Source organism: Sitophilus oryzae, unplaced genomic scaffold (assembly GCF_002938485.1).
Source record: "Sitophilus oryzae breed Bouriz unplaced genomic scaffold, Soryzae_2.0 scaffold_810_pilon_pilon, whole genome shotgun sequence".
NCBI lineage: Eukaryota > Metazoa > Arthropoda > Insecta > Coleoptera > Curculionidae > Sitophilus > Sitophilus oryzae.
This window is the reverse complement of record NW_022147429.1, coordinates 6,513,388-6,566,254: the sequence shown is the minus strand read 5'-3', so window position 1 is coordinate 6,566,254 and position 52,867 is coordinate 6,513,388. Positions and strand designations below refer to the sequence as shown.

Below are 52,867 nucleotides of genomic sequence, written 5' to 3'. Positions count from 1 at the left end.
CTAAAATTATAGGTTTCTTAAATAAAGGCTAATTTAAAAATATAGTGGACATATGCCCATTATTTAACCAAAAACCAGCATATATTTCTAAAAAATATACAACCGGAAATTTAGGTACTTGATTGTGAAATGACGTACAAGAGCACAGCTTCAATGGACGAACGGCATTAAAAGGCAAATAAGTGACACATTTGAAAAAATGTTTCTGATTACTAATTAAGCATCTTTGTTAACCTAACTTCTAAAAAGCCAGTCATACACAGTAAAATATCTTCTATAAATTGTTGATAGAAATATATTTCATAATTACTATAAGATACTATTGTTGCATGCGTGTTTGTAATTATTGATATAATTATATACGGTTTATTATGGGTTAAACATACAGATAATAAAATTAAACTGTTACTAAACGAAAATAAATCACAACTTTCGATGTTTGGTTTTTAATCGATGGAGCCGGAATTCTTTTATTTCATTTTTTGATGACATATTTTGTTTATCAACTAATAGAGAACAACGGCCTACGGTCGAGTTGGCCGCTGCTGGCACGTATACGTAGACGTAAAGAATCTTTTATGTGTATAAAAAAAATATAAGAAATGCGCATGCGTACGTAAACGTTTACGTGTTTGTAGTTGTGCCGTTGTTCTCTATTATCAGCTCATCCAGTTCACTTATTTATGTATGACTTAATTAGAAAATATCAGGGGTGCTATTTCTTTAAAGTTCACAATGATGAAAATTTAAATCATCAAAGATAAAGGTCAAAAACATCGCTTCTTTATTATACCCGGGTATTCCCCTTGTTCTAGGTGCCCCGCTTAAAAAATGAAAACTGTATATACAGGGTGGTCCGAATTGTATTCGGGAAACTTCGGCAGCATATTCCGCAGATAAAGTCACTAAAAAAGTTTGTATAAGTGTATGTCCTAAAATGTTTCGTTTCGTAGATAGGGTGTAGATTCATTTTTATTTCGATGATTTTTGAACTAAAGTCTATAATTGGATGAAAATGGGCGTCTGGGTGTTTTCGATATCAGTATGACTCCAACTTGTAGCGGCGCCACCTACATATTTTTTCGCTGTTTTAAAGGGTAATAACTTTTCGTCCGTACCTGTATTACACTACTGATAAAAATTATACATGTTGACTGGATAGTTATTAGTCTGAAATAATAAATTTGAAATGTTTTTGTGCAAAGATTCAATAGAAACTGTTTTATCGTATTTCGTTTTAGAAAAAATCATGATTAGCTTAAAAAATTAAAAAGTTCCCAAATTTATCATTTCAGTCAATTATTTGGAAAAAAACGAAATAAAAATGAAACTTTTAGACCCTGTATCTTCGAATTTTTTTATTAGATCCTGTATCTTCGAAGCATTTTTGGACATAAACTTATACGAATTGTTTTACTTATTTTTATCTGTAGAATATGCTGCCGAAGTTTCCCGAATACAATTCGAACAACCCTGTACGGTACGTATAATGCATGAAAAATGACGATTATTGGTACCTAATATTCAGGCGATTTCAGAAATGAATATATGACGCTAATAAATTCATTCAATAACCCAAATCATAAACACTGAAAAAAAAAACAACGTTGCGTCGTCTTAACAAAAGGCCAAATAGCTGTCAACAGTAAAAATTTGATACGCCATCCATAAAAGACGTTCGACATTGTATAAATTGAATGAAGTTTTTCCAGACGTAGTTTAAAATTATCGCATCAAAATTCTTTGAAAACTATATGTAAAAAAATTCTGATATAAAAAATAATAAACTTGTTTGCGAATGAATATTCTCCTGTATACGAATATCTAACGGTTCTTAGGTTGTACGTTGTTAGGTAATCAGAACAAATCCTACTAATTATTATTAGTTGCAAGTAATATTAAACCAGTTTTCAACTCTACAATAATATTTTCAAACTATCAACTCTTCTATTTTTATCAACTTCTCAAAAAAAAACAAAGTAAATTTGCAAAATTACTAGTTTCCGATTGAAATAAGCATCAATGAAATCGAAAAATCTACACTACATGTTTATTATTTATGTATGACCTTATGGGGCTAAATTTTGAGACAATAGCACCTAATTAATTCTATACTTTAGTCTTATATCTAGTGCGACTTTAACATACACTATGATTATAAAAAATAATTTAAAACAATCTTATCTAACAGTTTGTTATAATCATACGATTTCTTTGAATTAACAATATTACTGTTTTAAATGGTATAAACAATATATTATATCATTAAATATAGTGGAATATTAGATAAAGCATTACATATTATATGTGATTTAATCTGGGGAAAACATCGATTTAATTTTACAGTACACACAAATCAATTGGTTTATATTGCTCTTTTCAATTATTATCATTTTTATTATAGATTTTAGTAATCACGGCTCTCGTTAGTGATTTGGATTATATGTTTGCATATCATTTTTTTTTGAAAATATGCCTAACACAAAATAAGTACAATAAAATCGCATTTCTAGAGGGTTATTTCAATATAACATTTTTTCCATTATTTTATTGTTTTTTAAGTATTTTTACTCAAAATTGTTAAAATATTTGAGAGCTATCTGAGAGCCTGGTATTTTTTAAACATCTAAATTTAGAATTTTCTTATTGTTGTACTTACATTTGAGTGTACCCTGTACAATAAATACAACTCAATACGAACGACAGCTATTTAAACATAAATACAGCTTGGATTAATAAACATTTTCAAATCCAAATTAAAATAAGGTTATATGAAAAAGTTGCCCTGTAATCGAATAATGCGGCTACAACGTACCGGGCTGATTTGTTGTATTTTTTCCCGCCTGGACGTTACGTCGCACATCTTCTAGTTGAATTAGCTAAAAAAAAACGAAAATACCCGATAATAAAATTAAAGCACCTCAATATGATATATCAACGAATGTTTGTATTTTTTCCGTTTAGTTGATATGTTATAGTCTTTTTTTTAAATGCCTGATAGCACAGGGAGAAGAGCTGGTGCCATAAAACATCATAAACTATAGCTACAACTTTTACAAATTCCATCAGCCGACTTGTTAATTTAATAAAATAAATTATTTTGCCCGTGAACGATCCCACAAAAGATTGCAGCAAACAATTTGTTCGCTTTTTATTACGTTTATTTCGTACTTTTTATTACCTTTATTTACGCGCACTCGGTATTTATTGCGGTGTAGATTTGCAAACATGGAGATATTTATTCCCAGCAAGATAAATCGTATTCTTGATTTAAGAGCGAAAACTATACTTTTAAACGTTAATTATTTCGTTCATCTTTTGGCATGTCACACTGTACACAAGAAAACGCCTTTTGCATTTCTAATGATGCTCTTGTGCTATCAGGCCTTTAGAAATACCTGTATATTAAATACGATATGTAACAATGACAATCAAGTGTCTATATAAATTAATCAATTCTATTTTAAAGCTTAATTTTAATCATCTGCCGATAAACCGTGCTCCTAATATTTTACGCATTTTGCCGTATTGTAGTTGATAAGTTATAATAACACATTTAAAATATACGAAATATAAACATACCTTCTCAATTGGTATACAGGATAACTCGCCTCCACCACACTGGGGTGGCGGTAGTGGTGTGGAAGGGGTAACTGGCCCTTTGGCTGTTTTCTCTTGTGCTTCCCTAGCTCTTCTTTCTTTCAGTTTCAGCGAGAATATTGCAACCGATCGAGCCCGTTTCATCAGGCTTTGCTTAACTCGGGTCTTCTTAGCAGCTAATTCTTCAGCTGCTGTAGGAAAAAATAATCTTGAATTTTTGAAGTCTGTCTAACGAGGCAGGAAAAAAATTGACAGATAACAACTGTCACTGTCAAAATCTTGTGAAAAGTGGCATTAAAAAAATTAAAAAGCTGTTTGAACTGTGAACTGCAAAAATCATTGTGGCATAACGTCGGTTTCCAATGTTTCATAGGTATTTCTTGTCCTTATATAAAATAAAGTTTCTTATATGCAACACACTGTATTTTATTTATGAAATTAAAAAGAAAATAATAATAAATTTGAATAAATAATATTTGGCGACATAATTCCAGAAAAAGCCAAATCGCTCCGAAATTATGAAAAGCTTTGGATCGCGACTTATGAAAAGCTTTGGATCGCGACCGTTGTAAAAATAGCGCCAATAGTATATATGTTACGGTTAAAGTCCGATGTCCGGTTAATATCGACATTAACCGGGTAATGTTTCGGTTTGGATAAAGGTTTGGTTAGGTTTTTGGTTGTTTTGTTGTGTGTTATTCTCGAAATTAACCGGGTAATGTCGATATTAACCGAATATAGGACCTTAACCGTAACATATACATTGTCCTTATGAGCACTTTCCGATCTAAACTAGTTTCCTTTATCTATGGTTGACAGACTATACTTATTTTAGCATTAATGACTAATTTAGCATTTTTTTTAGTTAAACTTATTATAAAAAGACGAAATTATTACAGATATATATTTATGATACCTCGTATGATACAACTGAACTCTTAAAATTTCTCTAGCTTATTACTTAATAAAGAATAAATATATCATAGGGTCTAAATCTTAGATTAAATATACTAAAAGCTACGACAACAACATTGAAAGTTATGTCTGCATAATAAACACAACTTTTTCGGACAAAAACTGATTTATTTCCGTTAGTAAACATTGATTTTTTCCTCAGAGAATGATCAATACGGGTACACCAATAAACAAACAGCGGTTTCTCATGTATAATTTGAGGACTTTTTAAACCAGGTATGTTGTACCTTTTCCATATTTAACCTAACAGTCTAAGAGCAAGCAACGTTTTCGAAGAAGTATTTTAAGAAAGCTGGCTCTTTGATAAATCTTTTACTATGCTCTCTGGAACAGCATGCGGTCCATCTGGCTGCCGATACCCGTTGCGTTCACTACTGCGCATCGGAAGAAGATCCTGTATTTTTTTTACTTAGTCCTATAAATTCTAGTATTGAATATAAATCGAACAAGTCTCCATAGCGCAGCGCGTAGAGTTTCGGACTACGAACCGAGGATTCAGAGTTCGAGACCGGGTCAGGGCAGAAACTTTTTTATTTTATTTTCGTTTATATTCTGATACTGGCAGGACCCGGTCTCGAACTCTGACCCCTCCCTTGATAGACGGATACACTCAATACTAGAATTTAAAGGACTAATAAAAATATAGGATCTTTTTTCAATGCGAAGTAGGGAACGCAACGTTTACCGTCCGCATGCTGTTCCAGAGAACATAGTAAACGATATATTAAAGAGCCAGCTTTCTTAAAATACTTGTTTTCCCGACGTTGCTAGCTCTCGTACTATAAAAATATAGGTTTGTTCCCACAAGCATCCAAACCGGTCAGAAACTTGTCAAATGTAGTTGATCACACCAAGTCATAAATATATCGTAAACGAAAAACATAGATTACTAATTCGGTTAACTATTTTGGACAGGTTTCTAATGCTCTGGGAACGAACCTTATATCGATTTATATCAAGTTATTTTACCTTTAGCGGTCTCATCAGCTTCTTGACTAGAAATGCTTCTTGCGCTATCACTTAAAGAAGGATCTATAGGGATAATTGGAGGGCGTATTCTCGGTCCTGTATTTTCTGGAGGAGATCTCGGTCTAGGAGGCCACATAGGGGTCGCTTTGTGTAGCTCGGTATCCGAGCTTGATGCGTCCTAACGAGAACAAAGCGTTCAGTGAATTTCGTACTTATTACTTTCGTCATATTTATGTTTTAGTTTATCACAGTATTGATGTACTAGGTAATTTGTAGTATTTTATAACACAAAAATAAGCAAGAATTAACAGAAAATAGTATATTACATACCGAATAGTAAAGCGTCAATATTACTATCGGCCATTATAGTCTGTCCAACGAGAAAATACCTGACAGTTGTATCAGTCATCGTAATTCACAAGTAAATTGTATTTTGTATCATTTTTTGTGTCTTCTGTCGAAATTTTCTCTGGTTCGTTGGACAGACTAAATCTGGAGACTGTAATAAAAATTTGCCTCCGAGGTTTGTGTACTGATTCATTTACAACCACGTTATAAATAAAAAATAGGTACAACATTTTATTTTGAAAATGGCAAAATGCAAAACTCAAAACCAGTAGAACAAAAAATTACTTTTGTTATTTTTAAACTTCGTCTGTCGCTCTAATTTGTGCAACAAGGAAAGCTAAAATGTCAGAAAAAGTTAATAACGAAGACTATTTTTACATTGGTACACCACCAAAACAACCTGCACAAAGACGGAAGAGACAGAAAGAAACAAGGGACATGAGAGAAGTCAAGTGACTGATGGAGGAGGGAAGTAAAGGTAAATAGTGTAACACTTAATGTTAGTAATGATAATATTACGTGGTGGTCGTAAATACATAATATTTACACGTATAAGAGTGTAGTGTTGTACCGGGTGTCCCACTAAGAATAGCTCTCGGCTGTATCTCGGAGAGTATTAGTCGTAGAGCTTGCGGAAAAAAAATATAACTAATGAGACCAAGAGCAATTGGTGGAAATTATTTTCAAGTTTGTAGGACGGCCGCTAGAGGGCGTAACTACTATTGAAAATAACAAAATGGAATTTTTAGGAAATTTTGCCTAGATACGATGAAATATAAATAATAGCTTCATAATCTTCTGTAAATTTTGGATCTTTTTTGTTAGAACTATTTTCCCCTATCTGCTAAAATAAAGTGGTGGGGGGAGTTTAGATCTGTTTTTAATTAAATATTAATAACTCCGGATTGAATGATCGGAATCCAACAAGCGAGGGCTCGTTTAAAAGAGCGTTTCTTACTCAACATTGTACCATATAAACAATAATAAAAAGCTTTTGAACGTAGACGCTAGGGGGCGTTGTCTTACAATTTAACAAACATTGCGCGTTTTTTCAAAAAAAATAAATGCGATAGTATATATAATTTTAGCTGATAGTAAAGAGTAATAAAAGCTTAACAAGTCAGCGAAAACCGCATCTTCATATCTTTTTTCAAACCAAAGTTATTAGCAAAATTCGCGGTATCACTAGCCCTCTTGATTATGACAATTCTATTAAAAAATAATATAAAAAAGATTATTTTATTCAAAATATCGACAATGATCCAGAAAACCATAATTACTAGGTGTATTAATATCTAATAATTAAGATACCAATGACAGTGGACAAGAAACGACACCTCAGTGAATTCATTGTAGGCTTTGGAAAAAAGTTGCTTTTAAACGGATAGTTTAAACATCAAAATATTATTATATCATATCAACAGCCTTTTTTTTATCTTTTGATTGTTTTTCTAAAAATGCCTTTCTTCAACAGAGAAAAAACGCTGCTAAGACTATCAAAATGTTGATCTAATAACACTTTGACGTTTATACTATTACGTCAAAAAAAACTTTTTTCCAATGCCTACCATGACTTCACCGAGGCGTCGTTTTTTATTAACTGTCATTGATATCTTAATTATTAGATATTAATAGATCTGGTGTTATGGTATTATGGTATATTGTCGATTTTAGAATAATCTAATCATTTCTATCTTATTTTTTGGCAGAATGTTCATAATCAAGAGGGCTAGTAATACCGTGTTAGAAAAATAAGGTAATTAAGGTCTTATATTTTCGTATTTATTATAATTTTGCTAATAACTTTGGTTTGAAAAAAGATATCAAGATGCGGTTTTCGCTGACTTGTTAAGCTTTTATTACCCTTTATTATCAGCTAAAATTACATATACTATCGCATTCAATATTTTTGAAAAAACGAGCAATGTTTGTTAAATTGTTAGACAACGCCCCCTAGCGTCTACGTTCAAAAGCTTATTATTATTGTTTATATGGTATAATATAGAGTAAGAAACGCTCTTTTAAACGAGCCCTCGCTTGTTGGATTCCGATCATTCAGTCCGGAGTTATTAATATTTAATTAAAAACAGATCCAACCACCCCCCACCGCTTTATTTTGGTAGATAGGGGAAAATGCTTCTAACAAAAAATATTCAAAATTTACTGAAGATTACGAAGCTATTACTTATAGTACACCTTATCTAGGCAAAATTGTGCAGAAACTCCATTTTCTTATTTTTTGTTGGAGTTGCGCCCCCTAGCGGTTGTTCTACAAACTTGAAAATAATTTCCAGCAATTTCTCATAGCCTCTTTAATTATAAATATTTTTTTCCGCAGGCCCTACGGCTAATACTTTCCGAGATACAGCCGAGCTATTCTTAGTGGGACACCCTGTACAGTAGCAGGTAATATATTAGTTTTACATATAAAGAGGGCTTTTTTTCGCGAAATTTTTTTTGGAAAATTTGGAATTTAAAAAAAAATTGGATTTTTTTTAGTTTTTAGTTAAAAAACTAATTCTTGATAATATGGCAACGTAGGTAGTGGATTAAATTTGCAAAAAAGAAAACCGGGAAAAGATCTAGTAGTTCTCAAGATTTAAGCAACAAATCAAAGTAAAACAACTCGGTTATTTTGGACGTATTTGAAAAACGGTAAAGAGAAAATATGTTTCTTTTATCGAGATCTATCAGCCCTGAAAATATTTGCACTTATTTAAGACTCATCCTGTATATGTAAAAGTAAATAAATATTAAGCAAGTTTTTGATTTAATGTTGTGGTAGGTAAATATAGATGGCGAGAGAATTATGAATTTGACAGACGGAATCCAAAAAAGACGGTGAAAATAATCAAATTTACAAATGCCATTAGTATTACACACTATTTCGTCAGAGGAACTATACACACTCCTGCTGGCAAGGCTTATGTTTGGGTCGAGATTTCCGTATGTAAGAAGAGTACAATGCATTTATAATGTACTGAACAAGACAAAACAGTAAAAATGTTGCCAAACGTATGCAATAAACAGAGAAACTGTGCACATTGCTAAGAGACGTGGAAGGGGATAGGCAGTTTCGTCCCGGTCGACTGCATAAATTTTATAAATTGAAATCTAGTACTTAGAATTCTAGGGAAGGGTATACATCATGCGTTCAGCTTCACGGGTTAATTATGTCTCGTTATACTTTATTTGTTTAGTTATTAAAGAATCGTTGTTGTACTTTCCTTATAGCTTGTAATTTTTTAAATACAAGTTGTAAATTAAGAGTTGGTTCTCAAATATTTACCACTCGGTTTATCACTTTTGGTACAAATATGTTGAACTGAGATAGTGCTAGACAGTGCTCGCGCTATTAGAATTCAAAAATCAATATCTCGAAATTCATAGAAATTATTGATTGTAGTTTTTTTAAATAACTTTCTTAACGTTTCTGCTATATTTTCTTCGCAGACAGTATGTGAAAATCTTTACAAATAAAAAAGTTACACGATTGCTGAAAACTGCTATGCCCTAAAGGTAAATGGCCCCTTTTTTAAATTTTTTTGAACGAAAAAAAAACAAACCTGTCAATTTTTTCTCATTTAAACATCTTGTCAAAGATCCGAACTTCAAAATAAAAAAAGAAAGTTTCAATATTCAAAGTAGTTTTTGAGTTATCGCGTGTTATATGTTAAGAAGTTCAGTTTTCAAATTACCATAATTACTGACGTTTTTCTTACCCAAACGATATTCTATAACTCGATTTCAGATGTCCAGAAACATATGTATTTAATGATTTTATGTAGTTATCTTTCCGAAAAAAATAAATAAAAATAAGTGTCTTTCGACCGTGATTTTACTACACTAGACAGGGAAAGGCGTACTTGTATCACTGAGAAATGTGGCAACGCTGCAACAGCAGATCGTAGCATTTTTCTTATTTAATAAGATCCCTAACCGATTCACTTCCACACATATAAATGCCGACCCAAAAGTAAGAGTTGCCAGCACGGTATAAGTTTCATCAAACAGACGCATTTTAGGGAACAAATCTTTGTATTGTTTGTGTTTGAAGTACCTATTACTATTAATACTATTAACATGCAAATGAATAAAAAGTGGTGCTTATAATATGTAAATTAGCGAAGACATTGTAGTAAACACAGAACTTATAGAACATAGTGACACATATGAATGGTTAGGTACAAATTGTCACTACCTTATTAGCGCTGTCCATTATTCTGGGTTTATTCTGTTTCGCAAGCGGAAATAAAAATAAATAAATCTACTATTAATAACCAAAAATAAATTTTCGTGTAAACTAATATTTTGTTACTAGTATGTGTTTGAATTTAAAGCTTGAAATATGTATAAGAAAACTTTATTTCCCATTTAATAATATTTGTACTACACCATCACTTGAAGAACATATCATTAATTACAACTGGTTTGTAATATAAAAAGTTGCAGAACGATGAACTTTTTACAAATTAAATTAAAAAGAATCTTATTCAAACTTTTTTATTTCCAAACACATATATAAAGAATGGCCTAAAGAAATTTATTAAGCAAACCCTGCCCAACGAGAGAATATGTGACAACAGTGTCAATTAGCTGTCATTTTAATTCAGAGCTAAATTTATTTTCTGTAATTTTTTGGATGTCATTTGTTGAAATCTTTCCTGACTCGTTGGGCAGTCTTTTTGTTTTTCTTCAAAAATCTATACTGCACATTTACAGTATGTTTCATTAATAAAAATACTATAATTAATAGAATCATATACAAAGATGTTTAAGTACTTATCTTAAATAAATATAGAGTATTCCACAAATTGTAAAAATATTAATAATGAAAATATCAATGTTTTAGAACAATCGACTAAAAACTAAAAAAAAAATTGTTAAGTTTCTTGTTGTTAAGAACTTCTTTAAAATATAGTATACAATTCGAAACACTTTGTGTCTAGTGTAATGAAAGATGTGATTTACATTTTTACAAAAGTTGGTGCGTACCTTAGGTGAAATGCAATCAGTACTTCGATGTATTTCATTATCTTCTTTCAATCTTCTTGCCCATTCAATACCTCCGCTGGGTCCAATGGTTAAATGATGAGTAGATTCTCCCTAAAGAGGCTTATTATAATTTTTATATACAATATCTATATATAATCGATAATAGTTATCAAATCAATTAAAACACGTAAATATATAAAAATCCGTTAATTCAAAGAATGTTTCCCATCTGGCATCACGCTCTTTTCAAGGGCGTTCGAGCATAGAACGAAATAGTAATAAAGTAAAGGTGAACGCGCACTTAATCGGCACAGACCGACTAGAAAAGGCGACGGCGGTGACTCGACTATCGTAGATATTGAGGTAGCAGTCCGGCGTCTACAGGCCGAACTTTTTTGTGGACGCTGTCTATATCTAAGATGGTCCCAGGTCGCCTGGGCTGGCCTGTCCGGAAAAAAACTTTAAGCTTGTCACAGTAATTGACAGTGACAGTACTTTGTTTTGTTTGAGACTAAATCCTAACAAAAATGGCCGCCCTGACGTCACACTTCCGTGGTCCATTCAGTGTAGGGGTGGGCGCGTGATGTGATTTTGATCTTGTCACGACGTGACACGATGTGCGTGATGTAATATTTAGGTTGAAATCACGATTTTCGTGCGTGAGCGTGCGTGATAAGGTTGGCGTTATTTGGTCACCAAATATTGTTTTTAAACAAAAACTTGGATGAGTTTAATGCTTAAGCTTACTTTAGTTTTGTAAAATACTTATTAGGTTAGAATTAAATGTTCATTTCATTTTTTATTTAATTTACTCTCTCTGGAATCACTGAGTTCTGAGTCGAAGTGCGTCAATCCGCGAATATGTGTATGACTGTAGAACCTTTAAAACTCGTGAGCGTGTGACACGGTTATATAGATATCTTTACGTACGTGAGCGTGAGTGAGCGTGCCTGTGCGTGACTAGGTTTGATAGATATCTTTACGTACGTGAGTGTGCATGATAAAATGTTCGTTTACCGTGAGCGTGAGTGAACGTGAGTCAAAAATTACTCACGCGCCCATATCTAATTCAGTGTGCGGGGTTACATTTATTTCTATGTGAAGTGAAAATCGTCGACAACTCTTAGTCAAGTCGACCGGCCGGCACCAATTCAGTCCGCGTTGTTTTTAAATGTAAAGACATCCGCGAAGCCAGAATTGTTTCTAAACTTATCTTTGTATATAAAAGGTAGATCGTCATGTTAGTTGTTTTTTTTTGGAAGATATTTAAGTATTTAAATGTTGTTTTACTAGTCCAATAATTTAATTTGTGTATTTATCGTCTATTTAAAAATCTCCTTTTATTAGAAGTTTTGATCTGATATCTTACCTCTGCCGGTATCCATTCTTTTGACTTCCTTGGCCTAAATGGCGGTATTTGTTGTATACTATCGGGAGTAATGCCTAACGGTGTCCTATGACTGGAAGTTATGGAACTCTGGGAAGTACTGGGAGTTGTTGGCGACGGAACCGGTGTCACATTGGAAGAAATTGTCTTATTGAATTCGGGAGTTTCTGCTTTCGGTTTACTGATTAATTCTTGTGATTTCTTGACGTTACTGCCATGAGATAAACTATGGCTTGGAGAAACCGAAAACCTAATCGTTTTACAAACAAGTTGACAACTATAAATCTTTATTTGTTACTGCATAAATAAGTTACTGTCACCCTACATATACAGTATGTAATTAAATTCCTTTGAAAATTAAGAATTGATGTGTACAAGAATAAATAAGTAGAGAGCCTTTGAGAAGATTTATTTGACATATAATATTTATTTTGCCTAGTGAGCTTTACGCCCTGGGCTACTCGAGAACGGTTCTGAAAGGAGCTGTGCGCGATAGCCTGGTACCTCAATATGGCGCGGAACAGTTCTGAACTTTATGACTCAGTTGAATGGAGTGACAGTATCGCGTGAACAGTTCAGAGCTGCACAACTGCGCGAATGGAGGACAGTAAATGATAACAACTGATTATTTATCAAAGCATGCTGGATACTAACCCTTGACAGTTATTTTTCAAACTGTCAACGGCAACGTTATTTTAATATTTAATGTCTGTCCAACGAGAGGATATATGATAATATATGGGATTGTTGTCTGAAATCTTTATTCACAGGTAAATTGTATTTTGTTATTTTCTGAATGTCGTCTATCTAAGTATTTCCTCACTTGTTAGACAAACTTTTATCTATTAATTTTACCTGCCAATAGTCTTTGCTTGTATTTCTTCTGGAGAAGGTGTAGCTGTGTTAGTAACTCTGCTAGCGTCTCTTCTGGCCCACTCAATTTTAGCCATTTCGGTAGCCAACCAACCCGGAATATCAGGAATAGCGCATGTTATAATAAATCTTATGACCAGCATTATATGCTTAAAATATGACGGAATATTAATGTATTATTTATATTTTTAATTGCTATTCATACCTCTAGTGCTACAATTAACAAAATAGTTTGTGTGGCAGTCATATCTGGGAACATACGATGTACTTGTCCAGATAGACCAATTAATGCACAGTTTACTAATACTGCCATAATACTCATATACTCCATACAGTTCTAAAAAAGTTTTAATACAATATAATATATAAAATATGTTTTAAATTATTTTTTCTGTTTAATAAAATACCGGGTGCGTCTTAAAAGTGACTCACCCCCTATAACTTTTTTATTTTTTCAGATAAAGCAACGGAATTTGGTATGTTAGTATATGACATAAATCAGGATTGACGGACTTCCGGTTTCACCGGAAATGACTACAACTTTTGATTTTAAAATGACACCCTAGGTATTTTTTTACTTTATTCGATAGAAAATGATACTCTGAATAGAATGATATATCATATGTCAACTTTTGACATTTTCGCATATGGTTTATTTGAAATTGTAAAATGCGGTTCATAATGACAATTTGACTCCAAATACCAAGTCTGTGGTATCAAATTATTCGTAAAAAAAATGTTTTTCCAAATATGCTAATGAGCCAATCTCGTTTCGTTTGAAAAAATTGAGATATGATTAAAAATACGATTTGGGCATCTTTTAACTGGTCAGAAAAAGACACTAAAAACATTAGACACTCAAATCTAATAAATAACATAGCCATGGCACTCTAGATTGAAATTTAAAATACAATTTGTTTTTGAGCGAATATGTCAAAAGTTGACAAATGATATCATTCGATTCAGAGTGTCATTTTCTATCGAATAAAGTAAAAAACAAATGAATACCTACGTCAATCAATCTTAATTTATGTTATATACTAACATACCAAATCTGGTTTTTTTTATCTGAAAAAAATAAAAAAGTTATAGGGGTGATCCACTTTTGAGACGCACCCCGTATATAATTAATTCCTTACTTGCCAAGTACCAATATTAGGTACTCTTTGTCCAAAAGGTCTTTGACATACATAAGCCAGTTTAAAAGCATCGCTGCGAATTTCAACGAGATTGTTGAACATGGCACACAAAGCAGCGGGTGGGAACGCAGAAGAAAATAATATTACGTAACCCAACTGAATTGTCATCTCTAGATAATCTGCAAAAGTCCCATCATACTAAAAAGAAAACAAAAAGAATGATAAGGTCAACAAATAAATATGTTTTATACATTTCTCTACCATTTAAATCCTAGCAGTGGTTTTGATATGTTTATATTTCAGAAAACAATTATAATTCATTTAAAAAAATTTTCTGGCTGTTTAGTTAATATCTCTTACTTCTAAATTTCGTACTTAATTTCTACAATTCTAAAACTCGAATTCAGTAGTAACTATAATACAGTAGGGCAGAAAATGAAAAACAAAAATTTGAATATCGTTTCAAAGAAACAGCTAAAAATATAGGAAAAGAGAATAAAATGCAAAATCGTTGTAAAATCGTTTTTATGTAGGGTGATTGACGGTCGATAGTAAGTTAGTCGATTGTGGATAACCAGTGATTTTCTTTTGAAAATTTGAATTTTTTCATAAACGCAATCAATCTAAATTATAAAAAATGTCTATACCTGTGTATACAGGGTGGTCCAAACTGTATTCCGGAAACTTCGGCCAGTATATTCTGCAGATAAAATAAATAAAAAAGTTCGTATAAATGTATGTCCTAAAATGGTTAGTTTTAGAGATACAAGGTGTAGAAATTTCATTTTTATTTCGATTTTTTCTAAATAATGTCTGAAGTAACGTCAATATTTGGATGAAAATTGTTGGCTGGGAGTTTTTTGACATGAGAAATTTGATTTTGATGTCAATATCACTCCTACTAGGAGGGCGCCACCTACATGTGTTTTAAGTGTTTTGAAGCGTAATAACTTTTTGGCCGTACCTGTATAAAACTACCAAGCAAAAAAGTATACATCTCTGTGACTTTTTACGTAAAAAATGGGCGCGTTCAGGGACGGTCAGCGGCTGAGTGGCTGAGTAAACGGTTTCCCTAAACGGTCTCTTTTTACACGCAAAAACAGTCAGCCGCTGAGTAAAATACTCAGCGGTCGTTCAGCCGCTGTGTTCCCCGAACGCGCACAATATCTCTTTGTAAAAATCGCTACGAGCAACCGTTCTTAAGATATTTGGAATGAAAATAGTCAATACATGTCATTATTGATGAAAAATAAACATTTTTGATAAACGTCAAATGAAATTTTTATTTTTGTTAATTAATCATAAATTTTTCTGCAAAAAATGATGATAAAACAGTTTCTGTTGAACTTTTGGCATAAAAACATTTCAAATTTATGATTTTAGTCTAATAACTATTTAGTCAACATGTTTAATTTATGTCAATGATGACAGGTATTGATAATTTCGATTCCAAATATCTCAAAAACCATTACTCGTAGCGCTTTTTACCAAGAGACCTTTTTCACGTAAAAAATGTCGTAAATGTATATTTTTTAACTCAGCAGTTTTATACAGGTACGAACGAAAAATTATTACTCTTCAAACCAGTTAAAAAATATGTAGGTGGCGCCCTCTACTAGTATACTTGTATTCATTTAAAACTTCCCAATATGGCGGATTTCACGGTATGGGAGGCTTAAAAAACGAAAATCTCTAAACTGGAATCGACTGTACTTCAAATCGTTCAAATTGATAATCTGTGGTAAATCCAATTGAACTCTGACACTTGGCTGACATTGACGTTTACGGTTCCTTTTTCTAAATATTTTTATTATTTTTTGAGTTTTTATTCACAAATTCTACTTGATTTTGTTCTTTAATTTAACCTGCAACCTGCAGTACTAATTATATAGTTATAAATAATCTTTTCACCGATCAAGAATTGACGAATAGGCTGGAAGATATTCAAAATGTGTAAAACGCTTAAAAACGTATTAGAAAACATTTGACTCGTTCACAAATTCATGAAAATAAATGAGTCCAGATGTTTGTAAAAAGGTCTCTAATTATTTTGAGAAGTTTCCTCGTATCAGTAATTTTCAGGTTTGTAATATGTACTATATGATAATAAATAGATTAAAACTTATATTTCAGGAAACAGCGCGGGCATTACAGATTGTTGTAAATCAGTTTTAAAATATAAAGAAGGTTTAAAACAGGTTTAAAAGTTGAGTTAGTAGAGAAGACCTAAATAAGGTAATGTTGGTAATGGGACCAAACATCAAATAACACTTGAAATATATAATTATGTACAATAATTGTAAATAGTTTTTATGAATCTGTTTGATATCTGTTGCATTGTTTTTATATTTCTTGAAATATATATTTTTTTACTTTACAGGATACACAAAGAATAATAAAAAAATACAGTTACTCACTAAAAGCACTTAAGGTTTGTAATAGATGTAGTTAGAATATCAAACACCAAACCAAACCAAAAATTACGTTTTATTTTACTGGTATTCCTCACATTTGAAAGGAAAGTAATTTCATAAATAAGCAGGACATTGTATAGTACACTCTATATTAATAATTGTATTTTATCCTATACTTGTTAGTTAACGCATCACTTACTAGGTATAAAATTTAGTACTGATTAACCTATAGTTGTGGTTGTGATATATTCTGATGTGTTTCTGGCAATTTAAAATAAGTTTAAACAAACATTTCTGGCTTTCCTGACAGGAGTGTGGACACAAATTTAATAAAGGTATAATGTGGATAATGTTCTGATTATTACAGTTTGCATGGATGTTTTTGTATGTTGTTATTTTTAATAAAGTATATTTAATAAGTTTTTGAGTATTTATTTTTCTTCTAATTATATCTACAAAACTTATTACCTTATAATTTTTTGCTAAATACTTTGTAGTTGATACAGTTTAACAGTATATAAAAGAACTATTTAAATAAGATGTTTGAAAATAAATAGCTGTTTTTGCACACATCAATTCAATTTGTGATTAACTGTACTGAAATAAAAACAAATTAAGAGAAATGGGGTGATTTATCAACTATAACATGAAATGCATCATCCTATTTCTTAGTCTTCTATTAATTTCACTTATTAAACAACTATAATTATTCAATAATCTTGATAATTCTAGGAACTCTCAGATATCATCAAAACATGAAAACAAAAATTTAGTTCCTATAGTTCTTACGTACCTTTAACTGAAATATAAGAAACAGGGGAGTTAATATTCTCACTGAGAAAGTTTATAAAATACCTTTAAGTAAAATCTCTTCGGATCTGCGGTAAAATACCTTTATTCTTATTAAATAATTTCAATAATCTATGTTTTTATTTATGACAACCACCTAATAACCTAACTTTAACGTCAACTTGACAATCCTGAAAAATATTATTGTTAACCAAAGAGTAAATCAATTTCTGAATTCGCTAACGCCAACTTATTTTTCATTAAAAAAAATTACCAATTTTCATAACTAGGTCGGCCATATTGAGGAACTTTTAAAAGAATAGTACTATTAGGAGTCATATTGACATCAAAATTTCTCATATCAAAAAACTTCCAGACACCAATTTCCATCCAAATATTGACATTACTTCAAAAATTATGTGGAAAAAATTGAAATAAAAATGAAACTTCTTCATCCTGTATCTCCGAAACTAAGCATTTTAGGACATACATTTATACGAACTTTTTTACTTATTTTTATGTGCAGAATATGTTGCCGAAGTTTCCGGAATACAGTTCGGACCACCCTGTATATTTGGATATAGGATTTTTTTGGAGAAATCTTTCGTTTGAAAAGTAATGGTATCTTTGCTACTTTAAATATAATACCCAGTGTATACCACATTTTTACTCACAATTACGTCCATTTCTTATAATTTTTCTATTATATTTTCCTATATCTATCTCTAGTAGTTTTCTAGCTGTATAATATCGATAAGAACATGATTTTTAATAATGCTGAATTCATGATTTTACTCATACTTATTCAAGATCAGGTGGTTCTCAATTTTACACGGTTTATTTTTTATTTAAAAAACTATTAGAGATATACGAAAGTATAATAGAAAAATTAGAATAATTTCTAAAAATATAATAATACACCTGGTTAGGGAATGCAATCCCGCAAATGCTGGATCCCGCAAATGCGGGATCCCTCTGAGATTCCGCGGGATCAAAGTGGGATTTACCGTGCGGGATCGACACATTACTACTGGGTAACCGAATCGATCTCAATCAAGATCAAACCGCTTCGTTCGGGGTCGATGCAATGCGTCGACGCTCGGAACCCGGGGGATTCCCCTTACGGCTTGGCCATTAAAAATAAGTGAAACAAACAGGTTAGTTGTTAGATTTCTTTCTGGCGTATGTGAAGTGAAGAAAAGCGTTTAACTAGTACTTGTGGACAATTTCGTCAAATAAACCGGGGGACATAATTATCGGGACAAGCAAAATTTTAGGATAAATTTAAAGTTGAATATCTCTTGAACTAAAAAAGATTTTTGGATGCGGTTTGGACCAGGTTTTAGATGCATCTATTGTGATTAAAATGCTATGTGGTTTTCAAAAATATATTTAGTGAATTCTCGTATACAGGGTGTTTTATAAGAGTGTGAAAATTTGGTCAAGAATCTTTTTTACCGCAAATTTACAATTTTTAAAAAATCTAAATTTTTACCAACTACGAGTAATCTGTATTGAAATTAGAAAAAACAATTTGATTGGTCCTAAATGGTACAAAAAGCTTTGTACATTCTGTATATGCCAAAAAATTATTCATATAGAGTGTATCTAAAAGCAGATAACTAACACAAGTTAAAAAAAACTTCAACATCATCGGAATAATATTTTTATTTATAAAATAAGTAAATAAATTATAATAAAATTTAAGTTTATTTAATATTAAATATATTTTTTGAACACTCTGTATACACTGGTCTAAATTTCTGTACAGCTAGTTTAAGATACACGCTATATCAATATATTATGGGCCTATGGAAAAATGTACAATGCCTTTTGTACCATTTAGGACCAAATGTATGACTATTGTTTACAGTCCCGCAATTTTGCGGATCCGCGGGATTGATTGCTTTAATCCCGCCGGTTTGCGGGATTGAGATTTTGGTGCGGGATTGCATTACCTACACCTGGTGTTCTATCTAAATTAAAAAATATACTACTATTGTTCAAAGAAAAATCCCACGATTGGTTCGCCACAGTTTAACTAGCCATCGCCGTGAATTGGTAATTCGAACTGAGTAGTAGTTGAATTGTAGTGAGAAACTACAAGCTATTGTGCGCGACCTTCTATTATGGCATGCCTAATTTACAGCTGCAAACCTACGTTTTATTTAAACTTACCCCGGAATTGGGCTTTTTAATCAATAACAAAAAATCGTTAGATTATCAGTATTTAAAACAAAACGTATATAATACCTTGTATAATGAACTTTCTAACTCTGCCTGGCTCATACTTCTTTTCGCCGATGGTTCCCCTTGATCTCTGGTTTCTTCTTCCTGCATTCCTTTAGTTTTACAGACATCCTCGGATTTTTCTTCTATAAAGACAATAGCATTACCGTTGATTAAAGAAATAAAAAGAGGCGCAACCTTATGGGTGATTTCGTGGCACGAAACCTATCCGTAGCTGGCGATACCGTTGCCGCTAGTCAAACTGTCCGAGATTTAGTTTAGCTCTCTTCCACTGCGCACTAATAGTCGTTTATAGCGCAGCGGATAAAGAATACTGTACCGTAGTTCGACTTTCAGTCGACAGAGTGGCTGGTTGCCGAAGACAGTGTTGCCAGAACTACGGTTAAATCCGTAGATTTACAGATTTTGGGTACAGTACGTTAATTAGTGATGGGCAAAACTGTTATTTTTAGATAACAGTTGAAACTGTTATAGTTATTTATGAAAAACAGCTTAAAATAATAGCTTAACAATAACAGGTTTCTTTATTTTATTGCTAAATACCTGAAAAAGTATGAGGCGGTCACCGCCAGGCGTATTAACGCTGTTACAAGTTGCAACAATGACGTGCTCAGTGGTAGTATTTCCAGGGTGTCAAAACATTTTTAAATATCGATTGTTATCTAAAATACCTCTCTAAAAACGGTGGTTGTTTACAAATAAGCGCTGTTTACAAATTGCGATATAAAAAAAGCCAAAATTCCGCCACTCGTCTATACCTATACATTCCGATCTACCTACGCCCTGCCCCTCGATCCGCGTAGATCCTGAATTGCGTAGCAGTGTACAGGATGCATCTCACTTGACGGGCGAGAAGCTCTTATATAGTTAGGATTTTACCATTTGCGGTCAAAAAATAGCAATATAAGAAAATGTGTAGTATATTCTTCATAAGTAAACCAACTACACACTAGAGTTCGAATTAATTTTAAACTTAAACTAGCGTGTACCCGCCACTTCGTTCGCGTCGAATTAATAATTTGTAATGGTGATGATAAACCAAAGCAAGAATTTCCATTAAGATACAAACTGGATAAAATTTTCTCACATTTGCCAAAAATAAGCTTTAAACGTCGAGCAGTTTAAGCAGAATCGTGGTTAATCAATTACTCAACTTTTTGGAACACCCTGTATGATTTTATAAAAAATTTCAAAATATGTAAAAAAACAAAATAAATTATGCGTGTCCAAGCGTTTTCCCGAAAGACTAACCGTTTTTTAAATAACAAATATTGTAATATTTGAGGGGCGTTTTCACCCTCTTGGAATTTGAGATTCGAGAAACCCCTCCTTATCGAACCTCAACCCCACAGTCAATCCGTTTGCCAAAAATCAGCTTTAAACGTCAAGCGGTTTAAGCAGAATCGTGATTACTCAATAGTCATATTTTATGAAACACCCTGTATATATTTTTAAAAAATCTTAAGATATGTAAAACAACAAAATAAAATATACGTGTTTAAGAGTTTTTCCGAAAAACTCACCGGTTTTTAAATAAAAAATATTCTAATATTTGAGGGTGGTTTCACCCCCTTAGAATTCGAGTTTCGAAAAATCCTTTCATATTGAACCTCTACACCCTAAAGTCAATCCGCTTTCCAAAAATCAGCTTTTTACTCAAGGGCTTTAAGCGGGATCGTGATTAATCAATAACCAGATTTTTCAAAACATCCTGTATACATTTTAAAAAAAATTTAAAATATTATTCTGAAAATTTTTCAGAATAAATAAATACCTAAATATTGAAACTTAATAAGTAAGTACTGAAACATACAGCGCCATAATATGTCGACCTCCGCCCGTTATGCTCGTGTAACAGGTTGAAAAACATTGTATCTAAAACAACTGATGCGTTATTCTCCAACCTGTTTCGAACCTCCATCGACAATCGACCGATGCAACAGCGTTACTTTCCCACTCCGATTATCCCGACCGCCGCTCTGTTATGCTCGTAACAGGTTAAAAGCCAACGGATCTAAAATGACTGATTCTCCAACCCGTTGCGAGCCTCCATCGACAATCGACCGATACAGCAGCGTTCCTTTCCCACTCCTGTTATCTCGACCGCCAGGCGTTATGCCCCCAACTGTTTCAAAAAAGCTGCTTCTTTTATATCCTATTATTTTTAAGCTGTTGAAAGCCCCACACGACCATCGACCGATGCAGCTACGTTCGCCGCGCCGCGCCGTTCCCCATCAGTGGGCTGCAACATCATCTGGTGCAGAGCGTCGACTTCGTTTCACGAACGGTCGATCTCTGCGTATCGTTATTTTATATCTGTTATTTCTTAAAAGTAGTAACGGTTGTGTTATGTTATTTCTAAATAATTGTTATAAAATAGCAGATAGTTAAATAACAACCCATCACTAACGTTAATAATACGGATTTTCTCTATAATTAAAGAATTCAATATAATAACAAAGAACGGCGTCAGAGTGGGCTTGGAAATGAAGATCGTTGTTATTCCTTATGTAAAATATTATGGTAAATGTCAATAGTCATCATTTCCATGTTTATTCTATGTTTAACATGAATAAATTTTCAATACATAAACGGATTTTTCATCCAAAGATATTTTCGTCTAACGTATTACCCTTGTTTATATATTCTTCAAGTTGTTCAACCGACTAGACAAAATGTGCTGCCAACTGGAGGGCAAATCGTGAACCTTTCGGGGCGGAGTCAAAAATATCGATTATTTTCGTTATTTTCCTCAGAGTAATGTAATAATATAGCCCCGGGTTTCTGCGAACTTTAATAATGATCAGCTGATTAAGAAATTTAAACAAAACTTTTATTTTATTGTAAATTGTGGATTATTTTTGCCTGTTATTTTAAGAATTCTAAACCGTATTAACAAGGAAATTATTATTTCGATATGTTGGTACATTATTTATAATAATTTATGATAATGCTAATTGCTATTAATTAATATTTATAAAAAGTTACATACCTATTTTAATTTGATTTAATGCAGGTTTATTAAAGAATCATTTCATTCTTAGATTATTTTATTCTAAATTGAGTGCTGTACGAATTTTACGATATATTTTTTTTGAAAACATAAAACTTTTTACATTTTTGATGCCAACTAATTGGTATGGTATTATTGGTATGGGAATTAGCCAAGAAAGTAAAGTATTGGCTATAACTTGTAATTTTTCGAAAAAAACATATTATACCTATATCGCTGAAAAGCTTAAAAAATGGCACTTTTTATGAAGTCATGGCCAACTATGGTTTCCATTTAAAAAAAACATAATGTTTGTGTCATATGTCAAAAATGACAGGTTTTAGAAAAAAAAACAGAAAACACAAACTCATTAGGTATGTGATTATCTACAACTTTTATCTGAAAACTTTTTGTCTAAAATACCGTATGATCGAATAAAAACGGCTTCAGCGATGGCTATGAAATGACGATCGATGATATTTCCCATATAATTTTACATAGGTATAAAATGACAGCGATCTTCATTTCATAGCCATCATTGACGCCGTTTTTATTCGATCATACGGTAGATTATAATGGAATTAGAGACAATGTTTTAAAATAGCCAAAATTTTTTTTTTTTCGAAATATCTAGTAAGCCTTGAATTTCTCCGAAAAATCCGAAAGGCGCATATTTATAACCCCACAAAACTGCAATACAAGGGTATTACAGATATTACACATTTTAATATGGCCACACTGTCGCTTTCAGTTCTACACCGTCTTCGATATGTCTTCGCTAGCCGAATTAGAGAAAATGAATGTTTTATGCGTTGGCCAAGTAGAGGCTCCACCCTACAGCACTTGCCCGTCACCGTCACGCATTTGCCCATTAGGTTGCGTATCTTCCCAATTCTTTCATTCAATGGTATTACATACCGAATTGGAAACTGTTTCATTACTGAAAACTTTTCTTTGCAGTTTGTATACTATTTATTTACAACCACCCTATTAATTAAAAAATTGGTACAATATTTTATTTTGATATGGGCTAACCTTCAAAAGTAGTAAAATTTAAGTTTTTATTAAAACATAACACTTATTATTATTATTATTATTACTGACTGAGAGAAGACAAGTGAGTAAAATGGAAGAAGAAAATAAAGGCAGATAATGCTACACAATTGATGTGTGCATTTGCAAAATTTTAAAAAATCAGTAATGTCGACATTACATTATATGGTTGTAAATAAAATACACAACTGCTTGCTTAAAAAAATGAATTGAGTGAACTTACTTTCGCCTGGAAATGGTTTGGCGCCTAAAGGACTTAGAGCGCCCCACATGTCAAAGCTCATTTTTGCTAACCGCAAATGCTCTAACATGTAAGGTAATGCAGATTCCTTCAGGTTTCCAATCACTTGTCTGGATATCAGCAAAGCGGCAAGTTGCTGAAAAAAGTAATTATTTTTATCTGCAGTAATATTGGTCTCTCATGTATACAGGGTGTTTCAATAAACATGTACCATCTCTCGTGGGAGATTCCTCTCGTAAAAATAAGATTTATTTCTTAGCTCTGATTCTTATTTGTTTCGTAGCTACAGAGGGTTAAAGTCTTAATTTTTTTTTCGAATTAGTGTAATTTTGAGTCTTCCAAAAAAGTCTTGATATATGGATACTATTTAGTTTTAAATATTATCAGTATGAACTATATTTTTACCATTACTTGGTAAAAACTTAAATTATCTGTTATGGACCAACATGACCTGTGAAATTAACCCAAAACATGTATTTCTCTTAAAAAATTCAAATTAATAAAAAGAAAGATTATATATCTTTTTTAGGCAATTTATAACTTAAATTATTACTTTAAACGTTGATAATTTTAATCAATTGAAATTTAGTAACAGTAGTGTAACAGCAGAATTATTAAATCTAATCTATAGGTATATTGTAAAGGAACTAACTATACAGCTACAAAATCTAATTCTTGAAATATATTGGCACATTTTTTAATAATTTAGTAGGTATGTCTCCTTTCGATCTACTAGATTATAACTACCTCTAAATAAACACCACTATTTTATGATTTACAAAATTGAACTGAATATTATTTTTAAACAATATAAAGTCTTTGAAGTAAATCTTTGATTAATGTGATTGAATATTCAATCCCCAATATAAGTAAAGCATAAGATATTACACATATATTTACCTCCTTAAGCCTAGCCTGGTCTTGCAGGTAAAATGCAATGTAAAACAACGACAGAAAAGAATTGACGAATTGGAACTGAAATTAAGAAAAGCCAATTACTTTTTCGTCTCTAAATTTTGAGTGCACTAAACTGTTCATATTATTTTTACACATGCATTGTATAAACATTATACTACTACAGCACTAATACCACAGTACAGAGATAAGCACAGTAAATAAGTAAAATGGTAAAATCACAAATTATGCAATGTGTAAATAAGTGTGAAAAAATTCAGAAGATTGTTTTTTTTTATAAAATAATGTAAGTTTTTAATTTCTTTCCATTTATTACTTTACTACAAAGCTACTGGTTTATATAGGGCATAAAAAATCCCAATATTGTAATTCAGTCTCAATTTGCACAAACTCGTACGTCATACTCCAGAACCAGACAATGAGTGTGATGTCATATGTCATATTACTAGGTCGATTATTGTAGATTAAGATATTAACAAGCGCCTACTTCACATTTTTTTACGAATTTAATGCACCTTTTTAATGGGACTAAAAATTCTAATTTTTTCCTTGTTAAATGCTTTATGCTAAAAAATATCTTAGAAATAAAAAAAAATTGACTTTATAAAAAAGAAATTTAATTTTAAAATAACAGGTGAAGTAGATTTCGAACGCAATGTATACAGGGTGGTGAAAATTTCGATGCTCAACATTGGCATCTCAGAAACTACGAGAGATACGAAGTCGGTTAAATGGGACAAAAGTTGCGTAATTAGAAGTTTGACACACACCTATGAAGAAAACCCCGGTATCTTGATTAGTTTCGGATATATGTCAAAAAAATCAAAATAATACGTTTATTTTAAATGACAATATCTTCAAAACTATTGTATCTATTGCAACGTAATTTGGTAGTTTTATATTTTTGACCTCGGCCAGTTAAATGCCGTTTCAGAAAATTTCTAAGCCTTCGAGATTTCGCACAACTACAGCTAAGTTTTTGTTTTCTTATGGCCGCCATTTTGAATTTTTATACTATTAGATAGAGCGAAAAAAAGTCTATACTGTAGTGTCTAATTTTTATTCATTATTATGTAAATTCATTAAAAAAATTGATTTTTTAAAAATTCGCCTAAGATCAAGTCTGTGTTGGAAATCCAATTAACACTTTATATATCAGCAAGTTATTTTTTGTTTATTCTATTGTCAAATCTGGACGCACAAAAATTGTATAGTTATATTACAGTTCAATACAGGTCAATACAAGGAATTGTATTAAAATGACTGTCCAGATATCAGTATATCACCAAATCAGATTATTTGTGGCCTGGTTTCTCCAATTAAATGACGATTTTCTTTTGCATAATAATGTCATTTTTTTTTCTTTTAAATTTACCAGAATTTGTAAATAAAGATTCATCCGTCTAATATTTTTCTATAAAAAAGGGACTTTCTTGAACACTTTCCCGAAACCATTTGCAAAATTGTAATCTTCTCTTGTGGTCACCAGCACGTAAAAATTTGGTACACATTTAAATTTTGATATTTACTATGTCTTTTGATAATTTTCCCTACATAAGAATCGCTTATACAACACTCGCGACTTATTTTACGGCTAGAAGTTTCCGGACTTTTTAATTTCAGTCTGAACTGGCATATTAATATCATTAAGCCTTTTAGAATATTATACTATAAATTTTTGTGTCCAGGTTTGACACTTAATAGAGTAAACAAAAATTAACTTGCTGTCATATAAAGTGTCAATTGGAATTCCAAGGCAGACTTGATCTTCTGAGCAAATTTTTAAAAAATCAAATTTTTTAGTGAATTTACATAGTATTGAATAAAATTAGATACCACCGTATAGATTATTTTTTACTCTATCTAATAGTATAAAAATTCAAAATGGCGGCCATAAGAAAACAAAAAGTTAACTGTTGTTGTGCGAAATCTAGAAGGCTTAGAAATTTTCTGAAAACGGTATTTAATTGACCGAAGTCAAAAATATAAAATTACCAACTTACGTTGCAATAGATACAATAGTTCTGGAGATATTGTCATTTAAAATAAACGTATTATTTTCATTTTTTTAACATAAGTCCGATACTAATCAAGATACCGGGGTTTTCTTCATAGATGTTTGTCAAACTTCTAATTACGCAACTTTTGTCCCATTTAACCGAATTCGTATCACTTGTAGTTTCTGAGATGCCAATGTTGAGCATCGAAATTGTCACTACCCTATTACTATATTACTTATTCAAATAATTACACTATAATACCCAAAATTGTGTGATTTTAGGTAGTGTAAACAAAATTTTAGGTAGTGTAAAGAAAAATTCCACATTTTTAAAAGTCATTTACAACTTGCATATTTAATCAGGCTGTTCATTTTAACTCCTCAGGTGTCAACTATATTTACACTCATGTGTACACTAAACACCTTGTGTAAGCACCATAAATAAGTTATAAATAGACAATATTATTTACTATACGATTTTTTACTATTTGAAAAGCTTTGAGCTTTATACCATACAATAACAACTATTTTATCAAGGTATAGGCTTGGTGTATTCTCCGTTGGAGCTGCCACCATCGGATAATATCGTAAACAGACGACAAAATAAATAAGCGGGTTTAAATAGCGAGTACACGAAAAATATGTTATAATATTATTTGGAAAGTATTAGCAAGCGCAATTATTTGTGAAAATTCTGAAAAAAATTAAAATATAAATCTTCTGATATCTTCATAAGATATTAACCCGTGTTAATACCTACTTAATTATTATTTATTACTCAAGCTAATAACAGTGTTAGATTAGTAATAATACACCGGCATAGTTTTATGCAACGGTTTTGCTAGTTGAGACATATCTAGGGCTATCTAGACTGTAACATATTGATTAAATTATATTTTATTCTCATAGTATATGCCTATTTAATTTTTTAATTACGTAATGGGTACTTTGTTTATTCACTTGTTTCGTCGAACTGCCTGAATCCATTTTAGCTTTTGTAAAATGTGTGTAAAATGTAGCGCCGGGAGAGTTGTATTGTGTGTTGCTGCACCCAGCAACCGCGCAATTATGCTAATTTTATTATCGCTTGAAATTGTCACAAGATAACGCGTCGCCCAGTATGAGTTCTTTTTCACTCTATTTTTACTACTCGAAAAAGCGTTACAAGAACTTTGCACCTGAGAAGTTTATAGTTTCAAGAACTGATAAAATCTAAAATACAATTACGGAACTGCACTAGTAAAAACTAAAATACTTAAATATATGACAAAACCACAATTTTAATAGTTTCGTTCCTTGCCTTTTCATACCGTCACGAAACGGTTTTTGAACCCCTAGTATTGATTGCAATCCCAGGCGTTGACTTCGTACGATTCTATTTCGGTACGCAAACATCAGGTTGGAATGAAACGGTTTTAGAACCGTTTTATAACACGTCATTTGTCATTCCTCGTTTCAGGTAGAGAAGGAACAGAAGACTAGCAGGTCTAACATAAATCAGAGCCTAAATATGTTTTTTCACAACAACGTGTGAGCAACGTTGTTCATAAATTTATATAAAAAAATAGCAAATAATAGTTTATATTACCACAGATTATACTAGGTTAGATTCGATTCGAGCTTTGATGTTTAGACTAAAATTAAATTGCGCATGTCAGTCATTTATCGGCCTACACGGTTTCTGCTGTTCACCTGGGATCGAAATGACGGTACCGAAAATGGTTTTTTGACAGTCGGTACCGAAAATGGTTTTTTGAAGTTCGGTTGGAACGCAAACAAAATCATACGGTAAACGATCATCTCTTGGTTGTAAAGCGTTTAACCTAGTGCGCATGACCGTGACTACATTAAACGGTTTTCGTCGAAGTTAGAACGAAGCTAATATTATTACAATTTACAATGCGATCAAATGAACGATAACCGGGTCTGTGCGTGAAATACAGAGCCGGAAGGTTATGATTTCTGCCATATGCACTGCTGTCTGGATTTTAAAAATAGACTGAAATGCACCAAGCCTATACTAAATCTTATATGGTAATACAAGGCTGTTATTATCTCTATACTATATTACTAATAATGCATATAACAAAATGTGAAAGAAGCAATATAGTCAGTTAATATATACAAACCAAAGCAACCTTGCCGATCAGATGATTTTCGTATTTCGTTTCAAGCCGATAATTTTCTGCGCAGCATTATAACAAAATATTAAGTACAGTTATATTACAGAGTGAATAAGTTAAAAACACCTCAGGCGTTTGAAGTACCACATTTTACGTTTTAGATACTGATTTGGTAATCGAGACTGTGCGGTCTGGATTTTAACGTGTAAGACAGTGATGTAGACAGCTTAACGGAAAATCAAATGTATTAAAAAGAGATAAAATTTGGGTCGATACAATTCTTTTATGCGGTATTGCCGGATTTTGCATCAAAATTTCAAACTGCACAAGTAGGCGTTTACGAAAAATGTTGCATCTAGGGTTGGAACTTTATGTTTCACTATTAGGTTACTCATTTTATTACAGCTGTAATAGATTATATTTAGCTTAGATATATTATCTTCATTTCAGTAGCATACATGAAAGTTTTTAAAAAAGCTTATATTTTTCACCACACATTTTCCTCAAACGTAAAAAACCGCCAACACTGTATGACGCTTTCGATTTTGTCTCTCTGTCTGTCAAACAATCATTTTTATTATTCTCTTTCGCACGCATTAAAATCCAGACCACATAGTTTGGATGACTAGCAAGGTATGTGTTTAGAAGAGAGAGTAGTAAGACCAACTTTTTTTTTCTAGCCACAAAATATGCTAATGTCCATATTTTTATGGACCTTAGAATTATTTATTGATTATTATGAATCTTAGAAACAGGCTTCAAAAACACTTATGTAATAAGAGATCATTAGCCTGTAAACATGTACATTGTTGGAAGAAATCACTAGAAGCAATTATATATGTTACAAGTAGTAAACTAATCAATTATGAAAACTGTATAGAGTTAACTAATATGTTTTGTTTTTAACTTTTCGCATTTATTACCATTTGTAAAAAATAATTGAAGGGTCCAGGGGAAAAACTTGATAAGCGCCAATTTCATAATTTTAGGATTTTACATTATTATATAGTAGGTCTAAAGCTTGATTTTCATGCATCCGTTGTCCGACGATACGTTGATACGTTATTAATTTTATTGGTCGAATTTAAAGACTTTGATTGGTTAGAAAATAACGCAGTTTTTAAATTTATTGCATTTTCATGCCTCCGTTTATCGGATATACGTTGGTGTGATTTTATATTTGCGTTTCCATAACGATTTTGCTATTTTACTTATATTTTTATTAAGGTTAGATTAAATTTGTCAAAAAAGTGTCAAAACGTCCGTTATCGTATGAACGGATCCGTTGACGGGCTGAAGTAAAATATTTACAGATGAAAAGTGGCGCGAAAACGCTATGACCAATCAGAGCACCGTCGGACCATCGTATCAACGTATAACGGATGCATGAAAATCAAGCTTAACGGGTCTCTACCAAGTGTATAAATTTTTAAGAGCAATAAGTTATTAAATCCTATGATATATGCCTAGTAAAATTAGAGAATACACGGAAAGAACTTGATATCCACCAGTCGTCCAGTGCTCTCCTGTAAAATTAGTAAAATGGCGCTTATCATGTTTTCCTCTAGGGCGCTATTCTGTAAACGGCATCGATAATTGTCGGTATCGGTAAGTTACGACAGCTCTCGGTACGTACGACCAACGAACGTTGCGTTAAGGTAGTATTTTTACATAGTGTTAATTGTTGATGTCATAGTTATCGATCGGTCATAGGGCAGATATCGCAAATTTGTACCGCAAGGATCAATATCTCTACCGTACCCTTGGTAACCCCATGGTAGAAATACCAATATACTAAAAGATGTCGGTAAAAGTTTGTTATATGCCCTATTAATGACAGCTAAAACTATGACCAAACCAAACAAGTAACTCGACGCTCATTGGCCGTACGTACCGACGGCTGTCGGTAACCTACCGATACCGACGATTGTTGATGGCTTGTACAGAATAGCGCACCTGGACCCTTTAGGATACGTCAATTTTATGAATCTTACATAGTTTCAGAACTGTATCCATATTTTGTTCTTAAATAATTATATTAGCTCAATAAATTTAATAAGAAATATAACTTTAGACTCAATTTAATTATGTTTAATATTTATCGACGAAACGTAAATAAAATTAGCAAAATTATTGAACGTATCCTACTTTATATTCTAATAAGTTAAAAAACGAACGACACTATGTTAAACCGAAATTAGTCAGGCATATTAAAACCCCTTTGAGGTCTCACCATTTTTTTACATATTGTTGCGGACCCGTGTGGACTCGACCTAACCTAATTATATGTCCCGCCCTCAGATGACCTTAACATCGCATTAAAGAATAGGGGTCAACCAGGGGCCAGCTTTGCAAATACCTTCATTCACCGTGTACATCTCGGGACGAGCATGTACCTAAGAAGGGGGCAGTGTTGCGGACCGGTGTGGACTCGACCTAACCTAACAATATGGCCCGCCCTCGGATGACCTTAACATCGCATAGACACCGTAATGATTCATTCGAAAGTTCGAGAAAAAACGAGTTCCACTGGAATGGACTAGTACATACGCGAACATTCGAAACCTTCTCTAAGCACCTAATGATTTATGGATTATTCGAGAAACTCTTTAGCTGTGGGTATAAAATCCGACGGCTGGGGCCTGAGGAGGACAGAAATAAATAGACGAGTACAGTTGACGCGCTAAATTTAAAATAAATTCTCTCTAGATAAATAGTTATAAATCGTTTGTAAATAGTTCTTTAAGTCTTTTATCGTTATTTTTGTTAATTGGTGTTAAATAAATTGTGTTTAAATAAATTGTGACTTTCTATCCACACGGAACCGACGAAAAACGTAACAATATGTTCCTTAGTCCTTTTATTCTACACTACTCAAAACAATTTTCGCATATTTGAATAAAAGTAATTATTACATAGTTCTAAATAAAGTATGCATTTTTCTGCCTTTCTCTTGTGAGTTTTTTTAGGATAATTAGGGTAAGCACTGATATGTAATTTTTAGTCGCCGACAATTTAGTTGCAAAAGTGAAAACGATACATTCTTATGGAGCCGATCGGCCCAATATTTGATTACATTGCGTAGCCTTAGGCTATGCGCTGACAGGCAATTTATAATCGGCTGACTATTTAGTTGCATATTTGTAACCAATATATCCTTATAGAGCCGCGCTCACATGCAACCAAATAGTCGGCCGATTGACTTCATAAGTATGTATTGTTCTTATTTTTGCAACTAAATAGCCGGAGACTAAGAATTACAGGTTAGCGCGTAGGCTTATTGTATCGAATTTCCCTTCACCGTATCCATACTATTTAACATTTAAAATCGTAAGTAAAGGAATTCAAAGTGTCTTGTTTTTTAAATTAGTATTTTTTAGAAAATATGCGATAATTGAGTAGCTTACTTCGAATACATTTTTTCGGTACTTCTGACAGCCCTGAAAAAAATAAACATCAAATCAAAATACCTTTATCGTTCAGCCAGACAGCAATCTTGAAATACGCCTCGTCCATGAGAGATATAACAACGGCCAACATAATTTTCGGAAAATATCCTAGCCAAAGTGGAAATCCACGGTTGGTTAAAAACTCATCCCACCAGTCCTAGAATATTATTTAATATCAATTATAATGGTGTTCATTTTTTAGTTAAAAAGTAACGCTACAATGTCTATAATGCTCTATTTTTTATCTTTATTTGTATGTTACAGTACCAACGTGTTACTTAAAAAGCAAGCTTTTTTCAGGTTTTGCATTTTCGTATAATTCTAGAATTAATTTATTTAAATGAGAGGTGGAAATAATTTCCCCATTATCATTGTCAAGTTTTCTCTTATACCACTAATCTTTGCCACTACAGAACGTTGCAAGGTTAATTTTGTAATCCGACGTTTCGGACTCATATCAACTCTCTTATTATAACACTGACATGTTTTTTTTCATTATTCAGTATTATAATATATTATTAATTATGAACAACATTTTCATTAAATGTTGTTCATAATTATAAAATAATTCGCAATATAAAAGTCACAGCACAACATTTGATTTTTTGAGAATATGAGTATTATTTAGAGAATTTTGAGATCGCCATCTAGAGACCACTAACAAAATCATTACGGTAGAATTTAGGCATCTATGGGCACAGAGCAAAAAAAGCACTTTTTCGACACTAAGGTAAAAGCGGCTTATCCATAACAGATATATCAATATTTTGAATGTAAAAATATTTAACGTTTATACTGTTACCCGCCAAACCCTGAATCTGCCCTTACCACTTCCAAACCTTACTCTAATCCACCGATAATATTAATCCACTAAATGTATGTCCGTTATGTTGTAGTAAACTTATGCCTCATAATTCTATAACCTAATTTTTATTTTTATGGATAATTTTGTAGTAGATGCGTTTGGCTGCGTTACAGGCCTGTACATGTTTCTTCCAGTCGATACCTTTCCTTACAACTGCGTACAGCACATGACACCATCGTTTCTTAATAGAAAACACTCAAATTGTCATTAAAAACATTAAATATTGGAAAAAATGCAGAAATGACACAAAGGTACTTCCAAAATGGCTGGCTGGTCCCGTTTTCGCCACAGCTGTAGCGCCTCCGCTATCTTATTCCTCCATGGTTTGAAATGAAATTATATGGGAAGTGTCGTTGATCGTCATAACACTTATCTATGATCGTCATTTCCAAGTTAATTGGCCACCATGGTTTGTTTTCGGTCATACGGTATTTTCAACATATACTTTAATTAGTAAATTATAGCGGCTTAATAGCGGTCAACAAAGGTAAAATGCTGAAAATTATTTTCAAGCTGTGGAAAAATAATTTTTTGAATTTTCCCTTAGCCAATATACTTTTCGAGATAAGGCCGAGTAATTATTCTTAATATTTAAAAATTAATATTTAAAATTTTATAGGCTTGGTGCATTCTCCACCGGTGCGGCCACCGCTCGGGAATATCGCAAATAACGAACACATACAAATACACGGGTTTAAATGGCGAGTAAACGAAAAAATTAGTATATAATTTTGTGGAAATTCTAAACAAAAAAATAAAAAGGTAAATATTTTGATATATTCAGAAGGTCTAACTTGCATTATAATTTATTATTCCAGTTAAAACATTTCTTTAGATGAGTTCAATTACGGTAGCGAGCATAGTTTTATCACCGGTTTTGCTACTGGGGAGTAATTGAAGCTATTTCGGCTATAACGACATTTTTTAAAGGTAGTACATAATTATAATTTTAGAAAATGTTCATAAAACATTTAATCACTAGTTGATTTAAAAAGTATACCATTAATATTGCAAATTATATTTCATCCTGTCATAGTATATGTCTATTTAATTTTTTGATTATCTAACGAGCACTTTGCTTACTCATTTGTTTTGTCGAAGTGTTTGAATCCGTTTTTGCTATTGACTATTGATCAAATCGGTGTAAGAAATTATGAAGCTATAAAATGTTGTTTCGGGAGAGCTGAATATCCGGGAAAGTTGAGTTATTGAATGTTATTGCACCCAACAACGCCCTAATTACGCTCTCCTTTACGCGTTAACATTTTTTTGGTCAATTTTATTAACATTTGAAATTGTCACAACACAACAAGACGCCTAGTTAGAATTCTTTTTCACTTATTTTTTACTACCCGAAACAGCGTTACATCACACACACATCACTACCTGAGTGTTTTATAGTCTCAATAACTGCACTAGCAAAAAACTAAAATACTTAATAATTACGACAAAACCCCGATTTCAATATTATTTTAATGCGATCGACATGACGGAGGCGTGAACTATTAATTGATAATTTCTGATTTCAGCCGTAGAGTGCGCTGCGGTCGGAATTTGTTGAAATCAACTGAAATGCACCAAGTCTATATTTAAATTAAAAGAAGAGTATACACAACGCACATTACCATATTCTATCCCCTTTATATTGCAATTTTGTTAAATATGCACCTAGATATTAAATGTAAATGTAATTACAAAATGTATAACTTAGCTTACCTGCACTTGCAAAGAAATAATCATAACAACAAATACTGTAAGTAAGGAGACAGCAATCACAGGCACAGAGACACAGTATCGAAATAGATGCCTTTTCCACACAGGATGGTGGGGCTCAAGTCTTCCAGTGACTGGGCTGAGCTTCAAAGGGCCCTGATAACAAATAAGAACATGTCGCGGTAGCTGTACAACGACATGTTACAAAGCTGTATGAAAAATCTACTAGAAAAAAGCCAAATTAAAGTAATTGTGCAACAAGTCAAATATGAAATTTTTAGATCTTACATGTATGAAATATATTTTCTAAAACAATTTTGTTTCAATTATTCTACTTAATTGAATTAATTAAAAAAATATTTTAATAAAGTTTCATATGATAGTCGTTTTAAAAGTTTATCTAAAACCATTTACCCTTGTAAAACTAACATTACCACCTTCTGAAAATAATATTAAAATGCTCCTCTCTATGATATTAAAATAAAAGGGAATAATGCATAATTGCATAATATTTCTACATAAAAACACAAATATTCCTGATTTATTTTAATTTAATAATTATATTTTTTATTATTATAAAATCATTGTATGTATGTCTGTGTACTTAAAATCGATATTAATATACTGTTGCGGACCCGTGTGGACTCGACCTAACCTAACTATATGTCCCGCCCTCAGTTGACCTTAACATCGCATTAAAGAATAGACACCGTAATGATTCATTCGTTCGAGAAGAATCGAGTCCCACTGTAATGGACTAGTACATACGAGAACATTCGAAAACCTTCTCTACGCACCTAACGATCTATGGACTATTCTAGAGTTCTTTACCTGTCGGTATAAAAGACGGCGGCTGTGGCCTACAGAGGGCAGTTATAAATATACAGTTGACGCGCTAAAATTCAAAATAAATTCTTAGTTATAAATCGTTTGTAAATAGTTCTATAAGTCTTTTATCGTTATTGTTTTTGTTAATTAGTGTTAAATAAATAGTGTTTAAATAAATTGTGACTTTCTATCCACACGGAACCGACGAAAAACGTAACAATACAAACATATTTAATTATTTTCCTGATTATATGTTATCAAATAAAATAAACTAAATAGTTTAATGAAACTACGTATTTTTTCTAGATTGATTTTTTTATTTAAATACAAGTATATTAATTATACAGGGTGTTTCAAAAAACATGGAACATCTCTCGTGGGGAGATCCTCACATAAAATAAGATTTATTTTTTATATAAACATATGTAGGTCCGATTCTGCTTTGTTTCGTAGCTACAGGGGGCTAAAATCTTCATTTTGTTTTTCGGTTTATTACAATTTTCTTCCAAGTGCTTTTAGCGATTCGAATGAAATTTTGAGGGTAAAAGTTATGAGGATATAAGTGCGACACATTTTAATGCTAAAAACGAGTCGACAGATTCACCAGGGGCGATGAGTTCTTCTTCTTAAAGTGCCGTGCAGATTCCTACGTAGGTGTTCATCTTTTTCTTCCTCATCAGATGGTTCTATTAACTGCAGCGACTTGGAGTGCTTGAAAGTCCTGTATGCCTGTCCAATGACGAATATTTCTGAGCCAGGATAGCTTCTTTCGGCCTGTTCCCCTTTTGCCCCCTCTATTTTACCCTGGAGAATCAGGTGTCCCAAATAGGCTATTTTCCTCTTCTTGATGATTTCGAAGAGTTCACGTTCTTCAGATCAGCTCTTCTGAGAATGTCTTCATTCCTCACACGGTCGACCCAGGGCACTCTTAGCATTCGTCGTAGGGTCCACATTTCAAAGGCTTCAATTCGGTTTATTGTTGCTACCTTCAGTCTCCATGCTTCCACACCATATAACAAAACGGACCAGACATAGCACTTCACCATTCTGTATCCAAGGCCGAAGTCCAAGTTCCTATCTGTGAGAAATCTTGGCAGTCTCAGAAAAGTAGATCTTGCTTGTTCGATCCTGAATTTTTTTGCACGTTTCGTTAACCATGCATCCCAAATATTTATAATGTGTGACCTGCTTGATGACCTCTCCATTTAAGTAATTTCTGGTGTTCGGAATATTGTTTCTGCTAACAGCCATAAATTTAGTTTTTGTAGTATTTATGTTTAAACCCAGTCTTTGGCTTTCATTGTTGACCTTATTTAGAAGCATTTGGAGATCATTTGCATTGTCTGCCAATACACTGTGTCATCCGCATATCGGATATTATTAATTGGAATGCCATTTACTTTTAAACCAATCGGACTATCGGAGATTGACTCAGTGAATGCTCTTTCCACATATAAATTGAACAACATTGGAGACAGAATACACCCTTGCCTTACCCCCTTTTTTATTTCAAAATCTTCAGTTACTCCCACGCTATGTATACGAATTTCAGCTTTTTGGTTCCAATACAAATTACTGATGAGCCTTATATCTTTTCCATCAAGTCCCAAGTCTCTGAGGTATGATATAAGGAGGTTATGTTTAACGTTATCGAACGCCTTTTCATAGTCTATAAAGCACATGAAGACATCTTTTCTCTGATCTTGGCAATTCTGTACTAAAGTTTGAAGACTGAATATGGCTTCTCTAGTACCAAAGCCGTTCTTAAATCTGAAAATCCTGCCTTCTCAAAAATGGTCGATTGTATATCTTTTATGATAATTTAGACCTGTTGCGCCTATTATTTGGAGTCAAACCCTAACTGTACCCTATTATTTGCCTTAAATTATCTGAATTTTCAACCAATCCAATTGCTGAGACAAAAAATTATTGGCCATATGAGATCTTGTGCTTGAAGGTAAAGGTGTTTAATTTATACATAATTTTCATATTTATTTTTTATTTAGATAGGTGTAATTAAGATTGATTTATCAGCAATTTACATTTAACTCTACATTTTTTATTCATATTGGGTTTCAATGAACTACCTAGACACAAATTTATTTTAGAAAATGAAGATTATTTTACGTCAAAACGAATTTGTTAGTTCATTTGAATAAAATCTGGCGCGGAAAAACAATATGTGTCATTCTATGTCTGTCTGTGTTATTCTATAATTCTATTACCGAAAATGATTGTTTACTCACTTACCCGATAAGTACGTGGCCCCATATAAGGCGTACAACGGAGCGGAGAGTAGAGCGTAGGGGACCACTAAGCGTAAATGCATTAAAGTAAACCGATGCGGCCCCACATACAGCGTATCGTATTGCGTACTTGCTCGCTGGTAGCGTATTTTTGTTAAAGGGGTCACTCTACACACGCCTCTCCGCTTACGCTACTCTACAGCTGGGTTGTCACTGCGCGAAACTGTTTCGCGAAAAAATGTTTCGCGAGTGTGCTTCGGATAACGAACACACGTTTCGTGCTTCAAGCGGAAACAAGTGGTGAGCCGCCAGTTTGCGCGAGGCAATGATTCTTGGTCCATTTCTGGCGCGAAACACACGATGCACGATCACACTCTGAGCAACACGGAAGACGAAGCTCTTTTAATGCGCGAACGAAAACCGACTGACGCTGGCTCACTTCGAAACATATTCGCGAGTTTCGGGGTGAGTACGAAGTATACACGAAGCGAGGCTAGTTTCGCGAAACAGTTTCGCGCAGTGACAACCCGGCTTACCAGCTTTATGTTGGGCCACGCACTAATTATCTCCCGATACGAAGTTCGGGAGATAATTTGCGAATGAGTTTTGATTGCTTTAGTTTCAACATTTCTTTCGCAATTCGCTGTTGTTTCTTAATTTTAATTTTAAAACGAATTTGATTGTACTGAGTGATTGTTATACTGAGTAACAGAAAAAAAGAACGCCTATATATTTATCCGAATTCGATAATTTTTTGCTGGTTGCTAATCTTGCCTTAAATAAAAAATAATTAAGTGCTGTTTCGCATGGAGCGGACCGTCCGCGCGGACCCTCGTGTGTATTTTCCGACGGAGTACTCTCACCTGTGCTGCCAATCTGCGCATGTGAAACAAAGTTTTTAATCATATAGCACGTTCGCAAGCGGATGGTTCGTAGAAGCAATGGCTCGACGGATGGTCGTCGGACGAAATCATCCGGACGGATCATCCGCGCCCATTCGAAAATGTTCATGTCTAAACTCATGGTACTTGTTCAACCAACGGGCGGACGGTCTGCTCCATGCGAAACGGCACAACAAAGACGATCAGCGCGGACGGTCCGCTCCGTGTAAACCCAGTACTAGATTTTCAGGCTTATCTCTTAAATATTTCAGTACCTGCATTGGCCGTTACCTAACATTTGGCACAGTTTTCGACAATATTATACAATACACATAATTGGCAAGTGTGTCTCCCACACGATGTAGCAAATGTCCGTGTGTCCAACATTGGAAGGTGTTTGGTGCATCGAGTGGGGCCAGCTTTAGCAAGTTTTGTTGCATTTTTTTTAAATAGCTGTTATGCCGAGAGTGCTTAGAATTGCTCGGACACCCCAGCTTAATAATTTTGAAAGTTGTCGAATTTTTGGGTTGCGGTAACAAAACAACTCAGTACAAGAATAGTTTGTCGGTTTCCAGAAGAACCAGCAGATTTTTAAGAGCGATAATACGGTGTTCGGTCGTAGACTCAAAAAGGGCCAGGGTATAGAGCAAAACCAGAGAGCAAAACGTCGCAAAGGAACTACAGCGCTTCAAAATCGTCGATTAAAAATTTTGGCTCTCAAAGATCAAATTACCAGCACCCGCGCCATTGCAGATCAATGGTTTGAACAACACGGAAGGTAATTGGTATGCCTTCAAAATCTTATGTACATATATACAAGGTGTCTCAATATTCCATGGACCATGGACACAGAACTACTACACATTCTTGGCATCAAAATAAGTTCATTGGACCTTAATTACCTCTCTTAACCTACAAAACCTCTATTAACCTACAAAACTTTAAAAAAATAAAAACATTTTTTCAGATATTTTAAGAACCGTTATTCCGATTTGAATGAGATTTTGGGTATCTATGCTTTGCTAAGTAACATTTGAGCTTTACAAAAACCAAGAAAAAGTACGGGAAGAGTAAAAATAAAAACTACCCCCACACCTACATAAATTATAGTACAAATATTTTCCAACTCCATCGACGACAGATTTTCTTTTCGCAAAATCAAAGTCGAGTTTTTGTAAAAGTCAGATGTTAAAGCACTTAGCAAAATATAGACACCCAAAATCTCAGTCAAATCGGAATATCGGTTCATAAAATATATGAGAAAAAAACGTGATTATTTTTTTAAAGTTTCATGCCCTCTAAGGGACAAACGAAGCACTTTTGTATAGAAGTAAATTGTGTCCAATGAACTTATTTTGATTCCAAAAGTATGTAGTAGATAGGTGTTCTCCTTTTTTGTCATGTCAGTATATAATCCTCTGTAACTTCAAATAGTAGCAAAAATACAATAAAATATGTTGAAATTTAGTGTATAATCCTTATTTTTCCTTATTTAAAATTACTATTAAAATGGCTACTTTTTGAAAAAAAAACCAAAAGCGAAAATCATGTGTCTGAATACTTCTCTAGACCCAAAAAATATATTAAAAAATATCGCAAATGAGTACGACAATTATTAATCAAACACCTTGATTGATGAATAATTACAAATAATCCGTTAAACAATTTTCTATAATAATTTTTTGCTTTCCAAATTAGCCTAAGAAGTTTAAAAATAGATACGTCAGTTATAAAATTTACAATGCTTAGGCCATGCATCTAATTAATATAAATAAGTAAACATTTTAAGCTTAAAGCTAAATAAGAAAATAAGCAAAATAAATATAAAATTCATCATCACAACATACCCTAAAAAGTGGTCTTGGCTCAGCTAACAAGTCATCTCTTTGATCTAGTGTCCCCCATCGAAAAGCCAATTCTGCAGAATATCTTTTCCAAGCTTGAAGATAAGTTGTTACCCACACAACATTGAAGATTGAAAACAACACATAACCAACATCCTGCGTAGTTTGGTGTTTGCCATTACAAAATAACTAAAATATATGAGTGACATAAATATCACAACTGTCAATAGATTCAGAGCATAAAGTAAAATTTTGAAATCTGTTGTAATATATTATTTATTTATTATTTCACATACACCAGAAGCACTCAACAATTATATTGATATTAATATTGTTTTTACCCAAAAAATAAATCCAACTACTGCAGGTATGCTCAGTGCAGTAGTATAATGACCAAGCCAAGCAAAATACATTCCAATTTTCACACCAAAATAATCAGTTATCTCATCTGAAAATAAGTATATACAATGTTAAAATTTAAAATATAGACATATACATAAAATAAAATGTATTGTAATGAGTAGGTATATTATACCTAAAGGCTGCTTAGCAAATATATCTCTAATCCATATTTGTTGTAATCTCTCCAAATATGTAGGTTCATGAAGAGGAAATACTTGTGAAATTAATCCTGCTGTTAAACATTTTGGAACTGAAAATATGAAATTAAACATAAAATTCTTAATAATTTTTTTATATTCATTTATCTTACCAATAGGTTGTCCTTCTAACAGCGTAATGTTATTTACTGTATTTAATTCTTCTTTTTTAGCCCTGATACCCTCTAACAAACGAAGAACCAGCCATTGTCTTTCTTCAGTAGTAAAAAACTGTTCCTCATTGTCAGATCCTTCATATGATTGAAATTCTTGGACAAAAAATTCTTTTAAACCGCCTCCCTTGCATTGTTTTAATCTTTTTGGTAAGTGATATTCTTCTGCAGCTTTGAGTAACCTTTAATACAATTCAATTTATAATCTTATAGTTTTTACAAAAAAACATACATTATATGATAGCGAATGCATATAGACTATACATAAAATTAGAATATATAGTATACTGTAAAAAACTGTGTTATTTACATATATTGTAATGTTGTAAAATAAGATTGTTCTGCCTATTTATAGGTATAAATGTATACTTACACAGAAAGAGGTGCAGAAAGATAAAAAGCACTACTTTGTGTTGAAGCATGATGTCTCACATGTACAGTCAATCCATGAAACTGTCTTAATTTTGCTAAAAGCCACAGCAAAAATTGATCTTCAGCATTGGGAGGAAATGTTACGACAACATCACAATTTGGAGTTGATACTCTTTTTAACCATAATCTTTTTGGTGCCAAAAAATATCCAGCACAAGGAATTTTCTTTTTAAGTAATTCCGACGCTAAAAAATGTGTTACCTTAATATTTTGTCATCTAGTAAATAGAATCATCTTCTGCTAATGCAACTTTACCGTGATCTATAGTTTGTTGGGCACATTTTATAAATCTTTTTCGACGAATTATGCTAGTATTACTCGAATTTTCACATTCCTTTCCTGGAACATCGTCTGTATTAGACATGGTATAATAACACGGGGATCGTTAAGCTATTTAAAATGATGTTTATATTTGAAAGCTGTTAATAAATGACCCCTATATCCACTATTCTCCAATATATAAAAACACCATTTTTTTTAAATCACAATTATTGAACAGAATTGCAAAATGTCAATAATAACTCAAGTCAACTCCGTCAACATCAGCTGACTGTCAATTCAATTTAAAAAAGGTTGTTTTGGCCGAATAGCCCTGGCAGCTCAGGCCGTAAAACTAAATTCCTACTAGTTTCAACTAGTTTGTTTGGTTTCGTTTTAAAAGCCACAGCTGTTAGAGCTATCCGACCGCTTGATATGCGCTTGATAGCAAATCTATCCGAACCAGAGAAATAGAAGGGATAGAGAATGAGCGTCAACATGCGCAGAAGGTCTAATCAAGTTGGGCGCCATATTCCAGGTCTTCCTGTCATTTTGTATATAGGTGGTAATCTATAAGTAATCAAATATCAATTTGCTGTTTTCAACCATACGGGGGGCAATTTAAATTTAGTGAAATTCTATCATTTATTATGGTTAGTTAACATGGTTAACATTAATATGATTTATTTAATTATCAGTTTCAAAACTGCGTACAATATTGGTATATAATACACTAAATATACGAATATTCTGACAAAAGACGCTACGGACAGATGACCTTTTCGTCGTAAAACACTCGAAATGATATTAAATAAGTATTTACAATATTTCATGTTTACTTGTACTGAATTACGCGTTTCAATTTAAAATTTTTGCAAATTTGGTAAAAATTGTTCTAAACAACTTTTTGTTCAAGTTGTATATTCATAAAAAACATTTGGTTCATAATTATTTTTGATGATTATCTACCTTGTATTTTTAATATAAACCTAGAAAAAATATGTTTTTGTTTTATTTTTTTTATTCGTCCCTTCAAATTATGTTTCAAAAACTGTTACATAACATGTCCTCTAACAAATATTTTCATAATACATAAACATCATTGATTTTATTAAGGGTATTATTATTAGTATTTATCCTGGTTTTTGTCGACAATAAAAACTCAATCTTGTAATAGAACATCAATTTTATATTTCGTAAAATTATTTTGATACAAATTCGATTTGTCAAAATTCAAGTCATTAATATATTGATAAACAACCCAAATTATTCCTAAATATTTTATTATAAACAAAAACTGTTACCGGTAAGTTTGTAAAACACATTATGGTTTGTCGTAATACTAGAAAAAATCATTTATTTTTTGCACAAAAGAAGCTTGTCGATCCTTATTTGTCCATAACAAAATTCTGTATGTACATATACCTAATTTATTATTAAGAAAATTAGATTATATGATCTCAGAATTTTAAGAAATTTTTTTTTAAGATAAAATAGTTTCTTCTCAACTGTAATATTGTCAACTTTGGCCTGTATTTTATCTATTTAAAAACATGGGATTGACAATCTCCTTACTAAAATACATACTGGAAGGTACCGATTAAGTTTCATTGCATCAAATACCTTTGCTATAAATCCTGGCTCACAATTTAAGGCCATTGCAAAATGCTTTTGAACTTCATCATAGATTTTACCAGAATAAAAGTGTAATATTGAAACAAAGTAACATTGTAAGCTTCATGACTAATAGTCTCATTTTTAACACTCTTTAACTATCTCGTTAACAATTATGAATATTATATGATTTTTCTCAGTGATTTGTGGTACAGATACAAATTAATATATGCCCCATAACAGTTTTTAAATAAGAAACTTCTGCCTACAGATTTAATTTTCTTATTGGCATAATACCCTTTCTTCCTATATAAATCTTGCTATTTTTTCAGTCCAATTTTCTTTGTTTTTACAGTTGTAGGAATACTAAAAATGTTGACTATAGAACTTGATACTATGTTTGAAAAAGCCTCCATACCTGTAACTGTGCATAAATCTAATTAACTAAATTCTCCTCCTCTTGACACTCTGAACACTGCTGCTGCTAATGTTAGAAATATTTAGCACAAAACTACAACTACCTACAACAAACTTTACAATAAAAATGTTAAATTTTCGCTGTTCGATTAAAATACCCTATCTTATGTTTTCTTTTCCTCCAAATAATCTTGTCAAGTAAGGACCAATCTTATTTGACATATTTCTGGTACACTTGAACTTGTGCTTTCATGGACACTATAAGAGTGCACTGTTTTACAGAAGCATGAATATTGATTCCAAGTATCTTCTTCCTCCACACGTAATAAAAACATCCTCTTTAAATGGCCACATCATACACTTATTTTTGACCATTCCCAATTACAATCACGATTTTTACAAATCGCCTTAAGGAAAACTAAAAATAAACAGTTTTGGATCATCTGTAAACACGATTATGTTGTATAAACTTACACATGAAAACTAATCATTTTTCCCGGCGTATTAGCTTTCTTAGAATGACTATGACAATATACAATAAGACTTTTTGAATTAGTGTTTAGAATAATTGAGACTCTGATTGAGATAATAATAAATTTTAACTAGATAACAACACGAACGAAAAAAAAACAAAACAGATGTCAATTAAAGAGGGGAAGTGACAGCGAGACCTGGAAGATGTCTGCCATCTTGCCGTCGACAAAAATTTGGATGCGCACTCGTCGAAGCTCATTCTCCCACTTCCATATCTCTGATCCGAACGCACAGAAACGACCAGAACAGAACAAATAATCCGAACCCATCCGAACCAGGGATCCGGACTATTGAGGGTAGACTTTGAGTAGAGGATAGAGGGCATGGGGTAGAGCAGGTAGAGGAGGTCCGAACAAAAAATCATTGCGTTCGCGCCAAAGACTCGCGCGAATATAAATATGTATCTCTGTAAATATTAATTATGGAGGACTTTTCTTTTAGCCTCTTTAATAGCTTTGTTCGGGTTCTTGTTATTACCGATTCTGAACCGTCCTAGAACTGTGATGCGTATGCGCAGAAGGAAATATGAAGACATTATTTTATTTGCGCATGCGCTGCAGAGCTCTAGGACGGTTCAGAATCGGTAACTGCTGTCCTCCTTTCACGCAGTTCAGCAGCTCTGAACTGTTCAAGAACGCGATACTCTCACTCCATTCAATTGAGTCATAAAGTTCCAGAACTGTTCCGCGCCATATGGCGGCACGAGGCTATCGCGCACAGCTCCTTTCAGAACCGTTCTCAAATAGCCCCAGGGCGTAAAGCCCGGAACTCGAAGTTCGCGAATGGAGGACAGCAAATAACAGCTTTCGTCCTAAGTTTGTCCTAGAACTGTGATGCGTATGCGCAGAAGGAAATAAGAAGACATTATTTCATTTGCGCATGCGCTGCAGAGTTCAGGGACGGTTCAGAATCGGTAATAACAAGAACCCAAAGAAAGGTACAAGAACCCGAAAAAAGCTAATATTAATAAATGTTCCATATACTCGAACTATTTGTGAGTATACCGCAGTGCAGTAGTAAAGTTTTAATCCACATCAAATTTCAATATAAAAAGTAACATGAAACTGATTTAGCAGTAGCTTATTTTTATTGCTTTTTTCATAATTTAAGGAGATAAAAAATAAGAAAAAACTGCGAAGCCAATGGTTACGAAGATTGGAAAGGATTGTATCCACATCGAGCCGCTAACTTGTTATTACGAGGAATAGACCGAATAGAATACAGATATTTATTTACATAATTTCACTAGAATGTCTTCTGAAGATTTTGAGGAATAAAAAAATAATTGGCACCTGTAATAGGTATATACACAAAACACATACACAAGAGATATATAGGTAATTAAAAAGAACACAAAGTTTCGGCAAGCAATATTAAAAAATTTTCCTTATCCTACTCCACTTTCAAGTGGAAATTATGCTAGTGACAGAGCGCGAACGACATATCTAAAATCACGGCATATAAATCACAGGGCAGGCCAACTCGCTTTGGCGGGAACGCTACGCGCATACCCTTGCGCACGCCGCCATTATGGGTGCCAGCGACAGAAATTAACCAGTGTCGTAGTCTTTGTCATCGACAACCTTTGAATAAGAAGACTAAGGAAGGAGCATAATGCTATCCATGTATTCATGCATGGTGGACGGAAAAGCCACCATAAAAGCTCTCTAGGATGGGGATCCTTGACAGTTCTGTTTGACGATTCATTTGACACATTTGAATTTGATTTGAAATTTTGATTTGTCAGTCTTACGGAGCTTATTTTATGTTATTTATTATTTATTCTACTACTGATAGTTGTATAAAGGTAGTAAATCTAGATGGAAATTGTGGCAGAAACTTAAATTAACAGTGACAATTATCGCGATTTATCGAAAAGACTCTAAAATAGTATGGTTGTGTAGCGTGCGGATATCTCGGCAAAATTGAGTGAAATAAATCAAACAACTTTTCGCTAGTAAGTGACTAAGTATAATATACATATGTAGTAAACCGATCATTTATGAAATTCACTTAAATTTAACTAAATTATATATTTTTCTTGCATTTTAGCTTTTATTTATTACTTGTCAAAGATTAGATGTCAAAGAATTTAGATACGTTAATTTGACTTACCTGCTTCAGTAGCGTATCGGATGTTTGTGTTAATAACGGGGCTTTAAGCCTAATGTCCTAAGAACGGGGCTTTAAGCACCGTTCTCAGAACTGCGACTGTCGCGGGCGACACGTCAAAAGGACCAATCAGATTTGTACAAAATTCAAACAGCTGTCAATTTTAAATTTAGTACAGCTCCCATTGGTCGTTTGAAATGTCAATCAGTGTCGCTGTCGACACGACGCAGTTCTGAGAACGGGGCTTGAGAACGGGGCTTAAAGCCCGGTTCTCAGAACAGCGACACGTTAAGAGGACCAATGAGATTTGTACAAAACAAAATTCAAACAGCTGTCAATTTTTAAATTTAGTACAGCTCCCATTGGTCGTTTGAAATGTCAATCAGTGTCGCTGTCGACACGACGCAGTTCTGAGAACGGGGCTTTAGTCTTCTTATTATTCAAAGTCGATTAACGTATTAGTTACGGTAGTTTTGAGTCAGTAGCGTGCGGTTTAATTTATTTTATTCTTTCTTTGAGTGATATATTTTGGTTTTTTTTAGTTTTATTTTTGTTTATTGTGTGATATATTTGGTTTTTGTAGTTTAGTAGTACAATGGAAGTCCTAAATTCTGCTTTAATACTCAGTCATTGTCTACGGCATTCAAAGTAATTTTTATTATTAGGTATCCCGCAAATGACAAACAGGATTAATTTCTAAATTACTGTTTTTCTGATTATCCGTATCTATTTTTAATTTTTATGGATAGCTCATGACAATTCAGAGAGAAAAGAGGTCTCGTTTTTTTTTATTAATTATTAAGGTCTGCCGTTTTTAATAAGATGTTTGCCAGATCATTTTGGCAATTTTTAGTACCCGTATGTAATATTCGGACACAAAGTTTTTAAATGTTGTTCTAAACTGGATGAATTTATCCTGGATGGGAATAATGACAGGTTTACAAGATATTGGAAGCAAGAAGAATAAGCAGGAAATTACAAGATAAGTTGTGCCTATGATTTTTATGAGTGCAACTGTACACTCAAATCGTTTGTCGCTAAGCTTTTATATAATATAAAATTGTGTAATGACATAATAAAGTTTTAAAGAAAAGTTTATTTTTTCTTTTTTAATGTATTTAAATAAAAGCTTGTTTTTAAAAAAGTTTTTTTCTTAAATTTATTTTTTACTTTTTAAGTTATGCTTGTTTCTCAGTGCCACACACTTAAACTCAATTCTTTTTTCTTAAATAACTACCTATCGGCATCCTAATAATATGTGTATCGATTTTCATAAAAAAGGAGAACTTAAAAACGACAGCTGTCAAATTTGACAGTTCAATTGTGAGACAAATAAAATGAAAACCGACTATGGGGTAGGTGGCATCCAATATATCGATTTTTATCAAAATCGGACAACTTTGAGATTTTTTTTGACAGCTGTCAAATTTGACAGCTCAATTTTTTTCTTTCCTTTTAACCCATGGCTCATCCTTATATATAGATTTTTATCAAAATCGGACAACTTTGTAATTGACAGCCGCCCAAATTTGACGGCTCAAATTTTTTTGACGGCTTGGCTTTTAAAAATATAGCCAAACATTTATTTAAATTCATCAGTTACTTTTCTTCCTCATTGATTTGTTAATTTCAGTACTGAATATTAATTAGTATTCGTTATGTCCATTTGTGGACATCATTTTGCATGTAGCCTTTTTAGATTGTTCAATAGATAATTTATTGGGTATTTCAATTTGCTTGTAACTCCTGGACCCCGGCATGTTTTTTTAATTTTAATTTGTCTAATTTCAAAGTTAAATGTTTAATTGATTTTCATTTTTACTTTTTTTTTTTATTTTTTTTTATAGTAATCTATTTTTATTCTGATGTTTTGTGTAAATAAAATTCAGTTTCAGTCAATTACAGTATTTTTTAATAATGACCCTGTCTAGCAATAGTTTATTTTCTGGGAAATTTTTTGATGCGTTTTAATCCGGCCCTGACTCGGCACCCATAATGGTGTTTTCAAGGTCAAATTTTATAGAAATTTTAAACAATGGGATCTGGGTAGAGTTAGCCTGCCGTGTGATTTATATGCCGTGCCTAAATGCTGCGAATAGCGCGTTCTTTTCTCGTCAACAGAAATTCGGCGAACGTTAAATCGCGTTCGGTTCGTTCGGGCTAAAATGCAAAATGCTCATGTCCGGGCGCATCTTTATCTTTACGCTAGGTTGATTTCAAGTCGTGTTCAAGTCCATAATTTCGGGTTGCTTTATGTTAAAAAGTTAAACTGAGTTAAACTGGGTCCAGTAGTTTTTACGCATGGTTTTTGTTTTTACGTAGAAGCCAGTGGCGTAACAAATTTTTCGCTGGGAGCTGTTATTTCCGAAATATGATTGAAACTTTATGGACCATAGACTTAAAATAAAATATAGACTACACTATTTACATCTCAACGCGGACAAACAACCTTTTTTGTACACATGTTTACTTCTGGGTACAGTCGACCGAGCCTTCCTCATCCAGCCTATGTTGTCACGTCTTTAATATTATCAATATTTTTTTTTTTCTGTTATACACATATATTGATATATTAATACTACAGTTTAATAAAGTAGGTTTTAATATTCCATAAATGTATTAAATAGTCCTTATACTTACTAAATTATAAGTCGCATACTGTTTAATAAGGATAAGTTCTTACAATATGACAACACCGATAAGAGGCGAGGGAGCCTATTCATTCATTTATTACCTTTTAGTACGTGTCGCACGTGTGCGGTAAAGCTTTGTTGCCGCTATCTCCCGGCTGTATTAACGCATTTTCTTAGCTTGTAGTCCTTAAGTCTTTATTTTATTGACTTTTCTGTTCAAAAACCAAAATATGGTTCGCCAAAGTGCCAAATTCTGTGAAGAAATTTGACTAAATAATTCATTTAAGTCTGAAACGAGTTTTGATCGGTAGGCAACTCTCAATACCCATTGGGAGTCAGTGCGTTGTTGTAGAAAGGCGCTTATTTAGATAATATTTCTTAGTAAAATGTAAAATCTGAATTTTTTCTTTACATTACATTATTTACTTACTTACATTGTAACAAATCATAATTATACCTGTTAATTAATAATGTTTTTATTAAATATATCTCGGTTTATTCAAAATTATCTTCAGAATCTAAATACATAAATAAATAACATAAATAAATAACATACTTTAAAATGATATTACATTATGAAACAATATTTTTTATCATAGCATGCATATATAAATACATATAAAAAAAAAAAACTTTTATTTTTTTCAGATAAAAAACAGATTTATAAAAAAAAAAAAAAATATGATATAAATTAGGATTAATAATCACTTGTTCTTCTGTTTCACCGAATGACAGATATTCTTTTAAAGGCACCCTCGGTATATTGCTACTTTATTCGATGTAAAATGACACTCTGAATAGAATGACATATCATATGTCAAATCTTGACATTGTCTGCTTAAAAACATATCCTATTTAAATTTCAATCCAGTGTTTTTCAATCCACCAAGTTTTAATCAAGGAGCCTTGGAAAAATAGTTTTGATCGTCTAACAGGTTTCGTGTCTTGTCTTGGTCGGTTAAAAGATGCCGAGATCGTATATTTAATCATACATATGTCAATTTTTTTCAAATGGAACAAGGGTGACCCATTAGCATATTTGGAAAAAGTTTTTTTTATTTTTTATGAATATATTGGTACCAATAGACACTTGGTACCGTAAGGATCGAGAAAAAACGGCGTCAACGATGGCGTCAACGATGGCTACGAAGATCGCTGTCATTTTATATGTAATTTATATGGGAAATGTCATCGATCGTCATTTCCCAGCCAACTGACGCCATTTTTTTTCGATCATACGGTATTTTTCGAGTCAAATTGTCGTTATGAACCGCGTGTTACAATTGCAAGCAATTAAACCATAAGGCAAAAATGTCAAAAGTTGACATATGATATGTCATTCTATTCAGAGTGTCATTTTCTATCGAATAAAGTAGAAATATAAATTGAGGGTGCCGTTTAAAAATTAAAAAGCGTAGTCATTCCTGGTGAAACAGGAAGTAAACCAAAAACAATTGAATGCGTCAATCAACTTTAATTTATTTTCCATATAATAACATACTAAATCTTTGTATTTTTTTATTTGAAAATATAAAAAATTATGGGGATGAGCCACTTTGGAGACCCACCCGGTATATAATAAAGACAGTACCGAGTAAATAAATGTAGTTTTTTATTTTTATCCACTTCCTATCACCTTCCTTGCTTTAATGGAACAGATTTATGTTTTCTCTAATTTACATAATAAGACATCACTTAACCAGAAAAAAAAAATTACAACAATCATTTTTTTTCTCTCCCTGCTGCCGATTCCATTATATCTGTGGAATAGATCCCGTTTTGATTAATATTAGGGGTTGTAATGTTTGATCAAAATTAATAATTTATTATTAATTTCAAAAATTACCTAATTTCGATTATAAAATTTCTTCTATAACGTATTTTATTATTTTATCCTTTTTGGACTCTAAATTACTTTTTTCTACAAAGTTTGGTAATTGTGTGGATCCGGTGGCTGACCTTGAAGCCCAAATTTGCTGCATACTACGCAAGCGCACATCGTCGATGTTGCCAAATTGAAGTTTATTTTCCAAATACTTTTAAATAAATACTATTATTTTAAACGTATATTTTTATTAACAAATATATTTTTAAGTTAAAAAAACAAATGTTTTAATAATACAAAATCTATAATTAATTTTATAATTTCAGATTTATCTTGATATCAAAAATTAAGGTAAGAAGGACAATGAAGATTGTGAAATGAAAGTATGAATATATAAAATTGTAATAATAATAACATTTATTTATATATTATATTTACATTAGAATTAAAAACTCATTATTTACGGATTTTTTCTTAATGGTTAAATTTATTAGAATTATTTTATTTCTTTCAAGTTATTTAATTTCTAGTTATTTACAGGCAACAATAATTTTGATTATGTATTGATGTATTAGTGTACTACCATGACGAGTCTTATAGAACAATACACGTCAATGGGGGATAGAGGTAACATTTTACTTATAATGTTACTAATATAATATACTTTGGTTATAATGTTTGTATCATAATTTCTTAAAAAATATCAAGTTAGTGGATTACTAGCAATTTTAGACATATATTTCATCGAAGAGTGTGGTGATAAGAGTAAAATAAGCTTTATGTTTTATCTTTTTCTCTTCAGAAGGGAGATGGTTTGTGTCGTAGAAAACATTACAGTATTTAATATCGTGTGCTTTGGATATTCTTCTCTTAATTTACTGTAATTTTGTTTCCTATAATGCCGAATCTTGACAATATGGTGGAGGTTGAGTTTTGATCTTATTAGTTTTATACCTGTGTTTATACAAAACCAAATTAAGACTTAGTTAGTTTGTGATTTATATTTCTTAGATCTAGATCTAGATCTTTCTTATAATATTTGTTATGTCTTAATCTTAATACTATATTAAGCTTTGTCTGGAAAATAAATGTTAAAATATCTTAAATACTATATTAAGCTTTGTCTGGAAAATAAATGTTAAAATATCTTAATTTTGCATATCCTATCCATCCACATCCTTCCATTAGGAAAAATATGGTTTATAAATCATATATGCTAAGAAAATCGCATAAATTAGGTGTAAGAATAGAGAAATCTTAAGGTAGCAGAAAAATTAACTCATGTTAATGTTGCTGAAGGCTGATTCTACAATTTTAATTACGGAGGCTAAAAGGCCTTTAAGGCCTCCAGCAATAATGTAACTGAACGAAGTACAATTGAG

General features: G+C 32.4%; 1 protein-coding gene across 5 annotated transcripts; it reads right to left on the bottom strand.

Annotated features, from left to right (window-relative positions):
* Positions 1-2,028: 2,028 nt before the first annotated feature.
* LOC115888971 (anoctamin-8) lies at positions 2,029-42,647 on the bottom strand. 5 transcript variants are annotated; one of them, XM_030908860.1, is made up of 21 exons: positions 42,348-42,647; positions 42,034-42,277; positions 41,601-41,842; positions 41,424-41,540; positions 41,230-41,336; positions 40,892-41,077; positions 35,093-35,275; positions 32,533-32,668; positions 29,069-29,124; positions 24,926-25,000; positions 24,008-24,161; positions 19,743-19,864; positions 19,668-19,679; positions 14,287-14,484; positions 13,353-13,484; positions 13,130-13,296; positions 12,257-12,524; positions 10,888-10,998; positions 5,545-5,722; positions 3,583-3,791; positions 2,029-2,879 (listed from the first exon to the last, which is right to left on the bottom strand). In XM_030908860.1, the coding sequence occupies exons 1-21, from the start codon at positions 42,454-42,456 to the stop codon at positions 2,805-2,807; spliced, it is 3,081 nt and encodes a 1,026-aa protein (XP_030764720.1). In that variant the 5' UTR covers positions 42,457-42,647; the 3' UTR covers positions 2,029-2,804. The 5 variants fall into 5 exon arrangements, with proteins under 5 accessions (XP_030764720.1, XP_030764721.1, XP_030764723.1 ...); XM_030908861.1 differs by having other exon boundaries at positions 3,583-3,788; XM_030908863.1 differs by having other exon boundaries at positions 35,093-35,245.
* Between the last annotated feature and the right edge of the window lie 10,220 nt (positions 42,648-52,867).

Excerpts from the sequence above, each read along its gene's own strand:
- LOC115888971 (XM_030908860.1), bottom strand. The coding sequence starts at position 42,456 with ATGTCTAATACAGACGATGTTCCAGGAAAGGAATGTGAAAATTCGAGT. Across the intron at positions 32,669-35,092 it reads TTATTTCTTTGCAAGTGCAG|GACTGGTGGGATGAGTTTTT; the intron begins GTAAGCTAAGTT and ends ATAATATTCTAG. Across the intron at positions 12,525-13,129 it reads CAAGCAAAGACTATTGGCAG|GTTTTCGGTTTCTCCAAGCC; the intron begins GTAAAATTAATA and ends TAAAACGATTAG.